At 44.1% G+C, this 72,089-nt stretch overlaps 3 protein-coding genes across 3 annotated transcripts in view; 2 read left to right on the top strand and 1 right to left on the bottom strand.

Annotated features, from left to right (window-relative positions):
* The first annotated feature begins 21,423 nt into the window (after positions 1–21,423).
* tet2 (tet methylcytosine dioxygenase 2) lies at positions 21,424–55,376 on the top strand. Its single transcript, XM_080859432.1, has 10 exons — positions 21,424–21,853; positions 41,644–44,997; positions 45,140–45,230; positions 45,358–45,451; positions 45,880–46,088; positions 47,371–47,521; positions 47,614–47,703; positions 48,010–48,147; positions 49,806–50,163; positions 50,811–55,376. The coding sequence occupies exons 2-10, from the start codon at positions 41,688–41,690 to the stop codon at positions 52,193–52,195; spliced, it is 5,826 nt and encodes a 1,941-aa protein (XP_080715558.1). The 5' UTR covers positions 21,424–21,853; positions 41,644–41,687; the 3' UTR covers positions 52,196–55,376.
* Positions 55,377–55,534: 158 nt separating this feature from the next.
* On the bottom strand, positions 55,535–61,747 carry ppa2 (inorganic pyrophosphatase 2; the record flags this gene model as incomplete). Its single annotated transcript, XM_080859721.1, has 12 exons — positions 55,535–55,976; positions 56,392–56,431; positions 56,983–57,052; positions 57,531–57,616; positions 57,783–57,910; positions 58,005–58,131; positions 58,382–58,468; positions 59,187–59,306; positions 59,936–59,989; positions 60,103–60,144; positions 60,244–60,308; positions 61,573–61,747. The coding sequence occupies 12 exons, from the start codon at positions 61,745–61,747 to the stop codon at positions 55,954–55,956; spliced, it is 1,017 nt and encodes a 338-aa protein (XP_080715847.1). The 3' UTR covers positions 55,535–55,953.
* An 8,144-nt stretch (positions 61,748–69,891) lies between these two features.
* arhgef38 (Rho guanine nucleotide exchange factor (GEF) 38) overlaps positions 69,892–72,089 on the top strand; it is a gene marked incomplete at both ends in the record, with an annotated part of 13,938 nt that continues 11,740 nt past the window's right edge. Inside the window, one exon of the mRNA XM_080859090.1 lies at positions 69,892–70,114. Coding sequence (XP_080715216.1) covers positions 69,892–70,114 — 223 coding nt within the window. The remainder of the gene's footprint in view (positions 70,115–72,089) is intronic.

Below are 72,089 nucleotides of genomic sequence, written 5' to 3'. Positions count from 1 at the left end.
GATGTAAAGCAACAGATATATAACGACTATAAAATATGTGTTCCTTGCGTACACCATGCACTATCTCTCTCTGCCAGAGAAATGTTCGATGGAAAGGACAGTAATACTTTATCTGTCTGTCCCCTTGGAGCGTAGTTCAAATGTGTGTCTGCCCCTAAAATGTAGAAAACAGAGAATCATAAAAAAAACATACCATCTCGATTAGGAAAACGTTCAAAGCGAGGATGTTCAAATGCACACAAGGTGCCCATAAAATGTCATAAGTGTTCCACAACCTGCTCCATGCGGCCAACCACAAATATTTTGGATCGGTTCACCGTGGGTGTTCACACACACCTACACAGTTAAGCTAAATTTATGCTCCTCCGAGCCCTCTCTCCGAGCCCTCTCTCCGAACCCTCGCTCTCGTACGGGAAGTTAGAAAAATTAGTAGGTGCACGACAGCCTCTCCGAGGTGCTAGGAGAGGGTTCGGAGAGAGCGGTTAAAAATTCGGAGAGGCGCTCCCAGTGTCCGACTCCATGAATCGGAGTAACCGAAATTTCGCTTAACTCGCAAGCACACTCACTATTACAGAACTATCCTTGAAACTTGACCTGATTGGCTTCATTAATTCAGAATGAGTTCTTCTGATGGTTTCTCCGTCTGTAATAGCCTCCAACTGGTTCAACTCATCCTTCTCTTTCTGAGACATGTGTAGGAGGGACATCTATCTATCAATCTCCACACAATGAAGACCCAGAATTGATGCAACCAAGCAAATATGAGTCTTCTACTGCAAACCAGTGGCCATTCACTGGACACACTTAACACCCAGTGCTCCAGCCTGTCTGAAACCTCCAATTTCTCTCTTAGTCATGCCTTCTTGAATAGAACTTACACACCTCTGACATGGCACGGTCAACACGTCTCCCTTTGCCTATAGAGTCTGTCGGTAGTCCTACAAAAGACTTCATTACCCACAATTCCCTTATCACCTAAAGTCTTATCTGCAAGAGAAAACAAGGTGGTCCTGGTGCCTCTGGTCAGCGAGAATGGCTATTTGACGGGGGGCGAGTTTGACTCGTCTAACAGATGCGGTGGAGCTGGAGGACAGGAAAGCTCCCATTTAATCCCCCAGCCCTCCGTGACGGGGCTCAGATCCTCACAGTGGCACTCATCATCAAAGTGGGGATGATGAGGGTTTAATGAATGAGAAAAAAAAACACATTTCCCTCACTTATTATTGTTATTTTTCTTCTATCTCTTTTGATTTCTTATTTTTCCAAGATATAGGATGTCATTCACTAACATGTAAAATCATGCTTGGCATGTGTTGAGAAGTGTTGATGAGTTGGACACATTCTAAATCGGCAGTTGTCAATTAGCTTAATACATACACTTCCATGTAAGGCAAGTACAAATCTTGACAACTAGAGGGATGCAATCAAGTTTGAAGGGTGTGGAGTAACACCCTATGCCAGGAAATAAGATTTGAAAATACAATTCCTGGTTAATAAATTCCATTATTCCAAACACCAGAGACAGGGATAGTTAGACCAACACCTAACTGAGAAGACTTCTAGTTTCCTCTCCTAAGTGTTTTTGGTAGAAGTGGTGGAAGTGTAGGGAGGAAGAGCCAGAGGAAGAACGACGGCAAAATTTGACCACATCCATAGATCGTCACAAAATGGAATAAGCTCTTCTATAACCGGTATATGTTTTCGATTCAATAAGATGAATAACTAGTAACTAGTGGTGGTGGGCATGAGTAACGTTTTTTAACGTCAGTATTCGTTCAACATATAGAGAGTAATTGCATTCATAAACTTGCAATTTATGTTGTGGACTATACTTCTGTTACGCCAGGTGTTGCTGAGGTAGGAAACAGTAGCTCCTGTGATAGCAGTTCATTAGCTTGTGTTCGCATGACTGCATTACCCAGCTCTACGTGGCTACTGAGTCTTAAATACTCGCACATGTATCACAGGGTATGAATGTGAGTACTGGAATGTTGAAATTACTTAAATGCCCATCCCAACTTGAAGCCATGATAAATTAGTTCAGGTTAGCTAACCTTAACTGAAGTGCAATGCTTACCTGTTCAGGAGAAAATTAGCCAACTCTGCATCTGTCTTAAAATCCTTCGAGGCTCTTGGCTGTCTCTATCTTTCAAATGCATCGCCAATATTTACCCACATTTTACTACGTCTCTGCTTATGTAATTGTTTAGAGAGATGCTGATGCTTTTTAGGTGTGGTAGAATGAAATATTATCTCTGTCAGTCCAGTTAGTTTTCTTACTTAAATGGTCACATGCTGTGTTAACATTCTACTCTGGCAACCTGGGGTGCCAAAATGGTACTGGTAAAATGGGCAGTGGGCGGAATCATGCAGGGAAAAACACAAACCGACATTTTTAAAAGCAACGCTATGAAACAATATGTTTTAATAAGTAACTACCTTTGGTATCATCTTCAAATTCATTTTGATGGAGTATGGTCATGTGAAGGACACCTGTCGTCACCATCCTGGTTGTGCACTATGTAGTTCTCGCAAAAATGTAAGATAAGCCTTCACAGCATGACATCGCCAACAATTTAAATTTCAACACTAAGACACATACATGCTTTTTAGATAGGCAGCTCGCTAGTGTAAGACAAAAACACCATAATGCTTGTTAAAGGAATAATACATGAGAGACCATGATATACTGAATATATACCAAGGGTATTGGAGGTGTTTGCATGATGTGAATGCCATAGCTGAGGTATATTTATGATATGCCAATACATAACAAGACTTATCCACAGTTAAAACCCAAATTCTGATTAAAACAGCTAAACTTTTAGAACTAGCACCTTCGCCAATCAGTTCCACTTTAACAAAACAGCCACTAATTAACTCTACTGATATTTATCTATTGTCTTTGAAAGGATTTAGCCAATTCTATGCATGACTAGACACTTCCTTTTAACCTCCTTCAAGAATGCAACGAGACAGTTGATGGATTTTGTACAATGACAATGGAGTAGAGAGAGCAGTGAGTTATTGTGAATAGATTGGAATTCCAATCCGCCGAGTTCTAATGGCTCATCACCTATTCTCAGAGCGACCTCACAATAGCAGATTTTTGTGGTCACCATGACGGGTGTCATGAAGGTGTGTGACCCCCCACACCCACACACACTCAAACAGAAGAAATGTATACGAATAAAAACATGGCGACACGCCACGAGGGGTTGTGGTAACAAGCCTTCAACAGGGTGAAGGGGGAGGGGGGGGGGGGGGGCAGCCCTGCCCTGGAGCGGTGAGGTGTCAGTCATTCTGAGGTAGGGAGCGATGGAAGGAGATGAGAGGAGGAGAGAAGGGAGGCAAAAGGACAGAGAATGAACCTCCGTCACGGACGCTGAAATACGGAGCCCAGGCCATAAAACAAACATGGGGGAAGACTGGAGTGGGTTGGGGGAGGGGAGAGCGAGCTGAGACCTGGGGGCTTTAGCACCGTGATATAATGAGACGCTCTCTCTCACTCTCCCTCTCCCTCTCTCTCTTCTTTTTTTTTTCCCTTTTTTTTTTCTGCTGCGCAGAGGAGCAGGAATTAATTGCGAAGGCGATGATGGCGCGGCTCAGGAGCGGGTCATTACTGCTCGGCTCCTGCGTGAACGCCACGGGGCGCAGCAGGGAACGCCATCAACGTACCATCATCCTGCCACCCCCCCTCCGCCCCCGCCCCCACCCCCACCGCCACCTCACCCCACCCCCCTCCCCCTCTGCTGCAGACGGTCCTGCTGCTGCTGTTGCTGCCAGGCAGCCCCTTCTCCGTGCCAACCGGCCAGCGGACGCTCTCTCTGCTTTTCAATTATCAAATGAAGATTGCACTCACGCTCCTCTCCCCCTCATCACCAACGCCATGCCACAATCCTCCCTCCCCCCCCTCCCAACGATTACAAGCGGCGAGCGTCCTACTCACAATGAGTGAGCACAGACGTGCCAAATCTCCAGATAGACCTTGGATTATGGAACAGCCCCTTATTAAAGGCAAGGCAGGGCCAGGCAGGAGGTGGCGGTGAGCGGCTGGAGCTATGGCGGCTGCCTGAGTTATTGGCCTCCTGTGCCGTTGGGCTCACTGGGTGATTTGTGGGATCTTACTCCCACTGGCCTCACTGGGTGATCCTACATTCATTATGGACTTCTTTCCTTGGGCGCCTGAAGTCACAAATCACCCCAAATCTGAGATTTTTTTTAGATTAAGATTTAGGTAGTGAATTCCCATGTTTATTCATCACTGATGTGGATGTATATGTGGAACTCTTAATTAAACAGGCATTGAGATTTAATTGAGAATGAAATTAAGTAATTACCACGTTGAACTAGGCACATTCTATTTACACAATTTGACGCTCATGTGTGACTGAGAATACTGATGGGCCAGTGCATCACACATACATAAGTTTATATTTAAATATTTCTTCTTATTTTCAGCTCTGTGCTGCTACTGCTGCGTTTTCTTTGTGTTGGCTTCTTCGCCTCTTCACCCCAGACCCTCCTCACCATGGTGGATTTAAACCATTGGTCACATTGCCCTCTAGTGGTTAAAACGTATAAATGTATAAATCACACACAATTCATGAATGAGAACACTTGACATTTTCCATGAACGTTTTTTTGTATGGCTCTACGTAAGGTTTTCAATCAGTTAAGCAAAGCAAGCTATGAATTATAGTTAATAATATTAAAATATTCTTAAATTAAAAACAGTTCTTAATGTTTCTTGGGAAACCAGGGCTGAGGTGTGACATTTAAGTGATGAAATACATCACCTGACAAAAAGGTAATTACATTAAACCATGGCTTTATCTCTACCCATGGGCACCGTAAGGGAGGGGGGAGGGGGCAGAGGTGTAATCCAGGGTATACGCAGGTATACGGAGTATACCCACTTATTTTTCAGTCAGCATTGCGTATACCCACTTCTCAAAACAGGGTGTTTATCCTGTGCTGTATAGGCTGCTTAAAAATTAAGAGTATACCCACTTCTCCAGGGACCACTACACCACTGGGAGGGGGGGGGCTATTCCTAGGGCCCAGCACTGACAGGGGGCCCTCATGGAACATAATGACCTATACTTGTATTATAAATCAGTATCGATAATATTATAATTTTATTGACTTCAAATTTACAAATAAAACAAATTTTACCAAGAAAATACACCAGTGTGTTTCTGTGCTCTGCCTCAGACTGTAAAGCACTCCAGCAGGTGGTGAAAACTGCCCAACGGATCACTGGCATCCACGATTAAGAACAGCAATTAGAGACAAGGAAAAAACATTATCATTTAATAATCTGTACAAACAGTATGTGGCACTCCACAGTCTTATTTGTAAATAGTACTGTAGCACCCAGCATGGTTTGACCAGTCGAAGCTTCTTTGGCCTCAAGCCTTTTATTGTGACATAGGCACACACGCATCGGACAGGAAATACTCATACAGATTGGACAAAACAGGACGGAGGTCTAATCTTGACATTGCAAATACTTTGATGGTGCACGGAGACTAACACACAGGCATTACAATATGACACATGGACTAAAATGATAACAGTAATGCACACTAACGCTAGATACAAAAGGAGTTGAGTTCGTATATCTGCTGTTGATTTGCTGTTTGCTGTTGAAAATGAATGTTGAGTTTTAATTCATTGAACTTTTGTATTTAATTTACACTTACACTGCAAAATATGGCCTTCAGCGCATCTCCTATAGTGCATCTTATAATATAGTATTTATATAATCTTACATCCATTTCATGGTTCTCGTTCAAATAGCAAATGTAACTGCACATAGTGAATCCATGAATGAATGGTGGATGAACTAGGATTCTGTATATTGAGGAGGTTTGCAGCAGGATGGCATAGACTACTAGCACCAGATGAGGTATGTCTCTAGGTAAGGGCGGGGTATTTGATAGGTCTATGTCCTCTCTAAAAGCAATTTACAGAATAATTACAATCAGCGGGGCATTACTGGCATTTCACAAACTTTACAGGAGAGCCAAAGGACATTTTGACAACACCTTGACCAAAATGTCAAATAGGATTTGAAGGATTTAGAAATTCACATGTCTTCTTGCTTGAAAATAACTACTGAGAAATGCCGCTTATATACCTCTGATCCTCCATATATCAATGATCAATGACAGTAGGCTAGGTATTAGGTAATTAACACTTGATTACACTAAATAATCAAGCTTTGGGTCGTCAGATGGGGTTTGTTGGTGCACTTACAGCAATTGCAGCTTAGATGGATGGTCTTGGTTTGCAGGGGGCTTGATATGATAATCTTTCATAGGACCCAAAATTTCTAGTCGCGCCTCTGTCTCTACCCCAAGACTGTAGGGTGCACGGATTCATACACAGACTAAGAAGCGTGTTAAATAGGCAGAGCTTTAATTAGTAATTAAGCTTCCTGCGTGTCCGATCAACACACCTGCCGCTATCTGCACTAAATGCAATTAAAAGGTAATTGAGACCTCTGCAGCTGCAAAACCCCTATAACGCTTACTCAGCGGGACCCAAACAGACATATGGACATACTCTTCATTTGATTTTTATTTCTTATTTATTTATTTTTCTCGTAATTATTCTATTGGTCTCATAGCAGCAATTTCTTCTAGGGGTCCAGGAGCCTGACGCCGTTTATGAGCGTTGAAACGAATGAAATGGTGAGTATAAAAAAAAAAATGAAGGCAGCAGACCCTCCTCTCTGATGGGGAGTTTAATGACCCCGTTCCCTGCTTTTCCTTTCCCGGGACTCTGCCAATTAAAGCCCTAATGAGACTGGTGCCGTTAGCCGTGGGGAGACCGGAGCGCGGCACATTTGCACATGGAATCACTTAGGGACGTCTCGCTGAATGAAATATCATTAAATAAGCCACGCTTAAGTGCTGTCTGCAGACACACTAGCTTAGCAACAGGCATAGCTGACCACTGGATGACATAGGGCTCAGATACACATACGCGTTTTTGTAAAAACGCGACGCTAGGAAATGCATTGATTCCTATGGTACGGGGCGCTTTGCGTGAAAGCGCGCCGTACCATAGGAATCAATGTATTTCCTATGTGTATCTGAGCCCATAAGCAGGTGGGAAAAGCTGCAGGTGTGGCTTTATTGACCTACTGATTGTATTGGGGCTGTATTAATCGTCTTAAAATACTGTAGTAGGCCCGATGCCCATCCTGTTTTGTTGTGCCACTTTTCCTACCTGGTGTTTGTTTACCTACCTCAGGTGGTTGTTTTTGGAGGAGATCTGTGTCCTTTGAGTGGACAGTTTCCTTCCATTCAAATGGCAGGTGAGTAGTCTCCCTGTGTACATGTTCTCCCTATGTGTATTGTTTTTTTATTGTTTTTATTGTGATTCATGTATGTATGTTTGTGAGTTAAGTGTATAAGCTACTGGATGACCTTAATTTCCCTCGGGATCAATAAAGTATCCATCCATCTATCTATCTATCTATCTATCTATCTATCTATCTATCTATCCATCTATCTATCTATCTATCTATCTATATCTATCTATCTATTCGTCCAGTGTAGAAAAGCATTGTCAATGGTTTGTGTGAGACGTGTGGCGTGGGGGGGGTATGATGGTTATTGCTGTGTACTGCATATGGAGAGCTGGAGGAGGAAGAGGGGGTACTCCTGTAAATGTAAATATTTATGTTTCAATATTTGCCAGCCCTGCATTCTGCCTTCAAGCAGAGCACACACTCGTCTGAAATTGATTTTTAGGCCATCTGGTGCCTCTGAGCATTCAAGCACACACACAAACACTCACATACAGGGTGGACAGAGCCAGAAAGGTCACAGCCAAGGGCACACCTCTGAGATGGAGAGAGGAAGAGAGAGAGAGAGAGAGAGATAGAGAGAAGAGAGAGGGAGAGAAGAGAGAGGGAGAGAGAGAATGAGAGAGAGAGAGAAGAGAGAGAGAGAGAGAGAGAGAGAAGAGAGAGAGAGAGAGAGAATGAGAGAGAGAGAGAAGAGAGAGGGAGAGAAGAGAGAGGGAGAGAAGAGAGAGGGAGAGAAGAGAGCGGGAGAGAGAGAGAGAAGAGAGAGGGAGAGAAGAGAGCGGGAGAGAGAGAGAGAAGAGAGAGGGAGATAAGAGAGCGGGAGAGAGAGAAGAGAGAGGGAGAGAAGAGAGAGGGAGAGAAGAGAGCGGGAGAGAGAGAAGAGAGAGGGAGAGAGAGAAGGAGAGAGAGAGAGAGAGGAGCGGTTCAGGTGTCACAGCTTTACCAATGTTACAAACACATGATTGTGTTAGCTAGACAGCTTCAGCTACCTCGCAATCATTGCAGACACTTTCCGAAAAGTTGAAGGTATAGCTAGACTTTGCTGATCACACTCGTCAACCAAACTTTAAATCGCCATGTTAGATAAGATACAAAATATACATAAATGCAGGGTGTCCGTGGGGTCTTAAAAAGTCTTAAAAAGTCTAAAATTACACATTTTCCATTTTAGGCCTAAAAAAGTCTAAAATATAGCGATTTTTTGCACTGTATGTCTAAAATTGAGTTTTGAGTAATTTAAGACCTACGTTTCAATGCAAAAATATATTTTTTTACGTCCTTTTCCACGCCGTTCTGTTTTTTCTTTTCCTGTAATGGGCGCAGTTATGGTCCGTGTAGTTCTACATGACATGTTGCTGTTAGTGGAACGTAATAAGAAAACTACGGATGTGAAACGGAAATGTACTCTCGTCACTTGCAGTAGCAAGTATTTTGATTCCCTGTGTGCGAGCAAGGCGGGAAGTTATGAAGTAGAAGACGACTAAATGGCAGAAGAAGATGGGGAAATGCAAACTCAATGATAACTGGCTCTCGCGACCGGAATTTTCGGACTGGTTGAAACGCGTTCCCGTCGACAGTGAGGCTTACTGCATTCTCTGCAAAAGAACTCTAAAACTCGGGACCCTGGGCATTAAGGCACTGGAATCGCACACAAAGTCAAGTAAGCACCAGGACTCGGCAAATGCGGCGCGAAATTCGCATGGTATAGCCCAGTTTTGTTCTGCAGCTAGCAGAAATAATACCTCTACCGGTAGTACTAGTTCTAGTGCTGCGTCCAGCATTTGCGATCAATTTACCCTTCCGCAAACTCCGCCCCCCTTAGCAACGTTTGGTATATCAGTCAAGCATTCACGTTTCCCAGGTTCTCAGCATTGGTATGAATGGGGTGGCAAAATGTTTTCAACCGTGTCAATTTCAGCTCTACCCAAAGAAATCATAAGCATTTTTTGGAAAAACAGCAAGATCTCAGATCGAAGCAGGCAAAAGGGTCTGCAATATGCTTATATAGGCTACAACCACGACATTACATGCCGTGTTTGTAGACAGAGAAATGCTAAGGCTAACAGGTTCATTCCAGCTATGTTTATTTGTTCTATTATCTACACAGTCGCCGCTACGCAAACATGTAAGGTGGTAAAACTGAATCGTATTTTAAGCAAGGGTTTTCTCACGTTTTCGATGCAGTGGGCAGATTTTAGCGACATAGCTTCTTGGAACAAAGTAGGTGCTTCTGTTTACGTTGCTGTCATTCAGCTGATGGGGGGGGTCGTCTACATTGTTTGATCCACAGCAGGCATTTCTCTCTCTGGGTCTTGGGTTTCGGGAAGGGATAAAATGTTACCCCTCCCTCCAGCCTTTTTGGATATCGACTGTCAGAATTACACACTCCGTAAGCACAACGTTTAATTTTCTCTTCTCGAGCAGACGTCTCTCTCATTGACTTCCATTCATCAAAATGGCTCGCTTGACTGAGGTCCCGAGCTTAGTCACCGTTGCTATGCTATGATTGATCAGTTACCGTTTTGGGGAGTGGTCGCGGAAGGGTCAATTGGGCTCAGTTGGCAGAGCAAGCAGAGGGCAAGGCTGGCAGCAAAATGGCAGAGCTCCTCTCAAAATCCAATGCTCTGAGGAGGGCTGCTAAAGACAAACTCTCCCAGCTTAAGGTTCTGGAGGATGAAATTGCCACCAAAAGTGCACAGCTTAGAAGCATGTAAATAAATAATGGATGTATATATGTTTGTTTCATTGACAATAAATGTCAATTGACCGCAGTCTGGCTTTGATATTTCTTTTTTTGATACTCCGTGAAGGTCTTAAATTGAACCCATGATGGTCTAAAAAAGGTCTAAAAAAGTCTAAAATTGCACTTGTTAAAACCTGCAGTCACCCTGTAAATGGACACAGCGTTTACATTTACTGGATGTAATCTTGATGCCATTTGACTTTTATGTAACATTTTATAAAAATACGTTTTTTGTGATTTTCTTTGCATGGCAGTGAATGCATATGAGGAGGTTTTAGATATAACTATGCTGCGACATTCAGTAAGTATTATTGATTAATTCATTGATTGAAACTCTGTTACTTCTTTTATACTGGAGATGCACGATGTAAATCAGAAACAAAACTTGCCTCAATGCATTTGTCATTGAGTAAGCTTTAGCCAGTGGTGCAGTCCAGGGTATACAGAGTATACCCACTTATTTTTCAATCAGCATTGCGTATACCCACTTCTCAAAACAGGGCGTTTATCCTGTGCTGTATGGGCTAATTACACATTTTTAAGAGTATACCCACTTCTCCAGGGACCGCTACACCTCTGGCTTTAGCTGTATAGATGTTTGTGGTGCCATTTTATATAGATAGACAGGTACATAGAAACGTTTTATTTTGAAGGAAATTTAAGAATGTCTGCGCATCACTGAACAATCTAGAACCTTTTCCATCTTTAGCCAAGGTCTTGTTGTTCAGTTGAGTGCGGTTAAAGATAAATATATTATTCAGTAATAATGCCTCAAAATTGCAGAAAGCTAAGAACTTCATATTTGTAAACTCTCAAAATGTTGCTGAGCATAGCTTAATTATTCATTCCAACATTCATTGTTGTTGTAGAAATGCCTTTCTAGCTATTTCTTTTCATTTCTTTTCCTGAACCATTTGACAAAAGGGGGCTCAAATCTATCACAATGCGCACATCATAATACTGATTTAGAAATGAAAAAGACAAAAAGCCTTTATGCGGTATGTGTGCATCTGTGTCTTCTTGGCATGTATGTGTGTGTGTGTGCGCGGCACGCTAGCTCTCCCTACAGCAGGTGAGGAGGTGACCTCATGTCAGTGTTATCCAGCTCAGCTGCTGCCAGTGGACAGATAAGCAGCGACGAGACAGCTGCAGTCGCCGCGCCAACCGCTCCGCAGCCTGTTGCAACACACCGGGCCTCACTATGCCACCACTGTCCCTCAGCACACAAAGACGGAGCGACTGTCAGAGACATATGGGGGAGGATTTGAAATAACTACCTCTACCAGTGGCAGTGCAATGAATTTCTCCCTGGTGCAGTATGTCGTTTTCTTGAGCCAAAGACCAGAGGGAATATCGATGGCCTCGTGGTCATAATTTGTTAATAGCATTTTAAATTATAATGACAGGAAACCCATTGAATTGACATGAAAGCCATTTTCAACATAAATCCAAGTGCGTCACCACAATAACATTTGATTTTGGATCAGATCAGAAATGTAGAGAGTAATCACAAGTTCCAAATGTGAAGATGCGATGGGTAAAAGATAGTGCCTACCAGTGGTGTAGTCAAGGGTATACGCAGGTATACAGAGTATACCCACTTATTTTTCAGTCAGCATTGCGTATACCCACTTCACAAAACAGGGCGTTTATCCTGTGTTGTAAAAAAAAAAAAAATTACAAAATTAAGTGTATACCAACTTATCCAGGGACCACTACACCACTGGTGCCTACAGGCACATAATCCTTGTTGCGGACTTTAGAAATGTTTCTGCATGCTTCCTGCATTGGTTATGAACTGTATTAACTGCGCCGTTCTAAGATCTAATGTTAAACCAGGTGCAGACCGTGGGGGCTAAAGCCAAGTGCAGTGGGTGTGAAAGCTGCTAACAGCAGGTTGAACTGAGAACATAGAGTGGCACAGAATAATTACCCCATTCATACCCATTCATGCCCCTATTTAAGATGATTGCTTAATTGTGCTCAGCTGTCACCAAATGGCTGCACCCGCACTGGCCTCTCATCTAGTTCTGCCCTAACCCCAGCTTGTGATGGTGGCATCGTCCCTAACCCCAGCTTGTGATGGTGGCATCTGCCCTTACTAGTAGGGATAGGCGCGCTCTACTTCCAAAAAATATAAATGCTTTTTCGGGTGCGAGAAACATTGACGATGGCTTAAGGCCGAAACGCATCTGTGGAAATAAACTGGTCTTAATATCGATGAGAAAAGCTTGAGAGTGCGGTTTTATACTACTCAAAGGCATCTGCCCTTACCCCAGCTTGTGATGGTGGCTTCTGCCCTTACCCCAGCGTGTGACGGTGGCAGACATACAGATTTGAAAAGGCCATCACAGGAGGTCCTTCTTTAGGAAGGCACAGGTGCGGCAGTTCATTAGACCCTCCTCCAGGGTTGCGGATTTATCAGATGCCTGAAAGTGCCATACCGGAAGTGACGTAGTGTTTCTAAGTGTCAGAATCAACATTTTCTTAGGATTTTTTAGGGTTAGGGTTAGGCTTAGAGTATAAGGCTAAAAACAAGGTCTCGGTACCCCTACCAATGTACGTTACACTTCCTGAACCCCCTGTGTATGACGTCATATGACGCCCATATGGCACTTTCAGGCATCTGATAAATCCACGACCCTCCTTCAGGTGAGGGAGAGTTTTGGAGATTTCCTTCTGTGGAGAAAGTACCAGTGGAATCCAAGTCGGAAGGGTCCCCCTCGTGTGTGTGTGTGTGTGTGTGTGGCACAGAGACCCTCGCAGGGAGCAGGGATTAACACACACAGATGTCGCGTGCCAGCTGGCTACACACAGCGGCCTCACTATCTCCCCCTCAGAGCCCCAATGCCACCCGCACAAACACTAGCATAGATCACACACACACACACACACACACACACCCGCACAAACACTAGCATAGATCTCATCGCCACACACACACACACACACCCGCACAAACACTAGCATAGATCTCATCGAGCCCAAAGAGCTCACGCCGCCATGTGGCAAACAATTGCTGAATTCCCTCTGCCACCACACACACACACACACACACACACTCTGCCACACACACACACACACACACACACACACACACTCTGCCACACACACACACACACACACACACACACACACACACACACACACACACACACACACACACACTCTGCCACACAGGTGGTTTGGGCATCTCGACCGCGCCACTTATGGTGACTGCCTGAATTGGAAAAGGAATCTTAAAAAACCATATTTAATCTGCCACAGTTTTGTATTTTAAGAATTAATTAAATCTTTTGTAACAGAGTCCCATTTTAAGATACATTATTTTTATATCATAAAACCAGAGGTATAGAATATAAAATATGTGAGTAATGGTGGATTGTTTGCCAGTAATAGCTTGCTGGTAGTGCTGGAGGGGTTGTCTCTGTTCCACCAGTGGGGGGCATTGTTTCCTCCTTGTTCAGGAGCCACACACACACACACACACACACACTACTGTGTTCCTGTGCACTGCAGACAATGCAGCACCATGGGGGGTACAGTCCTCTCAAGGGAGAGAATTTTAAAATGATGGTCCTCTCTCTCTCTCTCTCTCTCTGTGTGTGTGTTAGTGTGTGTCGTTAAAACACAAGTTGTGTCCTGAGGAGCAGTGGTATTATCCTGTGGTGCTATAACCAGATGGCACAAGAAAAGCCTATAGCCTTTGCAATCATGTTAATCAGTCAGCTCAGAACGCTGGTATCTGCTGACCTTTGTGTGAGTGTAGGACCCAGGTGTGACCTGGACCATGGAACAATAGTAACACGAGCCCAGGGTTCCAGCCCTCTCTGGGAACTGGTCTATATCTGAGTGGACAGCCAGGAAGGGGTCTCATTTATGGAACTTGGTGTAGTCCAGGGTAGACGCAGGTTTACGAAGTATACCCACTTATTTTTTAGTCAGCATTGCGTATACCCGCTTCTCAAAACAGGGTTTTATCCTGTGCTGTATGGCTGCTTAAAACAAATTAAGAGCATACCCACTTCACCAGGGACCACTACACCACTAGTCTATATCCAACCGGACACGCAGACAGGAAGGGGTCTCATTTATGGAGCTTGGACTCAGAAGGAGGAACCTTTCCTTTTTTAACCAAAGGGAATGGGACACTGGATTTAGATGATGTATTATAACGTTTTCCATTGGTGTGACACTCACGGTGAAAGCTGGGTAACTGAACTGCTCCTACGGGCTATATCATCCGCACGCTAATGTGGATGGAGACCCCGACTGGGGGACTGGAAGCAATGGAAGTCTAAACCGGAAGCTCAGACCCCCGGGAACATGCCGTCAGACTGCAGGGACTCAATCCCTCGGGGCTCCTTCAACAGGCCTGGAGAGAATAATAGGCAGGCACTCTCCTCACTCCCTCTCCCCCCCCCTAGGCCTGAAAGGGCTCTCAGAAAACACAGCATCCCACCAGAGGAGCTGACCATAAGCACCTGCACACAGAATGCGGGAACCACTGTCTACTGCTCCTCCCCCAAGCACTTACCAATAGCTCACACACGCGCACACACACACACACACACACACACACACACACACACACCCTTTCTTTCTTGCAGGGAGGTCGCCATGGGAACTAGGGTTGTCCTCTCGGGCATTGTCCAATCGCCGTGCCTGAAGGAGCACCTCAGTGAATGATTATTCACCGTGAGACAGAGTGTGTGTGTGTGTGTGTGTGTGTGTGTGTGTGTGTGTGTGTGTGTGTGTGTGTGTGTGTGTGTGTGTGAGACAGAGTGCTGTGAGCAGCTTTGGAGCAGAAGGGCAGTGCAATATCATGCCAGGTGAATCTGCAAAGATAAAACCCTGACTTACTTACTTGCCTGTACCCACATCTATAAGAAGACAATTAAGAAATCTCTAAAAATGTAAAAGTGGGGTTCTTTGGTGATGTCAGCTCCTTGTCTTGGTGTCACTGGCTCCAGCAGCAGCAGTGTCATTTGCCCCCCTGGTAATCCCTGTGCCTCTCACAGTCACCCCGACAACCCCCCCCCCTCCCCAACTCCCTGCTGTGACCTAAGCAATTAGGCCATGCAGGCCTTGCTCTAACGACTCTCCCTTGTCTTTTAAGATAAGTACAGGAGGGGGGGACTCTGGAGGTGACATCTTGTTAGAGGGGAGCTTGCGGTCACTTGCGTATTGGCACGGGAGGTGTGCTGTGATGGTGTGGAAGTGTGTGTTTGTGTGTGTGTGTGTGGGGGGGGGGGGCTTGAGAGAGAGAAGAGAGGCTATGTGTGTGTGGTTGTGTAAACACGTCAGGTGTGGTGTCAACTGTCACTGATGGGCTGTGAAAATTGTCAGCTCTGGGGACAGTGTGTGAAGCACTCTGGACTCTCTCCACTGTATGTTGCTGTGGCTGTGTGAAGCCAAGGCAAAAGATCCAAACCAACCCGCAGGCCATGAGGTCACCTTTTTGACACAATTATCAGAAATTGTGTGAAATATATTATAAAAGTTATCTCATTTATTTAGATTCAGTGTTTTCAATTACAAAGCAAAAAGCTTTGGGGTTATTCACAAAACGGCAATGATTTAGTGTGATAGTTTTCCAAAACAACAAAAAATACCATGACAAGGCACCAATCAAGGGATAGAGGACATCTGTCTCACACAAGTGTGCGTTCTGTGGGTTCCTGCATTTGCATCATGTTATAAAGGGTCTGACGTCATCTTAGGTCAGTATATTCTAGTGTTACTCATCCACGGCTGAGGTCTGGGGGTCAGTGAAGGGTGGAGTTTGTTAGTTTGTGTGAGCAGGTCTTACCCACGCTGCCTCCCTGTATGTGTGTGTGTGTGTGTGTGTGTGTGTATGTGTGTGTGTGGTGTGTGTGTGTGTGTGTGTGTGTGTGTGTGCGTGTGTTTGTGTGAGCAGGTCTTACCCACGCTCCCTCCACTTCAACAGAGGGGTGGAAAAGTGTTCATTTGAATCCCCCTCTATGCACTAACATCAAGGCGAAATGTGAATTCACTCAAGAGACAAGTGTGTCCATATCTTGATTGCCCCCTAGTAATTTTGGCCAAACCCTCCCTCCTTTCCACTCTGCAAAGGTCAGGGGTCACCCTTAAAAGCTTATGGAACTGGCAGCAGGAGCAGAATCACAAAAGAAACAGACAGCCGTACCTGACACCTCTGAATTAGTGCTCATCCCTAGTCAATAGCAAGCACAGCAAGAGTCTTACTGGTTCACCAATCACAACACACATGCTACCCTAACCAAGACACTGCCTGGAGAAGGTATCATGCACTATGAGTTGATGCCTAGTTGGATGAGTTATGCCATGTGGTCGTTTACTGATGTGTTTTAAAGAGATTTCTGTCTTTCTCCCTACTAACTTGTCTTTTGTAGATCAAACCTGTGCCCAACAGATATGAGACATGTCTATTGTTAATGGTGCTGTATCAGTTCATGAAATTGGGTTGAATTATTTTGCCATGAATGTGAGAAAAAAATCACAATTGCAGACAAAACAAAGGACAAGTGTGAGATAACGAACCAAATCCAAACACAATGCTGCACGGTGTCGTCTACCACTCACCTAGTGTTTAATCCTTAGGTATCGAGCGCCCTGAACGCAGTCCTACAGGGGCAGTTATTCTAGGGGGAAAACGGACAGCGGTTCGAGTCGCTAGTACCCCATTATATGATGCGAATTCATTAGTTTACATATACTAAAGTATTCAGTTATATACTGTCAGCTGACTTCTTCTATTGTCTTTATTTGGTCATGTCCTTCCTTTCACTGGCTGGTCTCAAAAGTCTTCTCAAATGACTTGTCCAACCATCACAGGAGTGAGGAAGTAAGAAAAAGACACCATAGCAACAACCATCTCCTCTTATCAGCTGGAGCATTTCAGAATCTTTATCTCACATTTGTTGTGAGAGAGATAAGAACTTCAAAAAACCCACGATCCCTCACAAGAGTTCACGAATGACTAACTCCGGGAAAATGTCTGACTTAACTGTAATAAAGCTTTAATAGCACAGTGATGTTCACAAAATGAAAAAAATTGAAATATGTTGAGGAAAGCATTAGATGGGTCTAAGAACAGTTGGTTAGACATAGTTTAAAAGTTTATGTTGTGCCACACATCTTCTGGTGGCTATTTGATGTTTATGTCCTCAAAAATGCCTGTGTTCAGTTATGGCCTGTGTTCAGTTATCGTCTAAATATTGGCTTACCATTTTTAAGATTCAATTTTTTAATTTGTATACATTTTCTACCATTCATGTAATTAGGGCATCTGTGTATCTGTCAGTTGCTGTGTGTTTATGTGTTTATGTGTTTTTGGTTTTATTTTACACCTCAACGGATAACAACTGTGCTCATCCCTCCCAGGTTCTCTTCTTTGGCCCTGGACCCAGGAGGACTATCTCCGATGTTGTTTCGGAGGGCAGCTTTTTGCTGCTTCCATCTACTGCACTACTTCAGGTAGAACTCGGCATGAATGGTCCGGACAGTTACCCACCCCTTTCATACATAGCACTTGTCAACCTACAACACCCATCACAGCAATTCCGTGTTTCTTTAATGTGTAGTTCCAACGATCAATCGCAAACATGGTTGCAAAGTTGGGTGGTTGGAACTGCTTGAGACCAGTCGTTAGAAGCATCGTTCCTGGATATTTGCTGCTGTTAATGTTCTAATTGCGTTAGTCTCTTCACTTTGAATGCAGTGTCATCCACAACAGCAAGCTGACAGAACAATTCTAGGTGGACACTACAGTTAAGCAGGCATGTATCGCATCATCAAAGCAGTTTCCCTTGGCCAAAGGCGACTGCAACCAGGAGATCGACACAAGGATCAGCAAAGCCAATCAGGCCTTCACCATGATCAAGTCCATTTGGAGATCCACTTATCTCAGCATCCGCGCGAAGATCAGGATCTTCAACAGCAATGTCCTCAGTGTTCTCCTGTATGGCTCAGAGTACTGAAAGACCAACATTGCTATCAAAAGAACATTGGAGGTATTCCAGCCCAAATGTCTGCGGACCATCCTCAAGACCATCCTTAAGTGAAGCTCTCCAGAGCAGGACAGGAACAGTAACCATGCAGGAGACCAGGCATACTGATGGAGATGGCTGGGACACGTCTATTGCATGCCATCCAACACGCGACCCAGAACAGCCCTGCGCTGAACGCCCCAGGGAAAAAGCTGAAAAGCAAAGGACTGACCTTCGAGACAGCCTCCAAAGCATCAGCTGACCGAGTCGGGTATAGATCCCTTGCCATAGCCTCAAGAGCCAGGCGGCTCAGAAAAGATGATCTGAACTTCTTACGTAAGTGCATGCATGGACATTGTACTAGAGTGTGGGCAGGGTATTGTGGAGGTCAACTTATCAAGACAATCTCCAATGCATTCACACTGACCCCTGCAGGGTCCAGGTGATGTTCAGACATCGTCTGGAGTTCACTTTGAGTGTGGAAGGGTGCAGTTTGAGTGTGGAAGGGTGCAGTTGGCACCATTTTCCTGTTTTACTTGATTTGCATGATTTGTCATGTGATATGTTATGTTTTACCACTGAGGCTAACCAATTAGTATGGCTTACTCACTGTCTCTGTCAGTCTCTGTGGTTACTCTAATGTAGAGCTTTGAAAACTGCACTTTGATGGTGGGGCATTCACAGTGATAGTGCTAGCTAAAACGAATAGGGTTTTAGCAGTGGCGTAGTGGTCCCTGGAGAAGTGGGTATACTCTTAATTTTGCAATTTCTTTAAGCAGCCCATACAGCAAAGGATAAACACCCTGTTTTGAGTGGGTATACTTAATGCTGACTGAAAAATAAGTGGGTATACTCCATATACCTGCGTATACCCTGGACTACACCACTGGGTTTTAGATGAACATTCAGTTCTTTGTGAGGCCTGTCTCTTGTCACAGGAGTGCTGGTGGAACTACTAGTTACTAAACCAGCCTGCCCTCCCTCTTTCCCTCCCTCCCACCCTTGCACCCTCTCTCTTCTCTGCCCTTCCCCCACTGTGTGTAAAAACAAATCTCCTTTTCGGCTCCCAGCCTGAAACTATTGAGTCAACAAATGTCAATGCAGCTTGACTTGGAAGGCCAGCAGGACAACCAAGCAGTCTCGTAGACATAGCAGGGCCATTAGCAAAGGGATGGGGTCTCCTTTTTAAAACTGGAGAAGAGCCACAGGCAGATTATTTTCAGACAAGAGCCACCTGTTAAAATGTGCACAGGACAGAAAAGGATAGATTTAAAACCCCTCGTAGCCAGAGGCAGAGACTTCCAGCTTGCACATGTGCAGCACCACTTACAAATGACTGAAGAGGTTTTAGCGGCAAGATTAGCAGGAGTGGATATTTTTTTTTATTGTGTTATTTAAGATCCTTTCTCAGTATTATTTAGCCTTTTTTTCAACTTTGTGCGATGAGGTTTTGTAAACATGCAGTGTTTCAGAGCTCTTGGGAAAACAACATAAATACACTACCAAAACAGGAAAATATATGTACTTAAATGTCCATTACTACTGGATGGTTATGGAAGGAAATGTAGAGCACTTAATGGAGCACAACCAGTGGTGTAGTCCAGGATATACGCAGGTATACGGAGTATACCCACTTATTTTTCAGTCAGCATTGCGTATAGCCACTTCTCAAAACAGGGCGTTTATCCTGTGCTGTATGGGCTGCTTAAAAAAATTAAGAGTATACCCACTTCTCCAGGGACCACTACACCACTGAGCACAACTGACTAACATCACATGATATTGGCAGCCATTTTGGGTGATGCAACTCTCTTCAGATTGCCTGTGTAATAGTGGAACTTGGTTGGTGTAGTGACACCCTATTTTGTTCTTTTGAAGTTTGGGTGGTGTCCCCAAAACAGACAAGTGCCGTCCCTCAAAATTGTCTGAGAGACGGCAGCTTGCTTAGATTGACTACATAGTTTATCTTGGATTGAAGAATGGCTGTTTATGTAAAGTGCATTCCTTCACAAATGTATATGAAACCACTGGCAATGTTGTCTCTGTAGGGTGCACATCTAAGCAGCAGCCAGTGAAACATTTCATTGTAAGATAAAACCTCATCTCTGACCACTAGCATCCTGATCCACACCATGTGTAAAAATTCTTCAGTGACACACGCAACTCTGTCTGCCCCACTTGACTGGTTCACACTGCTGAATTTGTCTTTTTAAACTACCCCACCCCTCCTTCGCCTCTCCCTCTCTCTCCCTCCCTCTATCTCTCCCTCTCCCTGTCTCTCTCCCCCTTCCTCTCTCTCTCTATCTCTCTCTCTCTCCCCCTTCTATCTCTCTCTCTTCCTCTCTCCCTCCCTCTCTTCTCTCTCTCCCCCTTCTCTCTCTCTCTCTCCCTCTCTCCCTCCCTCTCTTCTCTCTCTCCCCCTTCTCTCTCTCTCTCTCCCTCCCTCCCTTCTCTCTCTCTCTCCCTCCCTCCCTTCTCTCTCTCTCTCCCTCCCTTCTCTCTCTCTCTCTTCGCCTCACCGCCAGCAGTCCGCTCGCTGGAGCCCACGTGGCCAATGTAAACAGGAGGTGGGCCTTGGCAGACACATAAAGAGAAATATGCTGCCTCTGCGGAGCCTTTGAAAGGTTTGGAGTGTTGTCTTACCCTCTGCTCTAAAACGAGCCTGTCAGCCGAGACTCGGGCCAAAATAAGACCGTGGCTGTGGTGTGTGTGGAAACAAGAAGGGCAGGGCTGCTGCTGCTGCCTCGTGGGGACAAGTGGAGTCTCTCACCCCTGCGCTCGGAGCGAGAGGCAAAGGCCATGCCAAAGGGGAACTCCCCCTGACCAACACCGTTAGAAACTGAACACTGCAAGTAGGCTAAAGCAAGAAAAAAAAGAGAGAGAGAGAGAGAAGAAAAAACACTCTGAATGCTGAGTCCTCTTATGACTCACTCTTCCTTCCTGTTTCTTCTTAGAGGCGGGTGCTTTTTTGTCAGCCTTATAAACCCACAGTTGTGGAGTGGAAGTCTTTTTTTTCCTTCCCAAAATACAGACAACTATGCTTCTCTGAAGAGTGGAACTATTTTTTTCGAACAGCATGGAACTACAAAGTGAAGTTTTGTTGGATCAGTGATTGAGTTCTTAGGATTACCCAACATCACTGGATTTTTTTTTTTACCCTTTTTCTTCTTTTTTTTTTTTTGGAAACTCTTTCATGCTCCTTCATTTGTTTTGTCTAGTCTTTCCCTCCTCCTCTCTGCTGTGGCTTGGCTTTGCCGGAGCCGTATCCTGTGCAGTAATCCACTCCAGTGCTTGGGGGCAGCCTCCACAGTGTGCACTATTGTGTACGGCTGAAAAAAAGGAGGGGGGAGAGAGAGAGAGAGAGAAGGAACCCTGGCCCTTTGTGTGTTGAGGACTCAGCAGGAAGGTGATTTTGCAATTACTTCAGCTTGCCAGCAGAGCAGGCGCTCTCACAGATCCACATGCACACCACTGTCCAGTCTGCGAGCCACAGCCTCAGCTAGAGAACTACATACAGTGACTGCCGTGTGTGTGTATGTGTGCGTGTGTATGTGAGTCGGCGGGTGTGGGGACCGAGTGTGTTGCGTGTGCTCCAAGTGGCCAACAGCGATGCCGGGTTTCTCCGTCTGATGATGAGAGCAGACGTCAGACTGGCCCATGAATATTGATGTGGAGGATAGTCTGTTTCATAGAAGAACAGGAGGAAGCAAGATGGCTGCCCTTTAGGATTTGTTAAAGAGGAGAGCCAGACGGTTTGCTGGAATTCTACAGAGTGGAGGGACGTAAAGCGAGGTGAGAGTTTGCTTTGTGTGTTCTTTTCTTGTCCTTCTTTCCTTCTGGCTTAAAAGAATGTTCAGCAAAATGTAGGGCTTAGCCCTTGCATGCTAATATCCTCTGTAGCACCGAGAGCTAACATAATAAGGAGGGGATATTAGATAAAGCTTCTCCAACATGGCTGACGTTTTTTTCTTTCTTCTCTTTTTTTTGAGCTAGTAGAAATAGAGAGATATCACATTGATTTGAATCCTTTGCTCTGGTCCGCTGGACACTCTTTGGTCTAAGGAATTTCACTGCTTTAGAAAATGGTGACCTTTTAACAGCTGCTGGTTACTTTTCTTGAGGCATTATAACCAAATACATCTGCTATTAATGGAACTCTCAAGCCCCCTGCTGAAAATGTATCTTATCTCTTAAATGCCTGCTGTCCTTATTAGGATATCTGTGCTAGGAGTGATACATTGAAGAGTATGTTTTTAGAAGGGAAAAATATTTTGTTGTTTTTTCATGTTTTGGGGGTGAGATTTTTTTTAGTTTATTTCATTCGTATCAGAGTTCCTTGATCTGCTTTAAAATATAGAATATGCAGGTGTACTGGTGTTAGCCGGCTAATCAGTGTGAATGGAGGGAATCTAGAGCGAGTGTTCTTTTGGAGGCAGTGGTGCTATAATGACACTGAGCCTGTAGTGGAGTTGAGCGAGGGATATTGTAGCTACTGGCTTTGTGCATCTCGTGAATCAGCTTTCATTGCATTCACCGATGAATGACAAGCAGACACAAAGGCAAGCGTGGTCCAAGGAGAGGGGAGAAAAAAGGAAAAGAGTGGGGAATTGTAGTGGTGGAAGACAACAAGGTCAGGAGCTTTGAAGGAACTGAAACCCAATCCCTGTGCACCATTAGTTGAGGAATTGGGAAGGGAATTTGTGAGCTGTTTTTTTTTTCTTGCAAATAAAAGAAGGATTTTTTTTTTTTTACCACACATGTTTATCCAAGAGGATGAAATAAGACAAAAGGTACAAAGAGGCAAACAAACAAAAAAATAGAAAATACAAAGCACTGTGAGATATCTAGAATCCTTTCAGTGTTTGAAGAAAATGAAGTCATGTGGTACGAAAAATGCTGGCTTTGCATTTTCCACTGTATATGTGTATGGTCCACATCCATTCCATGCCCTTAAAGTTCACATTCCATGATCCGTTTCGGGGGTCTGGAGAATATTTGCGTCTCTCTGGCAGTAAGCTGTGGACAAATTCCATACTTAGATGTGTGGGGGGAGGGACCTGGTTCTTAACAGAGATTTAAAACTAAGAGAAAAGTTAAACAATCACTTGTGGCAAACTTTCCAGCTTTGCATTTTCATTGACATTCCATGACAGCATTCGACCAACTACACTGTTCATTGCCTGAAGTGGCTGTTGCATCTGCATTTTAGAGAGTAAAAAAAACACCAAACTACCCATATGTTTTGATAAATACAGAAAATGACAGTTATTAAGGTGCTTTGGCTTTGTACTGCTGCCACTAATGGACTTTACACTTAACTGTGGGGTGTGATAGCATTAATAAGAGCACTAATACAAGATTTAAACATTTAAATTTGTGTGGGCTGGGTCTCACACATCACTCTAAACATATTAACCACGGTAAATTGTTTTTACAACCCCAGCCAAAGACCCCCTTGAACAAATGAATTGCAAATGAGCCGTTGCTTCTCCTCTGAGCATCTGAGGTCATTTACACTACTAACATTAGGATTAACGTCATAATTACCTCTTAGGATATGAGCGATGATGGACTCAGCTTCTGCCCATCAGGGTTTGTGTATTTGATATGTGTATTCCCTACCTGCACTTTCACCATTGCAGTTTGATATGCTAAAGAGGCCCACGCCTGCAAGGCTTTACAGCCACGGGTCCCTAATAGGGTGTTGTAAACAACAACATCTGAGAGATGGGAGGTGCAAATGCAAAGGGCTCTTTAATGAAGGAATCTGGTTAGATGTCAACACTGCAAGAGCCCCATACCAATAAAGATATCAATAACATTATTGTGTCGTTGTAATAAGAATAGGCTATAACGCATTTATTCAGCTAATGAGAGAATTGTGACACTGATTGTTACATACACACAGAAAGGTCTTCAGCTGGGCTTTTCCCGCTCAAATTCCACCCTCTTTCTCATGAAGATGGATCTAAAGCCCACTGCATTCATGACCCAAATGCCAAGCAAAAACAAAGTATGGCTATGTCAGTGTCAAACCACAGCAAGAGCGATCATTCACGTCATTATACATTTTTTATTTATTTATTGTATTATTATAGTTATTTTCTAATATGTAGGCACTCTGAGATTCCTTTAAATGAAAAGTGCGTTAAAAATCAAATGTTATGTTAAAATTATTATTATTATTATTATCATTAGTGTGCATTTACACTTGAAGATAGGTCAGGTTACCCAGTCCAACACAAGAGATGAAATGGCCCGGTCCGTCAGGGCTCCCCCTGGTAGGCTGAGGCTCGGTGGAGGCTTCCAGTCCTCAGAGCTGAGAGCTCACTGTCAGGAGCCTTCCATGTAACAATGGCAGGGCGCCCCACCCAGCCCATGGCATGGCACTGTTTTGATATGGTAAGCATGGTCGTTAACTGCACCGTGTCAACATAGCTCCATACCCAAGTGAGTCTGACCTCAGGGCTGTTTTGACTGGAAGAGCACCGCAGACTTAAACTGTTCGAAGAGTTCACTTTGTCAGTTGTGGGAGACTTGCTACGGTATAGATAAGACTTGTTTAGAAACTGAGTAAGCTGTGAGGGTACATTGATCGTTTAGTAATGTAAAATTCAGGTAAAATTGGGTGAAACTTGTGCGAATAGGAAGGAAAGACTTCTTTTAACAATAATGCTTGAATGTTAAACTGACAAACAAAGGATACTTCAGATTATTGTCTGGGTCTTTGGAAATCAATTTATGACTATTTCATCAATTTTAAGATTTTAAAAATCTGTCTCTGAACAAAAAAGCACAATATTATAAAATGTCCATAACAGTGGAAAAACATTTGACAACATTATGTGTTACATAATATATGCACCTGTATATGGCAAGTATTTTGTAGAACCTTGTCTTTTACAAACTGAAATAGAAAGAAATCCAGTCAGATTAATGGTTGTGTCTTTGACAACCTGAAACAGAGGGGAATTCCAGACAGACTAATAGTTAAATTTACTTTGTGATCATTATCTGTGAAAACATCTCAGTCCTTCTGTAGAAATGATTTACCTCACTACTTATATGTTGTGCAACAGTGCAAAATGTGATGTTATCAATACAGCTATGTTGCTAGCTGTGCTTGATCCTGTGACAAAGGCATAGCAATACAGTTTATCTGTGAAGACCTCATTGGGGAGGTTTCTCTAAACAAAATGGAGGAGAGCCAGATAAATCAATCAGCTAGACATGGGCAGCTCTCATCAATCTGCACCGCCTGATAAACACACCGTGAGGGTGTAGACCTCTCTCAAGTGAGGTGCTTTAAAAGTTCCCTCCACATTCCTCTCAATTCACTGGCAATATCTGTTTTTGTAAGAATGTTCCACCACCACAGCGTCCCACAACAATGCTGCTTGTCACAATGGGCCATGCTGACCTTTGACTTCTGACGTCAGCTTAGTGCATCATATTTCTTGCCAGGGGCCATTTGGATCATGACATGGTGGAACAGGTTTAGAGCCGTTCAAAGAGCCTTAGCGTTTCCTAGTAACCAGCTGCTCTCTCTCCCTGATACAAAATGGAGAGATAGGAAGTATTGATGAGCATGCTGCTGTTGCATTCATTCCTGCTGCAGGCATAGGGGTTAGGCACCCCAGGATCCATCTTATCTGCCTCCTTGCCTCTATCCTCTTTTTGAGAGATCTAGTTCCTTGCCTCTATCCTCTTTTTGAGAGGTCTAGTTGTCCATGGTTCTGCATTTCACCTCATCTTCTCCATTCTACTATCATGTGCATTTTGAAATGTTGTGGTTTAAAAAAAACATGAAGTAACACTATCCATATTTGGTATGAGGGAGCCACTTACTTGTTTAGCCCATCCTGACCGTTTGCACGTAATATATTGCACAATTGCTTTTGTCCGATTAAGTAATCTGACGACTTCCAGTCTGTAATTGCGGACACTCCCATAGTGTAGCCCTATTGACGTCCTTGCTGAGGAATCTGAAGGCAACCCCAGTCCCGGGTGGTGACGCGGCCGGCTCCTTCCTGCTGGAGTGGTTTTTGGCCGGTGGGTTTGTTGGCTGTGCGGCGTGCCGTGAGGTGCGGCCAGGGTGGGAGCCTGGAGCTGAGAGCTGGACAGGAGCGTGTCAGTGTCACGGTGTCACCTCAGGGGCGGACTGACAAGGGCACTACTCCGAGCCCCGCCTCCACGTGAGCGAGCGCACATGGCCGCTCTGTTTACAAACACTATCCCAGCATTCCGGCACGCTTGTTACGTAACCACCCGAGTGAGTAGCATCTCTGAAGCCATCTACCAGCCCGCCGCTCTAGATTTGGGAACGTCACCATCCTGCCACGGGAGGTGGAGGAGTGGGGGGGGTGTGAGTGTGTGTGTCGAGAGAGGTGGGGTTTGTAGAGTCGGGAGGTGTGGCGTCGCTGGCCAAGGTAGTGCCTGTAACGCAGAATGTGCCCACGCCAAGAGCGGAGGCTTCTGGAAAGGCCGTCTGCCTGACAACAACAACAGGCTGACCGGTTAGCGGAGGCCCAGACACTCTTGGGTAGGGGAGCCGCTGGCACACGGTTTAGAATACATATAGCCAGTGTCACTGGCCTACATAGTGAAAACATTATCTTAGACTGAGATGTTGAGTGTATACTGTATGTCCTCTATAAACCTGTGATTTGTTTCTTATTAACATTTCCCGCTGAGAGAAGTGACCACGTCCCCGTTCGTTTGATGCCAAATATGGTTTCCACAAACCGCGTGTGTCCATTACGCTTACGCATGTGTGGAAATACGAAGACAAGGTTCTCTTAACAGAAAATGCACATATCGGTGAACTGGCTCTCTTTGTTTCACCTCAGAAAATGACGTATGAACTTGTGGCAGTTGGTATGGTACAAAGCAGATCATTTTTTTCTTGATTTGGTAGTTATTTCTTATTTCATGATTGCAATAAGTACATTTCTGTCAAAATGAGAAATGTTTTCAATGTTTTTTTAAGAGAAGGCAGACTGGAAGCAGTGGGCTATATTCCACATGTGCATGGGATGCTTGCTTTTGCACACACACACACACACATATACTCTCACTTAATCTCTTTTAAGTTGTCTAAATCGAATCATTTCCACAGCTAAGACTGTTTGAAACGCGACTTGGCCAGATCTTACACTTTATGGTCAAACTCTCAAAAGTAAAATGCTCCACAGTAGTGCCTTCATAGGAGAACAGTACTTGAGAGTTTCTTAATAAAACGCTAAAACAAAGTAAAAAAAGGTTTGAAAGGGAACCTGCAAGAGTCCCAGAGTCCTTGAGGAGTGTAACGAGTGACATGAGTAATGAGCTTAGCGTGTGATTCAGGGAAGGGGAACTTCTAACCTGTCCTCATGATGCCTCCGTCATGTGATCCTCTGCAAGCTCGACCCACCGTATGAGAAACGGGACACTTGGAGACCACAGCAAACTAAACAAACGCTCTTCAAATGTTTGCCCTGTCTAAAATGGCTGTCAGACACAGGCAGGGGGGAGGGAGAGGGTGGTGTTTAGGCCTTCTATTCACACCAGTAGGAGTCAGCTGGCTGTGAGTGTCATTCAAGACCGCCACCTTACTATAGTCTTTCAATGACATCACTTGCTAGCTACTTCTAAAGGTCTCAAGCATACAGGGCTCGATATTAGGTTTCCACTCAGGAATCTGAAGCCACGGCAGCTGGTATCTCTGGCTAGTCCCCTTCCACTGACAGGTGTGTGTGTGTGTGTGAGTGCTGGTGTGTGTTTGTTTTTGTCAGTGTGCAGATGAACATATTTAGGAAGGATAGTGTAATTATTTTTCAAAGACCTGTTCTGGATAGGTTGCTGTCGTTGTGGGTGCTAGCACATTCCCTGTGCTAAGATGGTGGAGTGAAATGTGGAGTCCTGTCCTGACAAGTTGACATTCCCTCAGCTTTGTCTATTGATCAAATAATCCACCTTAATCTACCCACATGACATCCCTATCCCTTCCCTTCCTGATACAGACTGCATTGCCTATGTTGTCTATGTACTAAAGTACCTTCTAGGTGTGAGCCCTGACCGCTGTCCAATATACCTTTTAGTTTTATATTAGAGGTCTAAAAACCTGGAAGGGATCATATGCTGTTCCAAATTCAACTCGCTGTTTGTGTTCCAAGTAGGGGTTGATTTAGTTGGTTTATTAAACTGTGCTCTCCTATGAACAGCAAAAGTATTTAACACATAATCAGTTGAACACATTAAGACTTGTATTTGTTGTTGTAGACAGATTGTGCCCTTCCCTTCGAAGGCCTGACTCATGGTGAGCCCATCCTTGACTTAGAGTGATGTGTGAGACATAGCTTCCATACAAGGAGAAGTATCAGGTCACGTGCCTGCATTCATGGGAGGGGGGAAAGACACCATAGCAACAGTCCCCGAGGTCAGGCTGTCTGGAGACCAATGAGAGCAAAGATATTGATACATTCCTTTCCAATATCAGATACAGAACACATGACTGATTATCTTACCGCCTACTTTTTCTAGCTATTTCTGTCACCCTACTCAAATGGAGTAAAGATCAATCTGAGAATTAAGGCTGTCTCAAAAGTAGTCTAATCATATGAAGGAATGCTATGGCATTTAATAGCTGTATCACACTATATGTGTGAGTACAATATTGGTGATCTCTTCAAAAACCTGAATCAGATGCAGGTTATTTGTCTTAAGAAACTGGGGCGGCTGCTGTTCCGAGCTCAGCAGTGTTTCACGCTTGTTTTCATTTACTCTCATGTGACTGACTCATGTTTACCACCACCAGCTTCCTCTTCCTGTTAAGCTGAGTCCATGTCTGGGCTTGGTTTAACAAAAACACAAATCAGACATCCACTGAGAAAAGGCTTTGGGCAGAAACCAAGTTTAACCAAGTCTGAGTGCTGTCACTATTTAATCTGTAGATTGTGGCAGACACTCAAAATAATGCTTATATTTTTTTATTTAATCTTCAAAAGGCAACCTTTGGCACACCATACATACTGAAAAGTGTCCAGTGTTTTAAAGCATGACCAAAAGCACTGACTAAACAGAATGTAGGAATTTCTCTTGAAAGGCTGATGTTATGTATTTTTCTATAATGTATAAAGAAGATTAAAGACAAGCTTGACAGGAATAATGGGCTTTTTTTTCTTTAAATTGGAGTCATATTGATCCGAGGAGAATCAATGTGTACAGCTCACGAGTGTGTGCTAAGGCTCACTCTCTGTATGCAGCAGCCATGCTAGCTTAATGTTTGGAACAGATGGCTTTTGAAGCACTAATAAGCTGGTCGCCATGGTTACCGTGCGCTCTGAAAGAAATTAACTTTGCGCTGAGCACAGTTCATCAATTTAGTCAGATATATTGACTGGTTTCAAGACAAAGGAATGGAGAAAGACGGCGGGGGGGGGGGACCGGTGGAAAGTGTACTGTGGGGGTGGGGGAGAGTTGCCGTGGTGTCTGGTGTGTGTGGTGTTGTGTCCAGCGTGCTCAGAAGGACCACCACTTAATTAGATCCTCAGTGTGACGCAGCCTTTGCACACACAGTCATAAGCGCACAAACTGACAGCTGAATCTTTAGGCTTTCATACTGGCTTTGGTCCCGGCTCCGCTATTGTTAGTTGAAGGTGCTTCTAATCCATACTCAAACAGAACTGCCTGTCTAAACAACACAGATACAGCTCTAGTGACTATTTCTTTTTCTTTCGGGGTCAACCGGTTCAGGGAGGTAAACCCCAGTTATACAGTTACCCGGCACGATCTAAGGTAATGATCAACCGCCGTCCACCATCACTGAGCTCAGAGACCTCGGTGGAGGTGGGGCAAATACTGTCATCACAGAACAACAGAAGTGAATGAAGAAAGAAACACACATGCTGTACTCTCAAGACCACATCACAATGGTGGCGCAGCAGAAGTGAATGAAGAAAGAAACACACATGCTGTACTCTCAAGACCACATCACAATGGTGGCGCAGCAGAAGTGAATGAATGAAGAAACACACATGCTGTACTCTCAAGACCACATCACAATGGTGGCGCAGCAGAAGTGAATGAATGAAGAAACACACATGCTGTACTCTCAAGACCACATCACAATGGTGGCGCAGCAGAAGTGAATGAATGAAGAAACACACTGCTGTACTCAAGACCACATCACAATGGTGGCCCAGCAATGGTAGCATAGTGGTGGTGGTGGTGGTGAACTCATCATAACATAACGCAAGTCATAACTGCGGTCACGTGATGGCAGCTGTCAGGTTATGGAAACCGGTTGAACCAGCTCAACTGATGTTTTTAAAAAGACACTGAGGTGGACGGGAAAGGTGGAAGAACTAGAGAGATGTGTGTGAAATGATACCAGATAGGTGAGGTATGATTATGACAAAGGGAAACGGTTAAGTTGTTTTACCAGTACACACGGTAAACCTGCTGTGCAACCCAGTTGATGTACAAATGATTCAAATGTTGTTTTATTTTTTGCCAGTAACCAAAAACATCCTGCCATGCAAGCTCTAAAAGCACAGTATGGAGTCAAATGATTGAAGTTATATAACTGGGTAAAGCTGTCAGACAGGTTATCAATGAGAACGCTGGCAGCTGAACAGAGACTCAGTGCAAGCCCTCATTGAACTCCTGAACAAAAAAAAAACCTCTTCTCTAGGCTGTTTTTAATTCTCAGATATTAAAAGTCATGGAAACCAGACATCACATGTCATTTTGTATCTCTTTCTCTGAGGCAGCATTGGTGGCAATGGCTGCTAATTCATTTTGGGCTGAACTGACTGAAGTGGGGTCTTTCGTCTCCAAGAGAAACCACACAAAGTAGATTTCCTTGCTGTTTGAGTCCATGTCAAAGCTGGGTTATGGGATGCACACACACACACACACACACACACACTGACTGATGTTCATTACCATTTCTCCATGCTCTGAGCAACACAAAGGACTTCAATGCGATCGGTACCGCACAGCCACATCTGCCTCCTATTACCAACAAAGAACAATGAGGGCTGGTCTGGGCCCCACACTTTTTCGAGGGGCTTCTCCAGGGGTGAAATTACAAACAGAAGTGTATATCCACCCCGGTTTTGAGGTAATCTATTAATCTAGTCTCCAGATTTCTAGCCTGCAAGGGAACACAGAGAAGATTTAGAATGGTATTACCATGTGTGTTGATGTCATTAGGGAACATACCCAGGGCACTGTTTCATACGAGGAAAGATGGAAGAGGAGAGATGATCGACATACAATTTACAATGGTCTGTCTGTCTGTCTCCTGTGGAGAGTAAAACAGAAGAAACACTTTAGATTTGCTCCAGTAGAACAAGACACAAGCAACGCCAAGGTCATGAGTTCAGTTCCCAGGCAACACTGACAATGATTGTGATTTCTTGTAACGTAAAATTGAATGATAAGGTAAAAAGGCTTGCACACTTGTGTAAGGATGAGATTTAATATTATATACGTAGGGAATTAAAGGGGTATCTAACCTGTTTTCTTGAGTTGTACGATGCCAAAAAGCTTCTTTCAATATTTCTGCATCTCAGCATTGTATTTCATATTTTTTTGAAGTTATGATTTCCCCCAGTCGTGACCCAATTTGAATTTTGGTCTGCAAACGATAATTGGCCAGTGTAAAGAGCTCCGCCATCACCTTGGAGTCCTCCTCATTAAGGCTCTTGGAGAACAATATGTAGTCAGAGTATGAAGAAAAGCAGTTTGACCAGGTGCCCTTAAAAGCCCTTCTGCAAACCTATAAGTGGGAGTACCCAGTGAGGCACATATAGGTTGAAAAAACCTCACTGACCATATGGTGGTTTGAGACAAACACCAATTAGTTCCAGAGGGGGGAACTTTCCCTTTCTCTCCCATTCATATGCAGATCCCCTCCTTTAGGGTCACAACAGAATAGGTGAAATGTTGTGGAGCGTAGGACAATGCCTGACCAACAAAAGATAGGCATCAGCTCGAGCAGTGATGAGTGTTGCCACAGGCAGTCCCTGGCTAGCAGGCAGTGGCAGCAGTAGCAGGATACAACTGTTGTGTGTAGGCCTGGTGTGGGATGTGTGTTGCAGAAGCAGCTGTTTGGGTCTCCGCTGTTGTTTACAGTTTGGCTGAATGAGCGGAGGGTCGAATGGGAGTAAACGTGTGGTCTTTGCAGTGGTAAATATTTTTTCATGGTCATTGACAACAAATCCCCCATGTCGCCTATCCCTCCAGCCCGCACTAAAAATCATGTATTTGCCTTTACCGAGGGTAACATTCAGCACTGTAAAATGAGTGTACAGTGTATTGTTTAAATGTGAAGTACACTTCATATTTTTTTCTGAATTGCTTTGTACCGTATAAGATGCCAGGAGACAAGTGAGACATTGTCACAGTATTTAGTGCATTAGCTTCTGCACTGCTTTGTAATGCACTTGGGATGTTAGCGAGCTTGTTATAACACACTTGGACATTGGACATTGCTAGTAATAAGTGCTCTTGCGTTGGCTTCTTTGTAATGTTATTACTATTATTTATTAATACATTGTTAAATTACTAATATGTCTTGTTTGTTCCTTATTACCGATCGAGAGTTCAATCAGCAACTTCCAAGTCATGTCTCCCTCACTATTGTAAATCCTGCCCACGACCTGCCAAGGCTCTCTCATCTCAGGGCCCGTGGCCTGGCAGGCAGTGGGGAGGAAAACTATGCAAATATGCCTCAGAAGGGGCGACCCCCGCCAGCAGACACAGAAGCCTTTTTGTTGGCAGCCAAATGACGGGTCTGTCACATGTTGGGAGTGCCGCATGCCTCCGCTGGTTAGTTATGTGCGCTACATTATACGCCCCCCAACACATGACACATATTACATGTGTGAGGTGGGGGACAAAACGACATCTGTACTTCACTCAACAGATCTCCTGTAGGGGGGGGGGGGGGCAAGCCCAACTGCCAAGATTGGCAAATGCTCCAACTCACTGGCCAGCAGTTTTAATGGGCTGATTCAAAATGTTTTGCCTGAGTTAGTGGTATGTGTACATGTGTAAAGATATTGTCTCCACAGTGATATGCTTTCAGGTTTGCTCCTACAAACAATCAGTAGTTTCATACGGTAGGGGCTTAAAGTTTCCCCCTAGTTACCACAGTTACCTTCACTGAGATTTCTCTGAGCAATGTGGTTACATTGGAGGCAAGAATACTGTAGATCAACTGCTTGCAGAGTTTTACGAACCGACTTGAACTGAGGATGCACTGCAGCTGATGAAGGCCCGGCTTGTTAGCCGTGACCCAGAGAAAAACAGTTTGCTAACTTTAGTCATGCAGGCAGAATAGGAGCCGAGGGCAGACTGAAGCTCTATATTTGTGAGAGGGATTTAAAGAGATGTAGTATGCCAGTCATCTGACCCAATTACACAGAGGGAGGGAACTGAGGATGAGGTTTCACTCAGATACCAGAAGCAGCCATTGGCCAGTTAAAGCAACATGACCAACAGTGCCCTTATAATACAAACATACACATCAATAACGGAACTACATCCAGACTTCCTTGCGAAAAGAATTGGAATAATTGCTACAACTACTTGAATGTAGTACTGAATGAATGCTACTGTAGCCAGGCTATGTATGGCATGACTTTTGATGCTGTCCTAATCCATTAATCCAGTAAAGTACACTGCATTGTATCCCTCCCCTCAGTCATTCATTTGAAAATGTTAGGATTTTGTTAAATATGAAATGGCTTGTGTGCAGAGGAAACTATCTGAAACAACACAGTCCTTCAGTTTTTCTGACACAATTGAGGAAATAGTTTCAACAATGGCCCCTGTGAAGTTTTGAAAGGGCCCGGGGGTTAGTCACTGATGGACCTTGTGACCGCATCGCAATCACATGTAATATATAATCACTACAAGACCTGTGTTTAACCTCAGTTCTTTTGGCCCACTGAAGCGCCACTGATTGATTTCACTGTTTTGACTCAACTACTGCAGTGAAAGGAAGTCAACAGCGGAGCAGCAACACAGCAAACGTGTTCAATGAGTTTGCAGTTACTGACACATACTGACAAACATTTCTTTCATAATGGGAATATTTGGCCTCAATCCTGGAGATGAAATTGGGGAAACAGTTTAACCCACGCTCAAGACAAAAACCTAACTTCTCAGCTTTTATGGGCTGCATTTAGAACCACACGGATCTGTGATCTTGGCTCAACAAAGGGTGACGTGAGCTTTTTCCTCTTTTTTTTTTATAAATGAAAGTTACTGCCCCTCTCCTCTTCAAGTGTGTTTCCCTGTGCCTTATCGTCACTGAGAAACATGCTTATTGGGCTATTGGGCCAAGAAGGAGGAAGCACACACTTAAGATAATGCTTTATTTTGGGGGGCGTTTGGAGGAAAAGAAAGAAACGGCGGCGGCTGCCGTGTGATTTATGAGGTCTCCCGTATCTCCCCTGGACGTGTCTGCAGGAGCCGACCCCCTCGCCTCGCTGCCACGGCCTGAACCTGAGAGTTCATAGCCACTGGCCTCACAGCTGTCGTTATCAGTGAATGTCACGTACAGCTGCCAAGTCTTGCCACGGCCCTCTCTTTCCCTCTCTTTCTCTCTCTCTGTCTCTCAACACAGCCCCTGTTCTGATCGTGGTTTGACAGTAACATAGTGCGACTTGACGCTGCTACATCCCTGTACCTGGATGCATTTCTCCTTTGTTTCAAGAGATGCTGTGGGGAATCATTACCTCCCATTTTACAGCTGCACAGCAGCGAACATGTTAAAAGCTCAAGCAATAATCTCAGACGTGTAGTCTGGGTTGTTAAGATAGGATCTTTCCCCAGGATCACCATAACAACCACACAAAAATGCTGTCCGGTCCCATATCTTTGTCTTCATTTACATGACCCACCAACTGGTGGCCTGATTCCTGTACAGCAGCCAGCATGTGGTCAAATTCTTATTTGGCACTGAAGTCCACATTGTCTAAGCCCAATAACCCCACAGTCTGTCCCACCCCTTCCCTGGGGGTATAGGGACTAGTAACCCTCAGAGTAGCTATAAATACCTGCTTAAACACAGTCTCATAGGCTGTCTCAGTGTCCAGCCTCTAAAAACACTACACATAGCGGTTTACAGGTGTGCAAAAAAAGAAATATCCAGACAGACCCTTTTTCCCCTCTGAACTACCACAGGAAAGGGCTGTGGCACTCAAGAGGCTGAGCCAAGTAAAGGGGCTGGCTTGCTAATTACAGACCATGACTGAGTGACACATCAGGAAGAAAAAGGGAGGGAAAACTACTAACTGATAAACAGGATAGACAACACACTGAAAACAAACCACACCTCGAAACACAAGTCAGCCATGCCAAATGTTAACTGCAAAAAAGTGGCAATACAATTCAGACTCCAAACAGTTAGATCAATGCTTTGTGATACAAAGGGCTATTTTTTGTAACTACTTCATGTCTAGTTTATTTGTCACAGCAAAAGAAGTTGGGGCTTAAAAATAGTTTTTTAATTAAGAGTATACAGGATGCAGTGAATGCAGTCCTATTGTTTCAGGATAGGAGTAGTCAACATGGGTATTTTTGTTTTGTGTGTGTGTTTGTGTGTGTGTGTGTTTGTGTGTGTGTGTGTGTGTGTGTGTGTGTGTGTGTGTGTGTGTGTGTGTGTGTGTGTGAGTGAGTGAGTGAGTGAGTGCGCGCACAGTGCTCAGCTGGGATCTCTGGCTTTGTTATTCTCAGCTCTCAGAGATTTTTTTTGTTTTCGGTGTGGGTGTATCCAACTGTGACAAGCTGCTTGGCTGTGCAGGGCTGCCGGTAAACTCTGGAGCGGCTCTCAGGAGTGGAGTGACTCCCAAGCCAAGTAGGACATCCCACCACAGAGGGGTTTAGCCACACTGCCGGGCTGACGCACAGTCAAAACTACCACCGGAAACTCACTGCAGTACATCTGTTTTCAACATGAGGACATATTTCTAAAAAGAGTTTTTTTAAAAAGTCTTTAATATTGTAATTTAACACAGTCACACACAGAGAAATAATTTGTTTTCATGGTCCTATTGAGGGTCCAGGGCCATTTAAATGGTTTCGCCCCCACAGTCAACAAAGGGGCCACGTCACCTCTCATTAGCGGAGCCCAAAAAGATGGGGGACACCCACTGTACCCGGCACCACCGCCGGGGATGGGGGACACCCACTGTACCCGTCACCACCACCGGGGAAAGGGGACACCCACTCTACCCGTCACCACCACCGGGGATGGGGGACACCCACTCTACCCGGCACCGCCACCAGGGGATGGGGGACACCCACTGTACCTGGCACTGCCACCTGGGCAGCAGCCGAGAGCCCACCGTCCCAGTGCTGCTGTACCTGGTGCAGGGGCATCATCAGAAGCACACTATAATACAGTCTGAAGTGGAACCAATGTGTTAGTTCTGCTTTATTAATCTCACATGCGCCCGCCCTTTGTGTTTCTATTCTAAGCCACTCTTAGGCTCAGTCTCAGTGAGGCTACTCATGGCAGGAATCAGAGGTATAAATGGATGCCATGTTATTTTTTTTTTTTTACTTTTTTACTTTTATCATTGTGTTGTAGTCATCAGTTTGTTGTTATTAGCCACGTTGTCATTGATGAATGACTGATAGTGTCAGTTGCCTGGCAGACATTTATAAACCGTTCTGATTTTCTACTCTTTGAAACCTAGCCCCCTTAATAGTTTATGAACGCAGTGGTCCTCCTCTCCTACAGACAGCACAGACAGCCAGGGGCTGAACAAAACCTGTTGGAAATACATCAATTCACTTTTTTTTTTACAGCAATGACCCGCGTACCATTTCTCTGCCCTGGCTGCGGTTCGATCCAGGCTGCACTGCCCGTGACCCAGCTCACCAGCAGCTGCCAATTTCAGGCTTGACTGGCAGAACTGTCACTGAGGAACCTGTTTCCAAACTGAGTTTGGTGGCTTGGCTCGTTAGTTGAAGATTAAGCACTTTAACACTAGGGGCTGTGTATGGCAGCATCGTTAACTGGCCGGCCATCCCTGCCTGCACTGTGTGCTAATGGGGTTTCTCAGACCTCATTGTACTGTCTGAACAAAACAGCTGATTTTAAAGAACCCAGCAATATCACGCATTGACTGAATAAAGGTTAGGGAAGGGAGAGCAAAAATGGTCTCCTCTCTGTACTTTGAATGTTACCCCTTTTTTGTAGTAATACCAAGAGATGCTGCTCAATGGCCATGAGCCTTCTTCTAAGCGACCTGAGGGAGCCTTAAATCAGAGTTTTGTCCATGTTAAGTTAAACCAGCAAGTGCTTACTTCAAGCTCTCTCTCTCTCAAGACATATACACTACACCCCCCGTCAGTCAGGCACCTGGGATATATTTGATGAAGACTGTTGTAATCTGTTCAGTATTAGCTTTCCGCTGCACTCTGTAAACTCTTCTCGTACATACGCATGGTTCTGCATATAGGCTCCAACTTTCTTTTGACGGTCGATCCTTCGTCTTTAAATCTTTAAAACCGTTTCCATCCTGTGTACACTGCCTTCTACACAAGATGGCCTTAATTGAGGGTTACCTATAGGTTTTTTTTTGTTTTCTTTGAGTGAGTTTTGTGCCCATTTCAGTACAGTATACGTAAACCTGACGTGTCCAATGTAACAGCTGCAGTTTTGAAGGTGACAGCTCCTCGCCTGTGATCATGAGCACATATAATAGACACATACACACACACACACACACACACACACCTGTGATCATGAGCACATATAATAGACTCCAGATGTCCTAATCAGCTCCAATGACAGAGTATCAAGCTGCCAAATGAAACATACTACACCGGCCCAGCTACCTCGCCTCTTTCCAGCTATACTGTCCATTTATTACCCTCCCCCTCCCTTTTTTTTTTCTTTTTACTGCACTCTACAGCTCCTATAGGGAGCGTTCGGTTCAGTCCTCCTCCAAGGCGAAGGGGGGGGAAGGGCTGCAGAGGCTTTTCGTGGGAATCGAAATCTGGCTTCAATTATGCTCTCAAACGTTGGGACTCTGTTTTTCTTATCTCTCCATGGCTGCACAGTGGTTGTGTGACCTATGGTCCGGTGCAGGAGAGGACCTGATTTACGTGCCAGCAAACACAGGGACATAAATTGTGCTGAGCAGAGATTTCAAGGGGGTGTCATGGATGAAGTTAAGACAGAGTCGTGGATGATTTAGGATCAAACATATATTCTGGTGGATTGGATCTGCTTGTAAACGAGTGTGTCTTTGGGTGTTACACGTGTGACTCCCTCTGAGTATCCAGCTGGAGGGCGGTGGGACTGCCTTGTCACCCATGCACACCAGCACATTTTCGTATCATGTTAGACTGCTTTATCTTGATGACAAGACGAGATGTCGACTTCCGGCTGTGCAATGTAAGAGGGCGGTCACGCTTTGGGATAGCTCCCGTATATTTCATAATTTACGTGCACCACTTCGACGTTTGCCCTTTTCCACCATATTCATTTTTAAAAAAGTAAACTCGCCTACATTCTGATATGATTTAACTGGCTTACAATGTTGAGACAAGACGAGATGTCAAACTATGTGTGTTAACATTGGGAAATGCGGTCCTGTGATTCCCCCCAAAAATACGATTTCCGGGCGCTGAACCCCTAGACGATCAAGAGGCCTTCAATATGAGTGACAGTTGACTGTGAGGAAGCCGGTCATAAGGCTACTTGGCTTGTGAACCTAAAGTCACAGTGATCCCCCCATTATGTGCCGCCCTCTGCCACCATGTGGGAGGAGCCTGTGTCCCTGAGGCCCCATAACTCCCAGCGAAGGGCTGACAGCGTTGCTCCATCTTAATGGCGCTGTCGACAAATATTAGTGGCCCTGTTCATCCAAAGGCTGTGGGAGTCACTGGGATATTTTTACAGGAATCTGCCTCTTCTCGGGGCATGGCGTGGCCCCATCGCATCCGCAGAGAGGCGTCTCGTAATGATGATGGATTAGACTGCGGCGGGGTCCGGGGCCGGCGCGCTGTAATTGTTTCACAGATGCTGCGGATGTGACATACATTAATAATCGCAGCCTGGCAGACAAAAATCAATGCCATCGCAGAATTCTATATCTGCTCTCGGCACTGGGGGAGGGTATACAGAGAGAGAGAGAGAGAGAGAGAGAGGCACACACAGATACAGACTGGTTGGGCTTCTACTGAAATGTCAATATGTATCTGTATGGTCAGTTGGCTGCACATGCATTTTAATCCATCAAATTAAATGAAAATGAAGATGGTGAGAAGTATATAGGTGCAGCGCTAATAATATTACAATGACACAACGGTGTGTCGCACAACAGTAGTGAACACAATGGTGTATCACACAACAGTAGTGATAATTGTTTGCTGAAGGTACCAGTGCAATGGCAACGGAGACAAGAGAGTCAATAAGAGTCATCTAATCATTACATTTCTGAAAGACAAACCCAATTTTTGTATTTATCACTCATGTATACATTTTTAAACATGGACACAGAAACAATCACAGTATACTCTAATATGGCAATTAAGAATAAAACTTGAAAATCAATCAGTGAAAGTGACAATGAATTCTACGTTTTTGGTCTATTGCTAGTGTTTGTTGACAGGGCTACACCACCATCACTCATCTTTTTAAGCCTTTTTAACAGGCTTAATCAGAATCAGAATCAGAATCAGAATTCTTTTTAATGGCCAAGTATATTCACACATACAGGAAATTGACTTGGTGTGGTTGGTGCATAAGACATAAGACATAAGACATAACATAACAACAAAAAAGCATAAACAAGAACAATGGACAAATGTTTTTTAAGATAATAATAAATAATTCCTAATGGTAACTCCATCAGTTTCACACAGGCCTCCTCTGTCTGCTGTCCAAGTTGATTATCTCTATGCCCTATCGGACAGCACAGACTTGTCAGAGCAAGCCATTTTCAGCATTAAGTCATACTGAATATCACACGTTCGTCCAGACCAAAAGACCATCAAGTCAGTATCAGCAGTATCAGTCTCAGCTTCTTGGTCTGAGATTGCCTGAACCTTGTGTTGAGGGTTGTCTTGCAAGAGCTGCCTTTGCCTAGCAATAACACTAGCAGCTCCCTTTGCCTAGCAATAACGCTAGCAGCCCCCTTTGCCTAGCAATAACGCTGGCAGCACGCCTTGCCTGGACGAATGAGTGATTCAGCCCACACCCCCACACCCCACACCCCATACCCCCTGCCATGCAAGCGAGCTCAGCTCAGAATTATTCATGGGGAGGGATTACAATAGGGGGGTGGAAGGTGTGGAATACCACAGCACAGCAGCTGACGAGCTGGAGGCTCCCACCACCATATCTACCATCTGTAAACATCACCGCAGTAGACAAAAAAAGGAATTATATATGGACTAATAATAATTATATATATATATACGTATATATGGAAGGGGAGACTTCAAATCCAAGTAGTATCTATTTCTTTGTATTATTCCTAGAGGTGCAGGAAACTCTTGAGTCTAGAATGTCTCCCTGTCAGATTATTTCGAAAGTGACACGAAAATTCAGAGAAAGGAAAAGTGCCTCAGACAAAAGCTGAGTTGAAACCCAAGCCTGTTCCGCTGCCTGGTAACTCCTTCAGTATAAAAACTCCTGGCCCCCTGGAGACGTGCCGGTTAACGGGAATGAGGTCAGTGTCTAGCCAGATCCAGACATGGGCCTTTGTTTTGGAGCATCTGCCTCAAAAGGAGCCCAGGGCCTGCTGGTATGCTGCCGGACAAAGGGCCGGCCCTCCCTCTGTAAACACCCATGTTGCCCGCGAGCCGCGTGAGCCGCGCCGCACAGACAGCTGCTCAGGTTCACTCGTGTGGGGCTGGAAATGCTGAGCACGCCAAGAATGCTGCCTGCCCGGCCATTTTTTTTTTCTTTCTTGCTTTCTTTTCTCTAAATCAAGTTCCTCTTTACTAATGGTCCATTACATTACATCTTGTGTAAGAACATACAGGAATCTAACAATATACAAAATGTAGGTGATTCTTTAGGTTTAAGTGATTTCGCAATGAGGTTTTTGTGCACAGCCATACAATCAGCACTATATGAAATGCTAATATTGAAGAACCATCACCCTATCCTGAAGTTAAATATTTGTAAAGACAAAGTAAATACCTGGTGACTACCTATGTAGAAATACAATCATTTGAATACTTGTATCGAGCATACGATTGATGCTTGAGTGTTGCTGCTGTGCTGAGTGATTTACAAAGAAGCCCAAACACACAGGTGTCCCCTGACCTTCCCCTCACCAGACAGGGCAGTCTTCATAATATCATGATATTGTGCATCCTGCAAAAAGAGTAGTTTAAACCTGTGCACAACCAATTTACTATTGTACCCTTCTAATATACCATGTCTCATTTGTAAATAATCTGTAATAATTTGTAAATAACATCTTCTATGTAGATGATGATGCTGGCCTAGTCTTATGAATGTTGCTGTGCTGAAGCAATTTGGTGCATGCAACAATAAACACTTTGACTTTGACTTGACTAATCTAAATTTTTATATTTTGTGTTTTGTTTCTCAGGACGCAGAAAGGGCAGCCTCGTGGATGGACCCAGAGCAGACCAGATGGAAACAGAAAAGGCCAGTCATGAGACGGAAGAAAGTCTTAGTATAGCACCGTTTGGCGTCACACACCCACAGACAGACAAACTGCAGAATGGGAGCCCCTCGCCCGACGGTGGCCCTCCACACCAGCTCAATGGGGACGCCTCCTGGGGTCACTTCAAGCCAAACGGCAACGGCAGTGGCCCGGGAGTCAACCCAATGAAGAGACATCGAGAAAACTGTTCCAGCCCTGTCACCATGCAGGGCCTATCTGACCAGACAGGAGTGTATGCCATGAACGGAGAGATGAAGCACAGTCTGAGCGAGCAGCCGCAGCTAGGGCCGCACCAACCCAAGAGGCCACGCGCGGGCGAGCTGCAGATCAACGGCAATGACGAGATGAAAGCGTGGCAGAGGACAGGGCCTGGTAGCGCCGAGTCAGGTGACTACGAGGGCAACAATGCGGTGCTGGACGGTAAACTGGATAGCAAAAGACATTTTAACCTCCCCAACGGGGACATCTTCTCGAGGAGTAAATCGGTGCCAATTTCTAATGGTGCTATAGAAGGCCCACCCTCCATGGTGGGTTCAACCGGTGACCTCTTAGAGAAAACGCTCTCTCAGTATTACCCTGAGCAGGTATCCATCGCCCCGCAGACTGGCCAGTCGCAGGCAGAGAGAGAAATCCACTCCGGGGTCGGCAGCAGCGAGAGGCCTGAACAGAATACCCAGTCGCCTTCTCTCACCTCAGGTTTCCCCAACTCATCATCCCAGACGCCTGCCTCTGAGCAGCAGGCCAGGATCTCCCCTGAGCTGCACGATGGCAATGGTGGCTATAACACCCAGTACATGGTGAATGGATTTTCCAGCAGCTTTGGAGGAGAACACCACCAGCATCCGCAGCATCCGCAGCATCAGCAGCAGCAACAGCAGCAGCAACAGCATCCGCAGCAGCATCCTCAGCAACAGCAGCATCAGCATCCTCAGCAGCAGGAGCAGCGTCAGCAGCCTCTACCAGGCATCACTGACCTGGAAGAAGCGCTGGACCAGGCACCTGGAATGGTTCCACCTGGTCAACGGGTCAGCCCTGGTTCTCAGGCCCAAAACGGTTCTGAGTACTTCCCCAGCAACCCAGAAGGCCCAAGCATTTTTTCCAAATCCAACACAGAGTTCAAGCAGGGCCCCTACCTCCCCTCATTAGACTCAAACTCTTCTCCTCACACAAACAACAACGGTGGTGGATTTAGGCCCTTCAGTAGCTCAGGGGGGCCCCCAAGCACTCCCAAGCAGTATGGTGCCCAGCAACAGCAACAGCAGCAGAAACCTAGCCTCCCTTGCCCAGCTGAGCATTCCAACCTGCAGGGCCCTCCGGGTCAGGCCCTCTCCACGATCCCCTCGCCTGGGATGAGTTCAGACAGGGAGCCAGAGCAACAGGCTGATCCCACGACACTGCAGGGGCAGCAACGTGGTAAGCTGGAGAGTGAGCTGTCACTCAGCAGCCACACACAGCAGGGAATGCCGGCGCAGAGAGCTGAGGCCTGCTCCTCCCAGATAGGCTGGATCGACCTCAACTCCTCCCAGGCCTCCTCACAGTCTGCTGGCACGCCCGCCATGTGGGGGGGCTTCTCCCCTCAACCCTCGGTGGACCAGAATCCACCACCTTCCCAGCAGAACCAAGGGCCGTCACATGACCCCAGTTCCACACAGGGCTTCCTAGCACAGGGCTTTAACGCGTCTGGCTACCAGAAGCAGCAACAGGACTGTCAGACACACGACTGGCAGCAAAGGGGCTCTAAACCCTCGCCCACAGGGCCTCAGCAAGGGCCACCCAAACTTCAGCACATGCCCCAACAACAGTGTAGCCTTCCACCACAGCAGCAGCAGCAGGCAGACAACCAGTTTTGCGCCGCTCAGCAAGAGCACTTATGCAAAGACCAGGACCTAGAACAGATACTGTCCCCCAATTTCATGCCTCCTCACCAGCAAGCATCACACCCCCCCCACTCGCACCCGCAGCATGAGGGTCACCAGGCAACCAACGCACTTCAGCGCCCGCACTCTCAGGACAGCCCCTCGAACACAGCGCCCCAGCCCTCAGACCCGTCACAGGGCCCTCTGGACCCCGAGCTCTTAAACCGCCTCAAGATGGAAAGCTACATGAGGGCAGAGAAGCAACAACAACAACAACAACAACAGCAACTGAAGTCTCCAACATACAGAGCTCAACCAGGGCCATCTCCACAGCAGCCCTTATCCAGCCCGTCTCACAGACCCAAAACACAGCTTCAACAAAACGACCAGGCCATGTTTGGGTTTGGAGGTGGTACAGAGGGGCCTGGCATGCAGGATAACTTCAGATTGAGCAAAGCAATGGAGATGCAAAAGCAACAGCAGCAGCAACAGCAGCAACAGCAACAGCAACAGCAACAGCAACAGCAACAGCAACAGCAACAGCAACAGCAGCAGCAGCAGCAGCAACAGCAGCAGCAGCAACAGAGGCAGTACAGCCCAAGTCCCAGTGCGCAGAAGCAATACCTTCCACAACAACCTCACAGTCACCACAGCAGGATGCCCAACCACATGAACTTCTCCCAGCCTCCGTCAAACCAGATGCCGCAGCAGGCACCGGGCCAGATGTACCCCAAGTTAGAACCCCCAGAGCCCTGTGGCCAATACCAGCGTGGCACCCTACCCAGCCCGGAGCCCTGTGGCCAATACCAGCGGGGCACCCACCCACCCAGCCCCGGGCTTCAAGGGGATTTCCAGAGGCACGCTGCCCTAAGGATGCACCTTCTGCAAAAGCAGGAGAGGCACGGTTTCCCACAATGCCCCAGTGACATGCAGCATCGCCTGCAGAACATCAAGCAGGAGAACGACCCCAGATTCGAGGGCCCTTTTGTGCCGCCTCATCAGCAGGGCAGGGACCTTGTACCCAACGGTATGGGGCCAGCAGTGGTGAAGCAGGAGCGGCCATCCTCCGCCTGCGAGCAGAGCCAGCAGCAGCAGAGCCAGACGCAAAGGAGCATCCTCGCCACGATGGAGCAGCAGCTCCGTCAGTACGAGCTCTCACCTGTGTTTGAGAGGAAGTCACTGGTGGTAAATTCGCCCAATAAAGTAAAGGTGGAGATAGCAGGCGGGGTGACAGTGCTCTCAACAAACGTTGGAATGTGTGATGAGCAGGATGGGAAGCCACCTGAAGTCGTCCTGAAGAAGGAGCCTGGTCTACAAAGCTTTTTGGAGTCTCCCATGAAGCTCTTGAACACACCCATAAAGAACCTCTTGGACACGCCTGGGAAGACACAGTATGAAATCCCACCTTGCCATTGTGTTGGTGAGACCACAACTGCTGTTCTTCTTAATCATACAGCCCCTGTAGTTACATACCAATACAATACTATCACTCTAGTCAAATATCTGAACACCCTTGTTAATGTCAACTTTATAATTACATTTCTATTGCCCACTTTATCTAGAGCAAATCAGTGAGAAGGATGAAGGCCCATATTACACCCACCTGGGTGCTGCTTCCAGTATCCCAGGGATCCGTGAAATGATGGAGCATAGGTACACCTTTCATTTAGCCTCAACTGACGACTCTCAGTCCTAATTCGACTCATCTTTTCCTTCTAATCATTTCCCCATGTCAGTCTCTACAGATTGATTTTTGCTTACTTTTCCTCCTCCACCACAGATCCGGAATGACAGGCAGTGCAATTCGGATTGAAAAGGTTGTGTATACAGGCAAGGAGGGGAAGAGCACACAAGGATGTCCTATTGCCAAATGGGTAAGTCTGGACTCCACCAATAACATATCAGAGCTTCCTCTATGAAAACATCAACTCTGTCTCTATCTATCGCCATATAACGTCAACAAAAGCACTTCATTTATCAATAGCACCTCCTATGGAAAACTATAGGAAACTGCACCTGTTTCCTTAACTAACTAAATTAATAAATATGAGTAAATATGGGGGCGACAGTGGTACAGGAGGTAGAGGAGTCGTTTAGTAATCAGAAGGTTGTTAGTTCGATTCCCTGTCGAAGTGTCCTTGAGCAAGACACTGAACCCCTGATTGCTCCTGATGTGCAGTGTGCCATCAGTGTAAATGTAAAATGTGTATAAATCCTTGTAAGTCGCTTTTGATAAAAGCTTCTGCTAAATGACTAAATGTAAAGAGTGTGTGTTTTAAAGACTGTGTGTTTTTGTGTGTAGGTAATTAGACGAGCCAGCGTGGAGGAGAAGCTCCTAGTGCTGGTGCGTGAACGTCCAACTCACAAGTGTGAGTCGTCCTGCCTCATAGTAGTGATACTGATCTGGGACGGAATATCTCTCAGCCTGGCCGACCGCTTGTACAACGAGCTGAGCGAAACACTGACGAAGCACGGTGCCCTCACCAACCGCAGATGTGCCCTCAATGAGGAGTAAGAGACCCACTACAATCCATATGTTTTGATCCAATAAAACACCTTAGGAGCCAGTTTCATCCAGACACTCAAGAACAAATACTGCTTCTGGTAGCCATGGGGACAAAAAGCTTTCATAAAAGGACCAGAATACCGTTAGAGTTTTTTATTGAAAGGTCCACAGCGGTTAATTCATTAACTTTAGAACCCAAGGCTTAATTTTAATCTAGTCCGAATTGACTTCACATGAATAATTCACTAGAAAAGCTCTGGTGGGAGATGATCTGTCAAGGTTTAGCTATAACTTTACAGTCTTACCTGCTCTAACGTGTCTACGATCATTTACCACTGAGCACACAAGGTGTCAGACCAGGAGAGCATTTACTGATTTCTCTGACAGCACTTACTGTTGGAAATCATGCAGTTTCTAAAACAGGATGAGATTCAATGTTTTTATGACTGCATTAACAGTGATGTGAGCTCTACGTGACACTGTTACATGCTTCCTTAATTCAGCCCTACACACCCATACATTCTACACACCCTTACGGTGGATGCCCACGGGACGCGACATCGTGTCGCTCTCATTGGGATAGAATGGAGGCGACATGTCGCCTGCTGTAGCCTGCTGAGGAAAAAGTCGTCTCTGCTGCCTGCTGAAAGTTGGGGATTTTTTAACTCTATGCAAATGAAGGAGACTTGCTGCCTGCTGAGAGCCAATCAGTTCGGCGTGTGTGTGATTTGGAAGTCAACGTAGCTCATAGGGGCCGGAGTATTTAAAAATATCGAAACAAGATGGCGGACTCTCGGGACTCAGTTACCGGGACATATTTTATTTGAATAAAGGTTATCTACACGACTTGTATAAATATACATTTTCCAAATATACATTTTCCATTCACTGTCCTTTTACATAACTGCCAATTATGTGGCTCTTACTGTTGTTGGAAATGTCAGGCTAACACTGAATAGCATACGGTACTGCACCACTTAAGGCTACTGTAACTTTTTAGTTAGTTGGAGTTGCATGATGACAGCCATCACCTAAAAATGCCTTGACCAAAAAGAAAATGGATTTTAATCAGGAACTACAATTTCAACATGGTCTCACTGCATTAACCACTCAGGAAAGATCCAGAATAGTGGGTTTACGTGTGCACCATAAAGGGTGGGGTGACCATGGCTGACTGGGAGTGGACATCTAAAACTGCTTGTGTTGTTTTAATTACACTGTTTTAACTGTGCAACAGCTGATTTCTTCAACTAATGTGATTATGTTTAACCTATGTGCCCTGTCCAGGAGAACATGTGCTTGTCAAGGTCTTGAACAAGAGGACTGTGGAGCTTCCTTCTCGTTTGGCTGTTCGTGGAGCATGTACTATAATGGCTGTAAATTTGCCCGGAGTAAAATACCTCGCAAATTCAAGCTTCTCGGGGATGATCCCAAAGAGGTAAACTACATCTACATCTTTGCCACCTCAAGGCTGATGCTTTCCCTAATGGATTTCATTTCTGAGGGTGTTATTTTTATTTCATTTCACAGGAGGAAAGGTTGGAGCAAAACCTCCAGAATCTGGCAACAGTAATGGCCCCAGTGTATAAAGAAATGGCACCAGATGCCTATATGAACCAGGTACGGTGGCACATAATGTTGACCTACATCAAAAAGTGTTCAGAGTATTGATCTGACGCAACAGCCCTGCACACAACAGTCGTGTCAGTTGAAGCTTGCTAAGTTGAAGCTTGCTAAGATGAAGCTTGCTTAGTTGAAGCTTGCTTAGTTGAAGCTTGCTAAGTTGAAGCTTGCTAAGATGAAGCTTGCTTAGTTGAAGCTTGCTTAGTTGAAGCTTGCTAAGTTGAAGCTTGCTAAGTTGAAGCTTGCTTAGTTGAAGCTTGCTTAGTTGAAGCTTGCTTAGTTGACCTGTGCGTTTTTTTTCAGGTGGAGCATGAGAACCGGGCTCCAGACTGCCGGCTAGGACGGAAAGAGGGAAGACCATTCTCTGGGGTCACTGCCTGCCTGGACTTCTGTGCCCACGCCCACAGAGATCTACACAACATGATAGGAGGCAGCACTGTGGTACGCTCTGCTCACTGAGAGGGAAAAATAAGAATAAGTAGGATTGGAGAATGAGAGGTAGAAAGACAGATTCTTCCTTCTGCCAAGAAAATGTTCTAGGCTCTCCAGACTCATGCCAACCTACACATACACTCTTAATTTATACACCATATACCAGCAGCAGGTACACACACACACACACACACACACACACACACACATACACACACACACACACACACACACACACACACACACATACACACACACACACACACACACACACATACACACACACACACACACACACACACACACACACACACACACACACACACACACACACACACACACACACACACACACACACACACACACACACACACACACACACACACACACACACACACACACACACACACACACACACACACACATACACACACACACACACACACACACACACACACACACACACACATCCATACCTTCTAGTCTTATCAAATAGAGCTGGCAGTTAACAATTAACAAGTGTTTTGAGGCAGAATATTGCTTTTATAAAACAATTCTATAGTCAACCTATTAGCATTTCAACACGAAGTTATTGATTAAAAATTGTTTATTTCGACATTGTTCCTCGGCAACAAAATATAATTCCATTGTCAACGTCTTGTTTTGGAATTATAAGAACTTTATATTAACGGTTATCATATATAGAATAGCTATAGAATGTTTCATCGCGGAATGATTTATTATTAGCTGTGAAAAGTCCGAGTTGGGTTGTTCTTGGATAATCCAACTCATGGAACGTCTCTCGTCCAATCAGAAACAGTTCAATAATGCGACAGAACCCAATTGTTTTATAATGCTAAACAAGAATGGGAGCATTCAGAGAATGCAAACCTCCGCCAATGCCTAATAATTAACACTAAGATTTTTAGCCAATTTGTCATGATCCACGATATTTCAACAGTTCTCGTTGGATGACAAAAAACGTGCTATAATTATGTTATGTTATATCACTAGTCTTACACGCGGCATTTCAATGTGGCCCCTGAAAATTTGGGAAAATGATCCTCAATGCGACAAGGAGTCAGGGATCCCAAACATTGTTGGTGTGGGGCAAGATATTGTAGCAACCTCAGGCTCTCAGGTTAGTTTGGCCTGTGTTCCTGATGTTGTACTCCTCGTTGTGATGGTACCTGAGATGACTACTGTTGCAAAGACAAAAGACAAAACGCACAGGAGCAGGGACCCAGAGGGCGATAACTTTATTCAAGTTCAACAATCATCTCTACTCTCTAGCTTCGTTACGCTGCTGGTGCGCTCTTGTGAGTCCATGTTTTTCAACATTATCATGACACGGTAAACAAACACAATGAACATTGTTGTTGCACTGATATGTCTAATCAGTATTATTTGTCACCACATGGTTTGCCAAGAGCATCATGGTATGACACAATCGTATTCAGCATTGCTTTTATGTGCATTCACCATACAATTTAGTAATTACTGTTCACCACACTTTTTGTGGAGTTATTAAGGAAAAGGTGTTGCAAATGGGGATTTCTATGTGAAATTCAAGTGCCCGCCAAATCCACAATCTGGATCAGATCCGGATCAATCTTGGCCAGTCGACAGTCCTTGGCGAAGGTAATGAACTTGCTTTTCCTTCCTAGGTGTGTACACTGACAAGAGAGGACAATCGTCAGATCGGAAAAATCCCTGAAGACGAACAGTTGCACGTGCTGCCGCTGTACAAGGCCTCCACCACTGATGAGTTTGGCAGCGCAGAGGCCCAGCTGGAGAAGACCCGCACCGGAGCCATACAGGTGCTCAGCAATTTCCGCCGGCAAGTGCGCATGCTTGCGGAGCCTGCCAAGTCCTGCCGGCAGAAGAAGCTGGACGCCAAGAGAGCCTCGGCTAATAGATTGGCTGGCAACCCTGACACACCCTCCAAGGCGGAGAAGGCCGCTCAAGCAAAGAAACAGAGCACTTATGAGAACACAACAACAGGCCACCCCACACACATACCAGGTATAAGGTTTATATATACAAAAGTGGGCTAGTGGTTGACAGTGTTCAAAGTCTTACAAACCAGTTTTAAGATTCTTTGGGATATATTTGAGTAGTTCAAATTGTCAAATGAGGGTAGATGGGCTGATCATTGATAATGTAGCGCTCTCTACAAGACGTAACTAAATGTGTTGTTCTGTTGCTCTCCCTCTCATTATGCCACACAGGTGTCCTTATGTCTAGCTATTAAATAATAATATTAAGACTAGTTTATTTCAACAGACGCGTTTCGGCCTTAAGCCATCGACACTGACGATGGCTTAAGGCCGAAACGCGTCTGTTGAAATAAACTGGTCTTAATATTATTGAGAAAAGCTTGAGAGTGTGGTTTTTATTATACTCAAAGTTAATATTCTTTTACTCGCACCCGAAAACTTATTTATATTCTTTGAAAGTAGAGCGTGCCCATCCCTACTAATAGCTATTAAATAACACAGGCTTAATACCGTCAGGTCAGCTACCAGTCACGTATTAGCGTTAACTTGCCGACCACTTGTTGGGACGAGAGTCAAAGAACTGATTTCGCGTAGTGTTGCAATGCAGACTATAGCCTACTTTAGGCCCTCAGAAATATTGTCACTAAATTTGTTGCTCTGTTGCTCTCATAGGTGTCCTTGGTGCGCCCCTCCATCCTGGGCAGCAGCCGCACCGTCTAGGGTCCCCTCTTCAGCACCAGCAGCAGCTCCAGCAGCAGGCTGCCGTCGCACACCTCTTCCCCGGCTCTCCCCACCCCGCAGGGTACCCCAGGTTTCCCGGCTCACCCAGTCCCTTCCCCAGCACTTCAAAGCCGGGTAGCTTGTACCCGCAGTCTCCCGTCTCAGCGAGTCCCTACCCCTCGCCTCTACACGTACCAAACTCTTACATGAACGGTGGAAATCCCGCCAGTCCCTATCCCAGCGCTCTTACGCCCGGTAACCTAGGATACCCAGGATACCATAGCAATGGAGGAATGGCGGCCATGGACAACTACCATCCCTATTACTCCGGCAGTCCAAAGCACCTGGAGATGTACAGGCAGCAGCAGCAGCAGAGGTCACCCATGTACGCCGACCAGCAGTTCGGGGGTCATCAGCGGTATGGGGTTAACTATCCGCCACGCTACGGTGAGCCAGGCCTGCAGGTCAATGGCTTCGCCCACAGTGCTGGGAGGCCTGGGGTTCACCCAGGTGGGCCGTACTCCCCTTTCCCTCCCAACGGGGGCCCTGACGCCCAGTTTTTGGAGGCCATTTCTCGGGCCCCTCCTTCATCCAATCAGTTCGGTGGGTACCCCAACTCGTACCTGCCACAGAACGCTCAGATGTACGCTCCTGGCCTGGACCCCTTGCGTATGCAACCCAAGGCTGAGATGAGCTTGCATGGAGCTAACGGGATGCCTCAGGGGCTTCCGCCTCTCGGGAGCGAATGCTTGACACCCGGTGGCCAACCTCCATTCGGGCTGCCTAATGGCGGCATGCGGAGCCCACTGATCAAGCAGGAACCCAACACTCAGATACCCACCACACCGAAGGTGAAACCTGATGTGTGGTCAGACAATGAACACAACTTTTTGGACCCTGATATTGGCGGGGTCGCGGTTGCGCCGAGCCACGGCTCCATCCTCATCGAGTGTGCCAAGAGGGAACTGCACGCTACGACGCCGCTCAAACAGCCCAACCGCACCCACCCCACGCGCATCTCGCTGGTCTTCTACCAGCACAAGAACATGAACGAGGCTAAACACGGGCTGTCTCTCTGGGAAGCCAAGTTAGCCGAGAAGGCACGGGAGAAGGAGGAGGAGACCGAGCGCAACGGTGGCGTTGAGACCCCGCCGAGCAAGAACGGCAAAAAGGTGAAGCGCGAGCCGGTAGAACACCCGGAGTCGTATGAGCCCCCCTACAAGCGTTTCATCCAGAACCTGACGGAGCGCTCCATGTCCTCCACCACCAACACATATGTGGGCACGTCGCCTTACGCCTTCACTAAGGTCACTGGGCCGTACAACTGCTTCATGTAGGCTAGGTCTGCAGTATCCACACGCAGAAACACTCCCTCATCAATGGTGCTGGAAAGGGTGCTACTGTAGTGAGAAAATGACATTGGTGCTACTGCCTAGGTGCTTTTGGTAGTACTTTCTCTCTCTGGGATATGTGAGTGACTTGACACCCAGGAGCAAAACAGCACACCACCAGAACAGATGGAGCTAACTTAGAGATCCACTGAAGAGATAGTCACGTATCAGGTCGTGCCACCCCTCCAGAGATCAAGCTTTACTGACTAACCCTAAGGCGGTATTTATTTAATGTTAGGTTACTTTTTACAGGAATCACACTGTTCTACTTCTCTGGTGCTTCTTTATGTCCAAACACATCAGGACAGAATATTACTGGAAACAAAGTTTCATTTTGGTGGCTTTACATTTTTGAATCGAAAGGAATTATCTCTAAGGAGAGATATGATCTTCATAGAAAACGCTGATCGCATTCTCGGTGCTACAGGTAAAAGGTGTCTTGTGTTATAATGCCTTCATAGTCAAATTGGTGTGTACACGCTGTCACTCAAAGACAGTTATTTAATGGTTCATTGGTGGTTACATCCAGGATATTCTTCAGAAAAAATGTATTAAACAAATGTTTTACAGTGCTTTTAATATAGAAGGTTAAGGGGTTTAAACCTTCAAATTGGGCTGTGGATTTTGAAAAGGTTTATTGCCTTTTTACTTAAAACGGTAAACTTTATTTCCTGAATAATTTAATACCATGGATGGAATTAGCCTGCTTCACACAAAGGAATCATGGCCTAGTTTCCCGCACGCTAAAAAGGACTTGAAATTGGTCGTAAGAGGGATCCTTGCAGAGCGGTTTCCCGACGCCGCACTTACGGCTATGATGAGTCTACGATGTCGTCAAAATCCACGTAGGCCGTTAAGATACGTCGTTATCGGGAAACGAGGCCCATCGTGCAAAATGAAATTTGTCTGGTGCTTCTTTAGCAGGTTTCACAAATCCTTTCTATGAACTTTCTATTTACTGTGTTTTGAGCCATTCAAAAGGTGCATTTTATACAACAGTAATATTTTTATTCAGAAGAAATACATCAGCCAGGAGGTTGTTTGTTTCCTTAAGGGTAACATTTCGGTCAGAAATGATGAGTTCTAGGCAGCAGCCTGCAGAACCAACCTGGAGTCGGGTGTTTAATGCGTGCTCATTTTAGTCATGTGACTGTTGTGTTGATGATCACGTTCCTCACGGCATGCGGGTGGAGCTTAAGGAACAGGGTTGGGTCTCTGTTAGCGTCATGGTTTCTAAGGCAGCTGGCTTGCTGTGGGGTCCTCAAATAATAATTGTAAACTAGATGTATGATTAAAAAAGTTGATATTTGTACAGTAAATTAATTCTCTTCTCTGGAATCTAGGCTTTAGATTTTAGTACTGTAAAAAAAGTAATATTTCTTGTTTGGGTTTCAACTGAGTTTTATTTCAAATGGTGCTACTCGACCTGCTATAAACATATAATGTGAGAATCTTTATTGGGGCAGTTAGAAGGCTTATGAATGATGTACAGTACCTACTTGTCATATACCTCAGAACTAGTTTGGCAATAGGATTATGATACAAAGGCTTTTTATTATTTCTCTCTCTCTCTCAGTCTTTTTCTTATGGCTTCACAGCACTTCACATTTAAACAGTTACAGTTACTAGTCTCGCAAAACCTTTAGGCCAAGGCAAGGCTAAGTTCATCACATACTTTCTTCATACTTTACCTATAAGAAAGTATTACTTGAACTTCAAGCTTTGACGTAATAGCAAAATCAGGGATACTTCAGCTCATTTCTGTGCATTACAACATAAACATTACCTGTGTCGTTTATGTTGTTTCCACTCCTTCAGGGATTGGCCTTTGCATCATGAATCCCCCATGAATTTATTTGTACATACTACAAACACACAAAAGTAACTTTGTAAGAAATATTGAAATGACCTGCATTTTTGTACTTATGTTTTAGTAGATTGTCGGTTAACTTTTAAAATTTAATTTGATGGTATAATAATATGCACTGAGTTGATTAAAGGGAAAGTATGGCATTGACTAAATAATTAGTGAAGCACTCGCATTCTACTAAAGAAAAAAGAAAAAAAAAAGAATAAAGCCAAGGCAGTTATGACCATAGATGCACATTTGCGTGCTTGTGTATAGCTAAAGTAAAATTTATTTATGACCACTAAACATTTATATAATACTTTTTCTCCCTCTCTTCCATTCAATTCAATGTGATATTTGAAGGGGTGAGATATTTCCCCCATTCTAACATGTATAAAGATTTTCTGGAAGCACTTCAATTCTTTTTCAGAAAATTAATGAAATTAAAGATTACAAACACTTATTTAAAAGGTAGATTGTAAATGTGCTGTACATACCAGATTCTTTCTTTTTGTCATTTTCAACCCCTGTCATCACATCAAAATGTGTAGGATCTGTAGTGTACCAGATGTACCTATGGCCCATGTTCCATAAAACAATCATTGTTTTGTCTCTCTCTCAGCCAATCTGTGGATAGTTTTGGTCTTTCACACAAACCCTGATTAGTAGACCAAGGGCGCTGATATAGACGCCACAACTTACTGTCAAACAGCAGCTACCTTTACAGTACCCACAGCAGATCCTTGCTAGCTACAAGTCAACTAGACATAATGAATAGTAAGAGAGTATTCCAGTTTTTTGTTGTAAAGTGAAAAACTGATGTTCAATTTCGGTGTACAGGACCCAGCTTCAGTAGCAGATTGTGGCGGAGAGGGGGAAGAGTGATTAGGATATAGCGGGTGACAAGCATAGCCATACTTGAAGAAGCTTATGAGTTTTTCTGAGTGGTGTCAACATTACTTGAATTACTTTATGAGTTTGACTAATGCACAAGGGTGCACAGCTCCAACATTAAGCTAGCAGTTCATGTTCACGTGTTGGTATTTTGCAGTTAGACACTAAAAGTTAAACATATATTTCTGCCTGTCCTTTTTTTTTTATTTTTTAAACAAAACTGCTTCCCTTGTTCTCCCTGAAGTTTGGTATGCTTAAAATGGAATTATGGATGGGTATAAATACTGTAAGTATTGTAACGTACTGAAGTACTGAATGCAGTTTATTTGAAAGCTGTTTATTATATCATTCCTGATATTGCTGAGATGTGGGTGTTTTTAATAAAATTTATATTTATTTAAAGCATCTAAAAACCTGTGCTGCTTGTCTTTTCCAATGAGTGAATGCATCTTTCCTAAATAAAGCCCAGAGATGTATTGCATTGTATATTTATTAGTCAAAAAACAAAATATACACCCATTTGGGTTTTGTCCTATAAATAAACAACATGCATGAATGAATCAAACTTATACTGGGTGACCATCTAAGCACATTGCAAACTGTTTGGCAACTTTCATTAATTTCAAATCTGCATGACATTAATAAACAAAAACATTTTCATACTTATATACCCATTTTTTCTGAACATGAAAATATAATAAAAAATATTATACAAACTGTTCCTTTTAGGTAGAAATATGTGTGATCCGCAATTTCCGTACTTCAAAAGCTAAAAATGAACTTAAAACAATAAGTAAAACAAAACTGTATTAATACAAATAAATCTGTACAATGGGAGTGGACATTATATCGTCATACAGTACTTTATATTAAACCTTGTGTTTGGCAACCCTTTCATTAAGTGCTTCAGTCATCGATCTGCTGAGGTTCTGCCCTCTGTTTCCTGGGATCAGAGCCCATTTCAGAGGAAGTGCCACTTATCCACTGGAAAAGAAATCAAGTCAATGGAATGAGCACATGGACATGCTGCTGGGAGTCACACACAGTTACCGGAAACATCGAATATTACTGTAGATAGTAAATAGTACTATCTATCTGTTGCCGGTTCCAGCATTAGCACAACATTACATTTGCGCACACATTTTTGAACTAAGAAATTACTCGTTAAGGGTTTACTCTAATAAATCCTGAAAAATATGAATATTGAATATTATAAGTCTGTTCAATCATGCCATCAAGTACAAGAAGTCTCCCTCCCTCACAGAAAATCACTTTTACAAAAATACCATTTTCTGCACAAAATTTGCATGTTTGTGTATATGCTTATACACATCCCTTCATCTTTGACAACACTACATGACCAATGAGTACCCATGGAACGTTCCCCATCTCTACGTACCTTCAGCAGGCACTGGTAAGGCCTCTCCACTTGCTGGGGCCTATGGAAGATCACAGCACAGAACAGAACAAACATCATTCACTGGGCCTAAACATGGAAGATCATAGCACAGAACAGAACAAACATCATTCACTGGGCCTAAACATGGAAGATCACAGCACAGAACAGAACAAACATCATTCACTGGGCCTAAACATGGAAGATCACAGCACAGAACAGAACAAACATCATTCACTGGGCCTAAACATGGAAGATCACAGCACAGAACAGAACAAACATCATTCACTGGGCCTAAACATGGAAGATCACAGCACAGAACAGAACAAACATCATTCACTGGGCCTAAACATGGAAGATCACAGCACAGAACAGAACAAACATCATTCACTGGGCCTAAACATGGAAGATCACAGCACAGAACAGAACAAACATCATTCGCTGGACCTAAACATGGAAGATCACAGCACAGAACAGAACAAACATCATTCGCTGGACCTAAACATGGAAGATCACAGCACAGAACAGAACAAACATCATTCACTGGGCCTAAACATCCAGTCTGATCTCATGTGTCATGTGTGCCTCGCTCACCGCCTGGATGATAACACTGGCCTCCTCCTGGCTGCATTTGAAAGGACTGTCACACACGGAGGCGTTTTGGCTGTTGGAAAGGACGCAGATGCATCACATCACATCACCACATTTGTGTGACAGCAGAAATATGGTCTATATTTGTCATTTTATTCCATCCAATTATTGATTTAGGTCTTATTAATTGATCTCATGAATTATATATGTTTAACAAACCTCTAGTTAACTACAATGTTGTAAAACATTTGAATGAGCGCCTGACACATTATAGTCATTGAAAGTGCGGACCACATCATAAAGGAACCTTAAATGAAGGTAGAAAACTAATCCACTAGTATGTTGTATCCAGTGGTGTAGTGGTCCCTGGAGAAGTGGGTAATCTTAATTTGTTTTAAGCAGCCTATACAGCACAGGATAAACGCCCTGTTTTAAGAAGTGGGTATACGCAATGCTGACTGAAAAATAAGTGGGTATACTTTGTATACCTGCGTATACCCTGGACTACACCACTGGTAGTACCAGTATATACATCTCACACGGCCTCTCACCAGTTTATCTCTCCAGCGTTAGCCTGCTTTTGCATGAGGGCCCTCCAGTGGTCATGTGTAGACCTTATGACCTGCACCGCAAAGTCCTGGGAATGACAGAGGACAACTCAACTCAGGAAGTAACTCATTGTCAAAGAATAAATCCCCTTTTAGTTTCTAAAACGCACAATGACACCCTCAAACTAAAGGAAATATAGAACACATACCTGGAGAAACTTCAGGATTTCTAAAAAAAAATTAGTAAAATGTTACCTTGTCCTTGAACTGCCCGTTGAATGCAAACTGATTCTCAGGCTTTCCATCTGGCACTTTGTATTTCTTAAACCAGTCTACAGTGGCTTCAAGATGACCTGGCTTTTTCTTTTGAACATCTGCAATACCTGTGCACAATTGAAAAGTGGTATTAGCATAACCGTACAGTGGTGAAAAGACTCTACTATACTAATAAGTGATGTGTTTGTTATTCAAACCCACTGTTAAACTCTTGAGCATCAGGGTCGTCTGTATTAATGGCAATGACTTTCCAGTCAGTCTCTCCCTCGTCAATCATAGCCAGAACTCCCAGCACCTTTACCTGGATCACCTCTCCACGAGAGCACACCTGTAAGGACGCAGGAGAATGAGTGTACAGATGCACATTCTTTTTTTTTGTGATCAATTTTTTATTGACACCATTTATGCAGTCAAGACATTCATGCAGTTACAACATGCAAGACAAAAGTATATCAGCACATTATTTCCATTTATCATCTGATGCACATTCTGACCAATAGGAGGTAAGACTTGAGCGGAGTATCTGAACAGCCATGCAATATTCTATTCCGATACACTGAAGGATGCTGGCCACTTACCTTGGACCCGATTTCACACACATCAATGGGATCATTATCTCCACAGCATTTAGTGTCTTTGTCCGTGTGATTGGGATCCTCCCATGTCTGTCAAAGATAAACCCACAAAAGAATCATTCATTCAAGAAGACATTACTGGCAAAGGTAGAAGTGCATTCAACTGACACACATTAGCTTCAGTTGGGAAAGAGTTAGGTCAGCTCAAATATAATGTGCAATTCATCTGTATGCCATGGGGGGGGGGAAAGAGGGGCCCATGATTTAGTATTTTTTTTTTTTTAAGCAGACGCTTTTATCCAAAGCGACTTACAAGGATGTAAGGAGGGTGCATGTCTATCTTAAAGGCACAGGGTCGTGTGCAAGCAACCCCCTTTTTTAAGCCAGAGGAACTGGGGGGGAACTGCTCTACAGCCACCTCATCAAAAAGAGCTGTGAATAATTCAGGGCAGAAACCTTCCATCCACCCTCATTACTTAACAATGCACAAAACTAACCTGTATTTGTCTCTTTGATGTGTAATATGTCTTGTGTTTTTTTTTTTTTTAAACTTGTTTTACTTAAGATGAGTATTCATAGTGTAAATTTGTATAGTTATATTGTATAAATTTGTATTGTTTTTGTTTTTTTTAATTTTTATTTTTCAATAGCACTGAAGTCTGAGAGCTGCCAACTCAATTTCGTTGCACTTGTGCAATGACAAATAAATATATTCTATTCTATTCTTCTACTAGTCATTGACAGAAAGCAAAGCTAATGTTACATAAAGACGTAGCCACCACATGCTGCTGCTGTAGAGTAATCTCACCTGAGGGAGAGCCCCATAGTTCCAGATGTAACCACGGTGGGGAAACACGTTGGCCACGTATCTCAGCTTACCCTTTTTCTCATCTTGTTTTATTGGGTTTAATGCTTCCTTTGTTGCAATCTGATCAAACAAATAAAAGAAATGAAGATATCGGAACTACATTGAAATGGAAAAATGGTGAGGTGAACAACCAAGAAAGAGAAGCACACCGCACTAAATTGTTTTCGTATCCAGCATCTTCACGAAAGCTAGGGTGAAGAGGAGGGCGACCGACTTCCAACAGTCAGTTTAACCATTTGCCTATTCACCACCAAAACTAAATTCACCTTTTCCTCAATATCTAGCATCTATCAATATTTCTTTCCTCCTAGATCTCAAAATCATCTGCAACAGCCTGCAATTTGGTACCCTTTGAATGGAATAGTTTGGTTATTTTTTAGGGAAAATGATTTACAGGCAATGTTGACCAAGAGATATTACTCACTTGTCTGTAATTTCAGTGAAATACAGTGAAGTAAATTACATCATTTCTCCCTGACAGGAACATTTCTATGAAATTGTCTGTGTATCTCTAGAAGGGGGTTTCAGTACCACGGAAACAGAAGACAATTTCCAAACAACCTATTTGTTGACGGTTCAGGGGGCTTCTGAACAACACAACAAAATTGCTTAAGATTTTTATCATTACACTATAGGTCAACTTCCATATGAGTCAGTCAAAATAAAATCACTAAATATTTCCACCTTACCTCCATTTTTGCATTTGACCAACGAGGCACTTCCACTACCATGTTAAATACGTCCTGTCCAAAATAAAACAAGTGTCATTCAAAGAACGTCCTGGCTTTTGACAATTTCTCCAACAAGTGATATTAATGACTCTTAGCTTCATCATCATCAAGTAAATTGACAGTACCTGATTGTCAGTCTTTAACTTCTTTGTTGGTATATCGTTTTCCTGTACTGAGACAAACACATTTGCTTAAAACAAATGGGATACCATCGATCTCCACATGCCCGGCAGGTTTACTCGACTATGGTCAAACTCAGAACAAACCTTTTCGTTTTCTGCAAAAAGTGGAATGTCATGGAAGGGTGAGATGTACTTCCCTTCTGAGGTTTCTGGAGAGGCAAAGGATACAATTTAAAGTATGTGTCTTAACTAAGGTTATGGTTCACAGATATCCAGGTCAAAATATGCTTTTGGAGCTCCACAAAACAAACAGATGCACAAATGCCCTTAGAACAAGGACTGTGCAGTGGGAACAACACTTGCAGAGTTAGTGCATATCCTGTGTCCCATATAACACAGGATATGCATTCAACAGTCATGCTAATAGCAAGGAATGAGAGGCAAATCTTCTCTCTACATGATACAAACAGTTACAGTGCACAAATACGCTCACAACACAGGAGCTAACACGCAGGCATTACAGCAGAACACAAGGATGAGAATGATAACTGTAGGCCTAATACACGCTAATACTACACACACACATGAATTACACTCCACAACAGAACACACTCAAAGCATGCTGGGAACTACAGTCTTCTGCTACTTACATACACAGAAGCTCCCCTAACCATAGACATATATGCATATGTATGAGATCTATGTAGGCTATATCTATGCCCCTAACCCCTGGCACGATACAGTTGGTTGCCTTTTATCCTGCCTATTTGTGTTTTTCATAATGTGGTGACAATTGGGACACACTCTGCTATCAAAAAGCTCCTAGCTGACTAACAAAGTCGTTGTCCCATTTCATCAGACAATGACTGAAGATATTGGCTCTTGATTTTTGTGTATTACTTAATTTCCATTTTGACACCAAGATTGGTCAAATTTACTTTCTTTGAACATTACAAAATGTACACTCTATTGAGAGACATAACCGCTTTGCCCTTAATATATATAATTATAATACATTTAAAAAAAAAATCTACATTTGTATTATAACCTAGATATCTTAGGCCTACATTCCAGACGTGTCTACACCTAGAATGGGAAATGACACAAAGTTGCATTGCACGTGGTAACGTTTCTCTCATAGGCTATGGACTGACCTATCCCTAGGCTCATTGAAGGTGGCATTGCAACTGATATTATGATACCCATGTAGTCATCTTTAAGAAATAGACGTCTAATGCATACTGTAAGTAAAGTCCCCAATAAAATAGTTGTTATCGGTATTGTGTAACAGTTGATAGTAGCAAGTCGTTAGGTCGTATACGGAATGACTACGTGGTTATGGCCATTTCTAGAAGCTAGGCTAATTACGTTTAAAAATGCCATTTCTTGTGGGATGCATCGTCAGCAGGTCATACCACTGCAAGAAAAGCAATGAATCAACCGCGTTTCTCTACAATATGCTATTCGACTTACTAAAATAAATCCTGTAGTCTGTCGAGTTTGGCCGTCCTCTCTCTTCCGTCTGATAATGCACCATTTTTCTGAGAGAGAGGGAAATAACTCGTGAAATCACTTCGTTTTTACAAAACGGTTTTGCGTTAAAAACTGCAGCTGAACACCTCACCGAGGAGCGTACTAGCAAAAGCATAATGAAACACTCTAGCCTTTATGTCCAGTCAGTTCCTGCTTTCGTGTTACAGTTTCCTCCATATGGTTCTTCCCAATCGCTTCTCCAAGCTCGCACTGCCACCTATCTTTAGACTTTGGAAGCAGTTTCCACTAGAGGAACATGGAAGACAGCGACCTTTGCCAAGAGAAAATGGCTGACATCCGTCAACAAACACGAAGGTGGTGTCTTAATTAAAAAGCGTCTCCGTCTTCATTGTGTTACGCAACATTTATATTTGATAGAAGAAAATAATTTTTAAACGCAGTACTTTTCACCATGGTAAAAAAAAACTGCACAACTGGTACGTGAATTTTTGCCAGGATAAAAGGGCAAGGCCATCAACATAAATTATCAGTCCATTTAATGGTGGTAAATAGTAGTAGGCCTTTAAAACAAAGTATGCACATTGTTGCGTAAGTAGCCTAAATAGTGGCACCACTTCCATGGTGTTTGTGTTCCTTCACATCATGTGCTGCCTTCAGTAAACACTCATCTGCATGTTTCAGTGTTATGTAACCAAAGAGTCTGTTGTCATTCTAAAAACCCATGTCACCATGCAACTTTCCTCAGATTGTGTATGTGTGTGTGTGTGTGTGTGTGTGTGTGTGTTGAATAAGGTCCTTTACTCCTCTGCATTTATGTTATGTTTGGTCTCACAGCATCTTTCCCTCAGTGCCCCACACTGTAGCCTACTACAGCTACTGCACCCCCTGAGAGCACCACCAGCGTGACATCGTGCTGCCTCAGATTGTCTTCACAATGGTCACCATAGTAACGGACTATCTGTGTTGTAGGCCTTCCTTTTGTATTTCTCATTTCCAGCACATCCTGAAGGGTGTAATGGCCGAGGAGTAATTAAGCCAGCAGAGACTACAGTCCTTATCTGCTGTCTGTGCTTGGTGGTGGGTAAACAGGCACCCACATTAGATGAATCTCTACCCTTTATTGTCAGCCTCACCATTTGTTCAAACAAACGATATCAGGCACATTCAGTGCCAGAAAAGCTGCCTGCATCTGTACTGCATTAAATAGTTAAAATATGAAATACCCGCCTATTTTTGCGTCCATTTCCGTGTCCCCTAAACGATGTAGTGTGTGTTTATGTTTTTGATCTCACAAGCTAAGGGAGTGACCTTGTGAGATCTTCTCAGGCTTTCATCTGAGTATATTGGGTGTGACTGGTTGTTTACACACTACAGAAAAGAAAAAAAGAGGAGGGATATGGGAACAACCTTCTCCTTCTCATTCCCTTTTCTGGATGCACGGATGAAATCATAGGGAAAGTATTGAATGCAAATTAACTCTTGACATACTTTTAATGATCTCATCCTGATCTGTTTCCTGGCCCTTCAAACAAGTTTCTTCTTAGAAACATGTTGTCCTAGCCGGATCTTCCACTCTGGTTATTGCCACCCAAACCTGATCAGCTCGATGAACAGACAATGAAGAATACTGCATCACTAATTAATTGCTTGTGTAACATATATAACAAAACACTCTGTAATAGGAAATGTGTGAATATGAACCAGGATAAAAGACACCACCTAATGCTCAGACAGAGCATCAGGTGTAGACATTTATAAGCAAATATATGGATAGTAGTCAATATGATCATTTGGACTCTCACATCTGTTTTTAATGTAGCAGTATATTTTGCTCAAATATAATGAAAATAATACTGTATTAATTGCTATCATTAATTAATTAATTTTGTTGTTAATCACCACTTCTCATCAACAACAGTAGGGGTTGTTTGCTGTCAACATTACAACCAGCCTTACACTAGTGAAATTAGATTTAAAATTCAGATTTTTAGACTGTGTAGACCTGAACACCTATCAAGGCATGGGGCTTACGAGGCTGAATAAATTCCTATTCATTTACGTCATAAGTGAATTGCTAGTGTATTTAAAGTTATTGAGAATCACTCCACTGTTCTCAGTCATTCCTCATCTCCTTCCACTAAGCCTATGTTTGCTTTAGCATTTCTGAGTCATGTGAGAGGAAGAAAAAAAACCTTGTGCAATTAGAAAGGCACTCGAATAGCGCAGACCTCCACCAAGGTCAATATGCCCTATCTCGCAATGTTAAAGGAAGGGGAAAAAAGCAATCCCTTGATGTGGATCCGCTCCTGAATGGAATGGGTTTTTTCCTTGGCCCACGTTGTACCTCTTCACCAAGTTTCATGGAAATCGGCCTCTTTTTTGCGTAATCCTTTGGTTTGGCTGACAGGCAAACAAACCAGACTGAAAACACGACTTCCTTGGCGGACAGGGGCGGATTTAGAGGCGGGGCCAGGGGGGCCGAGGCCCCTCCTCTAATTTGATTGGCCCCTGATTGGCCCCTGTTCTGCCAATCAGCTGGCGAGAAAACCAAGCGGAAAACCAAGCGGAGAATTAAATGATCACTGCTGCAGTTCCACCTCTAAACTGTTGGTGGCAGTGCACCGGTTACGTCAATACAAGTGAATAGAAGAAGAAGCGTTCTGTTCTTGCCGGTTGCTGCGTAGCGCAGCATTTTGTACACGTGCTGTTTTCATGACGAATGCAGCATATAACTCACTCTGGTTGGTTAAAATGACACATGGGGTGGGTCTTAAGGCTTTGGTGACCACCAAAACGAACTTTGGTTGGCTGAAAATCACGTCAATCAATCAGATAGCCACGCGATATTCTGTGTTTGTTTTCAGTGAATCTCAAATGGTGCACTTCATCAGACATATCGTAGTAGACAGATGAATGGCGAGGTAAGAGAAACTAAATTAAGGTGCATGGTATTTTGAAAGAGGTCGATCATCACCAATAGGCTAATATCATTAGATATGAGCTTGCATTTTCATTAAGCAGGAAAAATTAACCTTCGACGTGCAGGGATAGCCTGCTACTGTTGTGTCAACTCGCAAGCGCAAGTTAAAAAGAACAATGCTGCTAATTCTAAATGATTTAGCAAGTACTCTATGCGATCTCCGAATCACATTTCTCATTCCTAGCTGGATGAATTTCAAACGTATGTGTATCTATGAATTGCAGTGCATTGCCTAGGCTATTTATTTGTGTACAATGCTCGTCTGAGTCACTTGGGTGTGCTAAGCGTTGAGTCTCGACGGGCCAAGTCATTGGACTTGAATTAATTTGTCAGGCGTTTTAGCGCAAAGCATGGGAATCGGAGAAGTCTTCTTTTCTGAAGAGAGAGAGAGAGAGGTGTATACATGCTTTTTGCCACCTTGTTAGGACTAGCGACTATAAACAAAGCTTAGAAGGAGAAGCTGGTGTGTGTGTGTGTGTGTGTGTGTGTGTGTGTGTGTGTGTGAGTGTGAGTGAGTGAGTGAGTGAGTGAGAATATGTTGTTTTATATAGGCCTACAGTTAAAAGCTGTTGCTATGTTTTGTGTGTTTTATGTGCCCTTTATGCAGACTGAATTAAAACATATATATACAGTGCCACTTGAAAGTATGTGAACCCCTTGAGCACTTAAGCGTTTTCTGTTGTTTTACCATGATTTTTCATTTTTTTATCACCAATTTTCCTTAGATGAAATGTCAGGTTTATGTTTATCATTTGCATGTACTTGTTTAGAGGAAATTGTTTGAGTAGCCGAAAAACTACATGAAACATGGAATTAGTCCATTTCAAAAGTAAGTGAACCCCCAGCTGAATTGATGAAGTCAAGCAGGTAACAGATTCAGTGAAACTTATTTGGGTGATTAATTAGTCAATTGAGCAAACCGATCATCTGAGACATCCTTAGGGAAAGGTTTGGGCAACACAGATTAAAAGAGAGAGGAAACCAACCAAACTACTGTAGTGCCAAGGTGTACCCACACAGAACAACAATGCAGAGAGGAAACGAGATATCCGAGAACATCAGGAAGAAGGTACTGACAGCCCATCAGTCTTGGGAAAGCTATAAGACCATCTCCAAAAGATTCCAGCTCCATCCATCCATCCAAGACAAATAATTTAGAAATGGAGGGCATTCAACATGACCGCATCTCTGCCTAGAAGTGGACGCCCATCAAGACCATCACCAAGAAGCACCAGAAGAAGAATAAATCAGGTAAAAGTCAACCCACACATCACCTCTAAAGAGTTTCGGACCTCTCTGGCAGCATCTGGGGTAAATGTACATGGGTCTACAATCAGACGAAAATTGTTGGTTTTGATCGTGACAAAATAATTCTATCTCGGACTCATCTGTTTAAAGAAGGGACTTCCAGAAGGCCTTTGGTTTATCCAAGTGCTCTTGGGCAAAGTTGAAACGGGCAGTTTTGTTCTTTCTTGAGAGCAGAGGCTTCCTTCTAGCAACCCGATCATGAATGTTATGTCTATTCAATTTTCGTCTGATTGTAGACCCATGTACATTTACCCCAGATGCTGCCAGAGAGGTCCGAAACTCTTTAGAGGTTATGTGTGGGTTGACTTTTACCTGATTTATTCTTCTTCTGGTGCTTCTTGGTGATGGTCTTGATGGGCGTCCACTTCTAGGCAGAGATGCGGTCATGTTGAATGCCCTCCATTTCTAAATTATTTGTCTTGGATGGATGGATGGAGCTGGAATCTTTTGGAGATGGTCTTATCTCTTTCCCAAGACTGATGGGCTGTCAGAACCTTCTTCCTGATGTTCTCGGATATCTCGTTTCCTTTCGGCATTGTTGATCTGTGTGGGTACACCTTGGCACTACAGTAGTTTGGTTGGTTTCCTCTCTCTTTTAATCTGTGTTGCCCAAACCTTACCCTAAGGATGTCTCAGATGATCGGTTTGCTTAATTGACTAATTAAGCACCCAAATAAGTTTCACTGAATCTGTTACCTGCTTGACTTTACCAATTCAGCTGGGGGTTCACTTACTTTTGAAATGGACTAATTCCATGTTTCATGTAGTCTTTTGGCTACTCAAACAATTCCCTCTAAAAAAAGTACACGCAAATGATAAACATAAACCTGACATTCCTTCTATGGAAAATTGGTGATGAAAAAAATGAAAAATCATGGTAAAACAACAGAAAACTCCTAAGTGGTCAAGGGGTTCACATACTTTAAAGTGGCACTGTATATATATATTACAATTACTGATTCATGATTTTTTATTTCAGTTTCAAAAGGGATACTGAGTTATTCATTGTTGCTTTTGGATAGTTGACTAGAAGTAGATGTTCTTTACTGTCAGTATGTGTGTATTGCCTTGTCGCAAATTGATGTTTATTTAAGCAGCGTCATCACTGGATATCAGATGGTGATGACACTGTTGGCCCCTGAAGGTTACATTTGGCCCCATTGTGGCCCCTGCTTCAGAAAAATCCTAGAACCGCCACTGTTGGCGGAGGCACACATCATCTCAGACACTAAACTGCTGCTACAGAAAACAGCTTTGCCGTGTTAAACATTATAGGAATATTACTGTGATGGATTTTACTATACATGGTCCAGCAATAAAATGACGCTTCCCCTTTGTGTGCGGCCTTTTTGGCTATTTGAAAAGGCGGTAAGTGACTTGTTGTCGTACCTCACCCCGTCAGTATCTCAGCATCTGATAGCAGAGCTTTGCCAGTGTTTACATTGGCCTCAGAGCATTTTATGATCCTGTTTCATGGGATATTTTCCCTGGCCATTATTGTTCTTCTAACTATGAGGTCATTGTTGCTCCAACCTCTTTGTTCAATACTGAGCTAACTTAAACCACATGACACAATGTCCTTAACAAAATGATTGTGGACATGTTTAACCATTTGTAAAATGCTTTTTAAAAAGACTCAATTTATGACCAGGATTCAAACTTCAACCCCACCTTTTTAGTAATCACATAGTTCCAATTAACTACTGGAAGAAGAAACATATAAAATCTCGAAGTCAGTAGTGATGGTTGAGTGAAGTAAGCCACAAGTTTCATTTACTCTTTTATTTTTAAACAGCCACATCATAATTACTTTAACAACCGATGACCATTTGGCTACAACTTTACCCAGACCTATTTTTGAACTTGTCATGCTTATTAAAGTGTTCCTTCGGTGTGTGGACCCTGTCATGTCTGTTCAATACAGAACTGCCTGCTGGGTCCACAGAGCATCTGCCGCAATGAATAACTTAACAGATATTTAATTGAAATGTTCTTACAAGACACCATATGTTGTCTGTATTCATCCAATTGTACTCTATGGGCCCTGGTTTTGCAGCACGGAAACTCTGTGAACGAATACATTCTCTCCCGATGACCCAGTGCTGAGCTGAACAGGCTTTCATTGACCTGCTGGGGTTCTAGATGCAGCAACAGCATCAAATAGTAGTTTGTTCTCAGAATAATTACAAGTTAAAAAAGACTTAATTTCAATGTAATTTACTATGAATACCATAGTTGCCTGAAATGAGCCTAACATGCTGTTGTAGTAAACGCTTAAGACCATTCTTTTGCATCACCACACCATACATTTCCTATTTGGGAAAACAGTTACAGTACTATGAAAACTGAAGGTTCCTGAAAAGTTTAACTTCCATAGAAAATAGAGCTGGCCTTGCCTGCTCATACAAATCACAAGAATGGCTGCTCAAACATCTCAGCAAAGTGTGAGCTATACTATTTTTGTTTTAGTACCTAGCCACGAAGTTGCAAATGTGTTCCATTAGACTCATTTAGATGATTAAATTGAATGTGTATTCCATGGCTACATTGATCTCAACAAAAATAGCTTGTCATAAATTTAAATGAACATCACTATGACATTTTTTACAGGACCAAAATCACATACCCTGAGTAACATTGCCTCAGTTTGAAGGGATATGGCTTGGGCATTTTTAAAACATGATTGACAAGCTACAATTATGTCAACAAATTAAATTGTTTTAAACAACAGAAGAAGCACTACTGTTTATTCCTTGTAAAAGTGCTCCTGGCGAACTCAGTTCAGAACCAGAATATTGCCCTCCTCTTACATTGTAATTTCATTTTATGCATTCAGATTAAAGGTACAGTGTGTAGTTTTTAATAGCATCTAGTGGTGAGGTTGCTGAATTGCAACCAGTGGAATACCCTTTCCCATTACTTGCGTGTGAGACTACCCACGGTGGCCGTTCGTATGCCATTGAAACACGAGCCCTATCTCGAGCCAGTGTGTTGGTCTGTCCACTATGGGCTCCTGACTCCATGGAAGAGGTCCCGCTCCTAGTGTACATAGGAATGGCTCATTCTAAGTTAAGGAAAACTACTTACCTAGTTACAGGTAATTATACACTAATCAAAACATACTTATGAATACTTTATTCCATTTCCACAAATAGATGCCACAAAAAACTACACATTGTTCCTTTAAAGGAATTGGTCAGAAGATTGGTCGGCTTTAACCAAACCTTTCACCTAATATTTTCAGCCTGACTCACTTCCCACTTTGTGCCTTTGAACCCACCTTTGCCCCACTCTCTAAAGCGTCTCTTTTTTGTGCAACTGTGTGCAACCCGCCGTTTTCCCTCTCAGACTGGGGCTCTATGAGCAAACATCTATGAATAGTGTACAACTGTGTTTTAATTTATGTTTTTTTTTTAAGCACTGTTTTTTTGTTGTATTTAACTTAAGGGGTGTCAGATTGGTGTTAGAATGTTGTACCTGCCGATCATAGAAGTATTTACCAAAATTTGCATTTCACCTCAATGTAACAAATATGCAAATACAGCTCGTATGACCCCCAAATCCCCTCACACACACACTGTGTTGAGTTGTAACATTGTGGCACCTGAGACGTTCAGGTGGAAGAATAATGCGCGTGGGTTCCATTTATTTCCAGCACCCACCCATTCTCTACTTTACCATCATGTTGGGTTGCTCCAGGGCACCACTTTCCCTCTCTGTTTTCTCTCCATATCAGTGTTCAGTCTCTAAGGACAGAAGTGTCTCTTCTCTGGCGATGACGCATAGCAGTGCAGGAGAGGGGGCGTGGCCCCAGGTCTCTCCTGTGGCAGGTATGACAGCGGAAGACCAGGAGGAGGAGGAGCTACCTGTGCGGAGCAGGTTGCTAGTGTACACAGCAGCAGCAGCAGCGCTGCACCTGTTGCCCTTCCCAAGCAGGCACAGGCTCTCTCTCTCTCTCCCCCTACCTGGCCCGGCCAGAGAGATCACAGGAGGGGTACGAGGGGTTCACCATGGATCCCAAGGAGGCCACTGGGAGTGAGAAGGAGAAAGAGGAGAAGAAAGAGAAGGAAAAGCCGGAGAAAAAGAGGAGAAGCCGGCTCTTGCTCAGGTATTTAGAGAGGAGGAAAACAGACACCATAGTGGAGGATGACAGCTCCAAAGGTGACATTAATATCGGGACATTGATCAGAAGAAGCCAGTCGGATAAGACGGAGTACAGCGCCAAGCTCAAAGGTAAGCTAACCCTTCGACCCACAGCACACACACATGCTGTCCTTGTGTCGTGCTGGAGCAGTGCTGTAGTCTAGTTTTCTGTGGTGGGTATACTGTCTGTAATGGGTCGGTGCCACAGCTCCCCCTGGCCTAGGTTTTAGTGGAGACATAGGTTTTAGTGGATATACGCAAACCCACGAACGTTTTAGGTGGTAATACGGCGTATACCTGCGTATCACGTAGACTACAGCCCTGTGCTGGAGCTATAGTGAACATAACCCTGCCCACAGGAGAGAAAGCCTTTCATGTTCTCAGGTTCTCCGTTCCTTAATGTGACACCGTCTTGCGCACACACAGTGTGTGTGTGTGTCCTGTGCTTGTTGATGCTGAGCACCTGTTGTGGGTTGTTATGTGACGGGAATGAAGCGATTCCTCTGGGATGATGTCACATATGCAAACCGTGTGCTGGCCTCCGAGCACTAGCGCTTGGCTGGGCAGAGCAGAGCGCTGGCCAACAGGCTGCTGCAGTAAACAAGCTGGAAAAGTGACCTTTGATAGGAACTTAACAATGGCAACGCTTTACTCTGTGCAGGAAGAGTACGTGACATTATTGCATGGAATATGTCTAGTTGCCGGTGCAAGAATAACCAAAGACATGATAGGGTCCACGCTATAAAATACAGTGTACAGTGGATATTGCTGTAATGGTTTGCTTCCTCTAGTCTAGATTTAGTCAGATCAAATCAACCGTGCTGTAGTGCCATGAGACAATACTACAATTGTTTCTTACTTTACACAAAAAACTAGGCCTCAGCACTTCAGGAAAACCTGCCATGCCTGTCTCTGTTACAAAAGTCTGTGTCTCACACATACTTGGAATGCAGACCTTCAGGCGAGCCAGAATGTCATTGTTAGTACTTCAAAAACTATGACGGCGATCTTGTGCCACTTGTTTGTTGGGTATTCATTGTGATTCAATGAAGCCTTGTGATTGGGAATTGTCTGACACTCTTTAGTGGAAGGTCAGTGATTCAGTCAGGTTGTTGTGGGGAAATAACAAGTAAATAAGTTATAGGTCTTATAAGTCTTTTCTTATTGTAATATTGTATTATCACAATGTTGTACCAGCACAATGACACATACCTGTCACAAATATCAGGAGATCCAAATCAGCTGGTCTGTGTTATGTAGGTAAAATAGTGGCAGTCAACAACACATCAGCACTTTTGTTATGCGTATGAAGGCAATACAACATCCCTATCGTACAGAAGGTTCTAGTTTGAACCAGAGTGACTTTGTCCTACTCTCTGGGTCTTACTAGAAGCACAAGAGCAGGGATGACTTCACTACTGTAATGAGGAAATGAAGGACTTGCAGAACAATGACTTCCCTTCACGCTAGCACTGGTTGGTTAGGTTATAATAATTACAACCATTATCTTTTTCTGATGTACTCTCCTTACTTGTCTAGCAGGTTTTCCCAGTGCATCTGAGTTTACAAATCTGCTAGTCATGTGCGTCTTTTTTCGTCTGTGTGTAGGTGTGTGTGTGTGTGTGTGTGTGTGTGTGTGTGTGTGTGTGTGTGTGTGTGTGTTTGCATGTGCGTGTGCGTGTGCGTGTGCGTGTGCGTGTGCGTGTGCGTGTGTGTGTGTGTGTGTGTGTGTGTGTGCGTGCTTGCGTGTGTGTGTGTGTTCATACATGCTGTATGAGATGTCTCCACACTGTGCACATCTAGCAAGGTGAGCTGCCCTTCATCTATAAATCGCAATACAGCTCAACTCGTATGCATACCACCTGCACACGGTCAGCCTTTACAAACTGAGCCAGGCTTCTCTCCGGTACCCAATGAGAGCAAAGGAGATTAGCCTCACACAGTAGTGTTTGGAAGGTTTACTCGCTGGTTAGACATTCCCAAATCTGTACACTGACCTGACTTGACATGATTTCCATCCAAACCAGCTCTCACACTCCATAGGACTCCGTTTGGAGTGTCGTGG

The sequence above is a fragment of the Sprattus sprattus genome, assembly GCF_963457725.1.
Source record: "Sprattus sprattus genome assembly, chromosome: 20".
Lineage (NCBI taxonomy): Eukaryota > Metazoa > Chordata > Actinopteri > Clupeiformes > Clupeidae > Sprattus > Sprattus sprattus.
Note: the sequence above shows the minus strand (reverse complement) of the source record. Positions and strands in the feature narration are given on the sequence as shown.

Bases quoted from the DNA above. Each gene is read 5' to 3' on its own strand.
- tet2 (XM_080859432.1), top strand. From the start codon at position 41,688: ATGGAAACAGAAAAGGCCAGTCATGAGACGGAAGAAAGTCTTAGTATA. The intron at 48,148-49,805 runs GTACGCTCTGCT...TTTCCTTCCTAG, and splicing joins TGATAGGAGGCAGCACTGTG to GTGTGTACACTGACAAGAGA. The intron at 50,164-50,810 runs GTATAAGGTTTA...TTGCTCTCATAG, and splicing joins CCACCCCACACACATACCAG to GTGTCCTTGGTGCGCCCCTC.